The sequence below is a fragment of the Pelmatolapia mariae genome, linkage group LG13 (genome assembly GCF_036321145.2).
Source record: "Pelmatolapia mariae isolate MD_Pm_ZW linkage group LG13, Pm_UMD_F_2, whole genome shotgun sequence".
In the NCBI taxonomy this organism is placed as follows: Eukaryota; Metazoa; Chordata; class Actinopteri; order Cichliformes; family Cichlidae; genus Pelmatolapia; species Pelmatolapia mariae.
The window spans coordinates 35659646-35731734 of record NC_086238.1 but is presented as its reverse complement, the minus strand read 5'-3'; the positions used below and the strand labels follow the sequence as shown (position 1 = coordinate 35731734).

The window sequence follows — 72089 nt, the reverse complement described above, 5'->3', positions numbered from 1 at the left end:
TCAGGGTTTGTGAAGGAAACCAGCTAAATATGCCAAAGCTGACCTTTCTGAGCTTTGCATTTGTCTCTCTGCTGCATGGATCACGTCGGAACAGGTCACGACGAAAGTGTTAATAACTATTCAGCTTCTGACAAGAGTGTAGTTTTAGGTTGCTGTAAGTAGGGGGAGGTTAACCTTGGGTGACTGACTGTTCGCTGTCCTGCAGTGCAGCTGAAGTTAGACCAGAAGGCCTTATTGCAAGAAAATCATAGTTGAGTGGATTCAGTTTTTCTCACCAAAACACACTGTGTGTTAGTCTTGTGTCTACAAAAGTGCTGAATCCATTTCCTTCCTCCTCATTTGCACAGCCAGTGTTTGAGTATTATGAGTTGTGCAATATACAGTAAGCATGGCTGCTTCTTCTACTGCTCAGCTGTTGAACTATTGCTAGGTTATTCTGAGCTGCCAACTGTTAAGGAGCATGAACGAGACATACCCTACACAGGAAGGTCTATGCAGTTGTCCACATGCTTCTGGTTCTTGCACATGCACAAAATAAACCAATCTGTTACACACTGATTAAACTCTTGCTTTAAAGCACTACTGGAGGTTTAAAATCTACAGGGTGCCTTTAGTCCTTTGCTTTAGCCATAGAAATGCCTGAAATGATACGAGAGAGGCCCATTCAGAGCTTTTGCCATTTGAAATTATTGGGATTTCTGAGCGCATTACACACAATGATTGTCATCTGACTCACAAACATGATCTGACTAAGCTAATAACACTGTCCAAAGTGCAGACTATAGAAAAAGAAAGTGATCTCATGAATTTAGCGATTTGGAGAACCTCGATCAGACATTTCCTGTTGCTGCTAATAAGACTTTCACAATGATGGGGGAATTTTAGAGCTAACAAACTGTTTCGAGTTCATCAGTACTGCTTAGATGTCTTGACTGGACAGCTCTCCCTAGGTCATGCCAGGGCATCCTAATTAGGTAATGTCATAAAACTGACTCTGTAAATCCTAAAAACATTACTTTCCTTATTTTTTTGTGCTTGATGATTTACTCGTGCAGTTGTCATCTTGTATTTTCACCAAACCTTTCCAAAGATTCGGGACATTAACTGCTACCCTGACACTGTTCTTTAAAATTTTATGGCACAATTATTAAATCCTTATTCTCCAAATGACTGTGAGGCATCCAGACTCTGAGGTAGCAAAGAAAGCCTAACTCACGATGCTCCCTCCACCATGCTCATGTTACTGCACATCCAAAGTAGCCTATTTCAAATGTTAGGCAATCTGCTATTTTGGCTCCTGGTTGGTTGAGTCACTGTTTTTGTTATTCAGGGTTTTTCATAAACCGGATTCATGAACAATGATTAAAGCAAGACCTGGTACTTTCAGTTACATCCTGCTTTCAGGAAGTAACAGAATTTATAGTAGTCATGGTGTAGACTTTCACATTTTCAGCAGTGTGGAGGTATTTCGAGGTATTTCACTGTAGTTACATCAAAAGATTTCATTTATATTTTTGGAAAAGTTTTTAGTTTAAAGAGAAACTGCAGTCATGTTAGTTGGCACAACTAAAAAAACCAGAGATGATGATGACATCACTTGCTCACTCTCACTGTTGTCACAGTTTGTAAAACACTTATTTGGAAGGTTTTACTGCACTTGGGATAAAACAACACTTAGTCACCAACTTCATTAATATTCTCTTAACCTGTTTGTCAGCTCCAAACGTGACATGAGTGCATGTAGAGAGGAGGTGGACTCACACTGAAAGCCTAATCCTTGTCCAATTCAATAAAGATGAATAACGTTGATATATATTTTTTCTTTGTTGTATTTTGAGCCTATTGTGCTTTATTTTCTTACCAATTCAATAAATGCCTACGTTATTATTTACGAAGGCTACTCTTGGAATATTCCAGAACCCACACTAATTGTCATCAAACCATACTGAACCATATATACTTAAGTGTCAAATCTCATTATTAAGGGTGCAGAGATCATCAAATGCTTATTAATGTAACAGTGTATCAGCAGATACTCTAAACCAAGGTATCTGTACTGAATCGGAGGAGGAAAAAGTTGGATCAGTGGACCACTAACAAACACTAACGTCACTGAACAACAAAAATAAAAGAACATGTTACCAAAGATGAGCCACTGGGTAACTAAACTAGGCTTAAGTTAAGCTACTGTGGCTGTGCCCACCTGAGGAGATATTTGGGGGAATTTCAACCACCACAAATGTGCTCCTGTGAGTTCTTCCAAAAACCCAACTGCACAGTACGCGATGTGGATAATGCTGCGTGTCAAGCAAATGCTGACCGGCCGACAGGCGGGCCGGAAAAGAGACGGAGCGGCGGAGTTCGTCGGGAACAAGAGAAGCAGCAGGAAAAGTGCAGACAGCGACAGTGTTGTTTTTAAACACTCAGGTTGACGTCACCTCTTTGTCTGTTTATAACTTTGCTCTTTTCCGTGGCTGACTGATGGACCGACAAAAGCACAAGAGCAGCCCACAGAGCGGCTGTACGACATATTTTTGACTGCCCCCGTTTGACAAGAGATGCTCTCTGCAGGTAGATGGGCCGCCTAAATCTGTAAGGTAGAGTCTGCAAGTTACCATCGACGAAGCATAATATCTCCAGAAAATGTAAATGGCAATCTGTTAGAACAAACAGTCAAAGTTCACTGTGAAACTACTTAAAAAATAAAAGTCCACTGCAAACTTCCAGGTAAAGCCAGCAAATGACAAGTCGTTTAGCAGTTAAAACTGGTTGATTAGTTGTTGATTAGTCTTTTGGGAACGGTCTAATAGTTCCCAGTGAATAATTAGTTTCAAAGGCACAATTTTTGCTTAGTTTGAGGTTGGTAGTACCTGCCAATGTGGCCTTTAGAAATTCTTCTTGGAGCCTTTTTCAGCTTTTTTCCAACCCAACGCCTCCCATCACCTTTACTGGAACACCTGACTCTGAGTAGCTTCATTAGCACACAGGTTCATGTAGTCTCCAAACTACACTGTCAGTACATTTCAGACAGTCATCCAACCTGCAAATGTTTCTGTAGACAGATTGTGTTTGAATATAATTCTTTTTCAGTTCTTGATTTTCATTTTCAGCTGATCTGCTGATAACTATCTCCTATACAGTTTTCAGGCCCCTCTTCTGTGGAACCAGCTTCCAGTTTGGATTCAGGAGACAGACACTATCTCTACTTTCAAGATTAGGCTTAAAACTTTCCTTTTTGCTAAAGCATATAGTTAGGGCTGGACCAGGTGACCCTGAATCCTCCCTTATTTATGCTGCAATAGACGTAGGCTGCCGGGGATTCCCATGATGCATTGAGTTTTTCCCTTCCAGTCACCTTTTTCACTCACTATGTGTTAATAGACCTCTCTGCATCGAATCATATCTGTTATTAATCTCTGTCTCTCTTCCACAGCATGTCTTTATCCTGTTTTTCTTCTTTCACCCCAACCAATCAAAGCAGATGGCCCCGCCCCTCCCTGAGCCTGGTTCTGCCGGAGGTTTCTTCCTGTTAAAAGGGAGTTTTTCCTTCCCACTGTCGCCAAAGTGCTTGCTCATAGGGGGTCATATGATTGCTGGGTTTTTCTCTGTATTTATTATTGTGCTATCTACTGTACAATATAAAGCGCCTTGAGGCGACTTTTGTTGTGATTTGGCGCTATATAAATAAAATTGAATTGAAAATTGAATTGAATTATAATCAATAATGAAAAACACTGATGAAGACTTTGCATACGTATCCAGTCATAGTGTGAAATACGACTAAGAAAACAAGCAAACAGTCAAATCCCAAAGATGGAAGCACCAAATTTTGACATAACTAATATGTAAAGAGTTGATGTGCTAACTGCTTCCTGTTTAGCTGCTGTCACTTAGCTGTTCACATCAAACCGAAACCGTCATAAAAACCAAATGATAACTTTTACACTAAAAACAAATAATGGAGGGTCTTTCCCATAAACACACCTCAGTGAGCTTCTGTGTGCCGTGTGTTTCACGTAGCTTCCTCCATCTGTGTGTACCCTGGCTCTTCTGCTGAGTGGAAACATTATTTTGTGTGTGTGTGTGTGTGTGTGTGTGTATTATAGTTTTAACTCTTGCCCACTGAATGGCACATTGTAAAGAAAAGGCCCAAGCATTAAGCAGCCCTATTAACAAACCTGTGACATCACTACTGGACATAGGAGCCCTGTTCTCCACATAATAGAACTATTGAAACCCCTTCACTACCATCACTGTCCATGCCACAGCACACTCTGGCAGTTAAAGCCATGTGCGAAACCCATCACCTGTTGCAGCTTAGTGTCTGGCCTGAATATGAAGCCTGTGGGCATTTCGAAGGCACTGTTGGATAGTTATTGGTCCCAGGAGCACATGGGGAGACCGAGATAGAGCTGGAGCGTGTGTGCGTGTCCTTGACGTGCTTGGCACAGAGCCAGAGGAAAAAATAAACTTTACCTGACCAGCTGTGTCATACAGTCCCAACAAGTACTGCTTTCCTCCGACGTTGACGCTCACTGTAAGGAAATGACAAAGAGCAGTTTAGAGGAGGAAGCAAGGGGTGAGGGTGGGGAGTGCTGGTGGGTGGGGGGGTCCCAGCCCCTCTGTGCTATGAAGACGGCAAATAAGTGGTTTTGGTTATAGCAACAGATGCAATGCAGTTGGAGGAAGAGTGGTGGGGTGGGGGGGTCTCTAAAATCTCTCTTCTGTTAGATTCGCATGTGGCCAATTATCAGTGAGCACAGAGCGGCAGCAGTTCAGCATGTCACGCTATTATGAGATAATAAAGACAGAAAGGCGAGCAGCAGAACTGTGTTCCTACCTGCATAATGATCAAAGACCGTGGGTACATACTCCTCTGGAAAGGCGTCATTGGCATAGCTCATCAGCAGACACGTTTTACCCACCGCACCGTCTCCGACCACGACGCATTTTAACATGATAGTACCGGTTCCGTTTGCCATGATCCCGACCTTCCCAACGACATCATCGGCCCCTGACGCCCTTGTTATCCCGACCTCCTCCTCCTCCTCTTGCTGCTGCTGCTGCTGCTGGGCGGTGATCCATACACGGCGGGCATCACCAGCATCGGAGGCGGACTGCGCGGCTCACCGAGTCGGGCTGGAACTGCATCGTTCTCCCCTCCTCCCCACCACCCATCAGGTTCTTCCAAATGTCAGTGAGTTCCTTTTTTTTAATTTTATTTTTTTGTACTATTCTTTTTGTCAGAAAGAATAAGATCCCCTCGGCCCAAGCCGGTTTTCAAATAAGCTGTCTCCTTAAACCCAATATCGGAAGCGTTTTATGGGAGAAGCAGTCTGCCGGTACTGCATGTCCACCGTGCCCGCTCCCCGGTGCAGCCTGCGCTCTTGCTCCCTGGCGCACTGTGCCGCTGGTGGATAAGGTGGGTGCGCTTAGCCTACTGAAGAGGCGGGGCTTGGGTTTAAAACCAAGGGGCTCCGGATAAAGTACAGTCCGCCTGCTGTGAATGCCTGGATCACACAGTAATTAGCCATTTACGCTTCATTAGAAGGATCCTGTGTGCAAACATTAGATTTCTCTTAGGGGGTGTTACAGGAAATAAAACAATATCCTGCTTTTGAGATAAACTTACCATTAGTTTCCACACACACACACCATCTGAATCTTTCTCAGTCCAAGGCTGGTACAAAGTTTATTGGCTTATAAGCTTCACAGTAGGATGTCCACGGAAGAAAATTACATTAAACCTCCTTTAAAGTATCAATAAATCTTTAAATAAAGACAGTAGTGATATATGTTGGCCAGACATGCATGTGTCACTGAACACTTGTTAATAAAATGAAAGAATATGCCCAGCCTGTCAGTTTAGAAATGGTGTAACCTAAGTCTAAGTCAACATTCAGCCTCTAAATTTAGGCGTCTCCCTCTCTCTCTGTTTGCGTTTCACATGACTTTGTGGCTGCGAGGATGAATAGACGATCCATCCTTACTGTCCTGCTGTGTGTGTGTGTGTGTGTGTGTGTGTGGGATGGATGGAATAAGCGATATGTGAGATGGGACCGGGGAGCTGCAGATGGAGACGCCACAGGAGGAGGCATGTGTTTATGAAAGGAGTGAAGGAGGCACACAGATTTGACCTCTGCGATGCAGTTGGCCAGGTGTGGGCTGTCTCCTTGAATTAGTGCACCCGTAGCCATCTTAATAAGGAGCGACTCTTTTTGAAGTGAAAAGGAGTGAGCAGGCACATGTGCAGCCTATTTTCTTGTCTCTCCATATTTTTGTCTCTGCTTTGTGGGCATTTAAAGAGTCAGGACCTGGAGAAAGCAAAGGGGAATCCCAGAGTCAGGCAAAGACTTCTTAATCTTAAAAGTTTAAGAGGCAACAAGAGACAAGTTTGTTTTGAAGAGCTCGTCTCGCTTAGACCACACATTTGATAGCGCTGTTGCAGTCCATGTTCACACCATATCTTTAGTTTTATTTCTGACTTTATAAATGTGAAATGAGGCAGTGCAGCAGCAGAACAGCAGTAAAATATAACCACATAAACCAGATACCATCGTCAAGTGAAAACACAATCTACATTTATAATCAGCAAAGTCACAGTTTGGCAGGAAACGTCTCATATCTAGAAACTGATTGTGTGAAAGAAAAAAATAATAATAATAGAGTCAGCAAATAAGCACAAGTCACAGTAGCACAACAACACCAGTTTGCTAAACTTGAGATGTCAGAAGTCAGACAGAGGTCAGAGGCTTTACTGTAAAGTTTTACAACATTAATAGTTTCTATTCTTCAATCTCCGTGTGTTGTTAAAACTAATCTTCATAGCCGCCCACCTCTTCCCTCTATAAGCTGATCTCTTGGTTGATGGTCCCTAGGCGACTACGAGCCGTCCAATCAGCTGAAGGGGGCGGTGCCGAGGATTCTCCTGCTATCATCACATTTGACAGCTGCTGCAGCGGCTCACATGACCAAACAACAATTACCTCATACATGTAGTACTCCTGCTGAAGGTGTTACATTGGAGGCACCGCTCCCTGCGTTGGGCTGGGATGGTGGCGGGAGAGGGAGCATTCATGAAATCACTGTGACGATTTCACTTCCTGTAGATATCAGTGGGTTTTAAATGACAAGGTTAATTAGAGCCTCCAGTCAAGCCAAGCACCCACCAGATGTAGCTACTACATGGCGTCTTCATACTGCAAAATTAGAACAAGTGCATGAAGTTCGATGTAGTTTATCATCATGGATCTTTAGCAGTTTGAAGCTGACTGATGTTCGGCATGTTCATCAATGTGTTTGTGAGTTTTGGGTGACCACGTGTGCACACTTTCCACATATTGAGATATGTCCCACTTACTGACGTGAGACACGTGTCTCTCATGAAGAGGTGCTGATTTATGGATGTGTCACCACTGAAACCCACAGATGACTACCGGTCAGGGCCAGTGTTGGGACTAACGCGTTATTAAGTAACGCGTTACAGTAACTACGTTATTATTGTGGTAACGAGCACGGTAACTAGTTATTATGCCAAAACCAGGAACGCGTTACTCGTTACTGGGATTTAGATAGGCTCGTTATTCGTTACTTTTTGCGGTGGATATCGCGGAGCTTCCACAGATTCAATAACATTAGCAAGTGGTGGAAGGCAGCAGGTGGATGAAGGAAAAGGGAGGCAAGAGGAGAGACCCTAAGCGGCCGCTGTTCCGAGTGTCAGGTGAACTGAACTTCAGGTAAGAAGTTATGACCTGCAGTCTATCTGGGTCAGATATAAACCAAGTTTAGGTGGAGTTTATTTTCGTTATGCTGACATTTTCGTACTGTGTGCTAGCTAGCACGACGGAGTTTCTATACAGCTGGGTGGGTGCTATGTTACTGATGTTGAACTTTATTTTGTTCATACGGTTAATTATTAGAGTTGCCAACCGTCCCGTAAGAAAATATTTCGCGTTTCGTATTGAGCTGAAAAGGAACACAGTTTGTCCCGGATTTCAGCTACAATGAAAAAGACACAAAGCTGGAGCTGCACAGCTGCCTCTTCTTCTCTCATTCTCTCTCCTCTCTCTCCTGTTTCTACTTCAATCATGAAACTGATCAATGATCAGCTGATCGGCTTTTCTCTCTTGTTTATTTATCGCCCACTTTGCGCCAGAAAGAGGAAACCAGCGGAGGTCGCGCTACACAACAGCAGCACGTTTAAGCTTGATCAGCTGTTGTTAGAATTTATTTAATATTAATTTCTAGTATCAGCTGATGTTTGCTGGAGCCACAGCTGTAAAAGCTGCTGGTCATGATGTCAGTTTGGTTATCTGGTGAGAGGGAAACATGAAGATGAAACCAGGAGATGTCCTTACTGAATCATCAGAGCTGAACAGGTGATGTAGAAACAGGTTTACCTTTTAGGTCACATGAATGAGTTGAAGGGAAGTTATGAACTGTTTCTGAGAGACAAATAACACCAGGATCCTTTTCTACGTAGCTGACAGCTGGTAACTGTGCAGGGGCGGGTCTAGCAAAGTGTTGCCAGGGGGCCAGGTAGGGCATTAACAGGGAAAGGGGGGGACAAGGAAATACTTTTCTTTATTATTCTCATTTAAAATGTCTCGCTTTTAAAAAAATAATTATCTGAGTCTTACAACAAACAATTGATAGATTGAAACATATATACCACCAGAACAGTCTACATCACTGTCACAACAGTGTTTGTTTTCATTCAAAGGCTTTATGATTTTTCCTATAATGGTGGGCCGGTCTCTAGTCAAAATGCCCGGGACGATTTTTTTGTCCCAGTCCAGCTCTGTATGCAGCTCATCTGCAGTCTGGTGTTACCTACATCTTCCTATTCAGAAGGCAGAATTTCCAAGTTCTGAGTACAATCAAAAGGACCACGACTGCAGTTTTTGTGTTGGATGAAAAAAGCAGGCTAGAATCATGGCGGCGGTCAACGACGGTCCAGGCGTGGGATTTCTCTCGTGGAAATGTGCACATTATCTTTTCCTTTCTATTGGTAGGTGGCACAGTGCACTTGTGGCAAGTAAGCAAGCTAGAAGACTGGCAATCTTGCTGGGTATCCAGTTACGGAAGCAACACATTAAGATAAGATAAGATAAGATGACCTTTATTAGTCCCACACGTGGGAAATTTGTTTTGTCACAGCAGGAAGTGGACAGTGCAAAAGTTATGAAGCAAAAATTAGAATAAAATAAAATAAGAATAAATACAGTACACAACTGTACAGAATAGAATAAAATAAAATACTATATACAGTAGAATAAAATAGAATAAAATATGCAATAAGATAAAAATAGAATACAAGTGCTATATACTACTCAGTAAAAATACAACGATGCCAAAAAAGATTATTGCACATTAGTGTTATTGCACATGTGTGAATGTGTGTGTTTGATCAGTTGGAGTCTTTGTTGTGGAGTCTGACAGCAGTGGGGAGGAAAGACCTGCGAAATCTCTCCGTCCCACACCGTGGGTGCCGCAGTCTCCCACTGAAGGAGCTGCTCAGTGCTGTCACAGTCTCATGCATGGGGTGGGAGATGTTGTCCAACAGGGATGACAGCTTAGCCACCATTCTCCTGTCACTCACCACCTCCACTGGGTCCAGAGGGCATCCTAGAACAGAGCTGGCCCTGCGGATCAGCCTGTTCAGTCTCTTCCTGTCCCCAGCAGAGATGCTGCTGCCCCAGCAGACCACATCATAAAGATGGCTGAGGCCACCACAGAGTCATAGAAGGTCTTCAGGAGTGGGCCCTCCACTCCAAACGACCTGAGTCTCCGCAGCAGGTACAGCCTGCTCTGCCCTTTCCTGTAGAGGGCGTCTGAGTTATGAGTCCAGTCCAGTTTGCTGTTCAGATGAACACCAAGGTACCTGTAGCTGTCCACAGTCTCAATGTCCATACCTTGGATGTTCAGTGGTTGCAGTGGAGGATGTTTGTGCCTGCGGAAGTCTACCACCAGCTCCTTTGTTTTACTGGCATTGATCTGGAGGTAGTTCAGCTGGCACCAGTCCACAAAGTCCTGAGTCAGTCCTCTGTACTCCTTGTCGTCCCCATCAGTGATGAGGCCGACTATAGCAGAGTCATCGGAGAACTTCTGCAGGAAGCACTGGGTGGAGTTGTGGGAGAAGTCTGCAGTGTAGATGGTGAAGAGGAACGGAGCCAGAACCGTTCCCTGTGGGGCCCCCGTACTGCAGACGACCCTGTCCGACACACAGCCCTGAGTCCTCACATACTGTGGTCGGTCGGTGAGGTAGTCCAAAATCCAGGTAGTGAGGTGATGGTCCACTCCAGAGTTCTCCAGCTTGTCCTTCAGAACCGAGGGAAGAATAGTGTTGAAGGCACTGGAGAAATCAAAGAACATGATTCTCACAGTGCTCCCAGCGGTCTCCAGGTGAGTGAGGGAACGATGTAGGAGGTGAATGACGGCATCATCCGCTCCAATGCCAGGCTGGTAGGCAAACTGAAGTGGATCCAGTGATGAGCTCACAAGGCGCCGAAGCTGAGCCAGGACCAGCCGCTCCAGGGTCTTCATCAGGTGGGATGTCAGAGCCACCGGCCTGTAGCTGTTGAGGTCCTTGGGGCGTGAAGTCTTTGGCACTGGTACAACACAGGAGGTTTTCCAGAGCTGTGGGACTCTTCCCAGCCTCAGGCTCAGGTTGAAGAGGTGCTCCATCACACCACACAGTTGGTCCGCGCAGGACCTGACGACCCTCGAGCTGATGCCATCTGGACCCGCTGCCTTCTTGCCATTAATCCTCCTCAGTTCCCTCCTAACCTGGGTGGTTGAGAGAGACAGTCTGGAGCCTTGTGTTGATTGTGTATTGGATGCTGTTGTTGGGGGTGGGGAGGAGTGAGCAGGGTGAATAGAGGAGGTGTGAAGTGTCTGAGGTGTCAGAGGTGGAACAGCAGCAGTGGGGGTGGGTGAGTCTGCAGCCGATGTTGGAGACTGCCTCATGGCTGAATCAAATCTGTTGAAGAAATGATTCAGTTCATTTGCCCACCTCACATCCCTCCCAGGCAGAGAGTTCTGATGTTTGTGGCCCGAGATGGTTCTGAGGCCTCTCCAGACTTCACCAACGTTATTTTGCTGAAGCTGGTTCTCCATCTTCTGCCTGTAGCTGTCCTTCCCATTCCTTATCAGTCCCCTCAGCTCTCTCTGCACCCTTTTCAACTCCTCTTTGTCTTTGGATTTGAAGGCCCTCCTCTTCTGCTTGAGGACGGCTTTAATTTCTGGGGTAATCCAAGGTTTGTTGTTGGAGAAACACCGTACAGTCCTGGTAGGTACGGTGTTATCCACACAGAAATTAATATAGTCAGTAATACATGTAGTAAGGCTGTCGATGTCCTCTCCGTGGTCGTCACAGATCACCTCCCACACAGTCGACTCAAAACAGTCCTTAAGAGCCTCCTCGCTCTCCTCCGACCATCTCTGCACTGTGCGGGTGGCTGGTGGCTCCCTGCGCACTAAGGGCTCATACACAGGGACAAGGCGCACCAGGTTGTGATCAGATCTGCCCAGGGGAGGGAGAGGTGATGAACTGTATGCCTCTTCAGCATTGGCATACAGTAAGTCCAGTGTTTTATTGTCTCTGGTTGGGCAGGTCACATACTGGGTGAAGGTGGGCAGTGTGGAGTCCAGTGAGGCATGATTAAAGTCCCCTGATATTATGAGGAGGGCTCTCGGAGATTGTGTTTGCAGTCTGCTGACCACTGAGTGGAGAGTGTCACAGGCTGCATCCGCGTTGGCCGAGGGGGGGACATACGCTGTTATCGCGATAACATGCGAGAATTCCCGGGGCAGGTAGTACGGACGCATGCTAACGGCTAACAGCTCAATGTCTCTGCTGCAGAGTTGTTCTTTCACAGTGATGTGCCCAGGGTTACACCATCTGTCATTCACAAACACTGCCAGTCCCCCTCCTTTCCTCTTACCCCTCTCTCTCGTCCTGTCCGCTCGCAGCATCTGGAATCCCGGTAGTGTCACGCTCGTGTCCGGAGTTAGCGGTGTTAGCCAGGACTCCGTTAGCATCATGATGCTACATTGCCGGTACTCCCTCTGTGACCAGGTTAGCAACGTGAGCTCATCCAATTTATTGTGCAAAGAACGTACATTTCCAATAATTACAGAAGGAAGAGATGGTCGATAACGTCTCCTTCTCGGGCGACGGCGCTCCTTCCCAGCACGACACCCCCGTCTTTTCCTCCTCAGCTCGCTGGGAATGTCAGGTCTGTCCGCCGGCAGTACTGCTGTGGGACGCAGCGCTAACAGCTGATCCTTACTGTAAACAAAGGATCCCTGCTCTGGGTCCCGAGACACGGGTGAAAAAAGCAGAAAAAAACTAAGAAAAACGACCAGAACTAGCACAAAACGGTAGAACATGGTTGCAGAGTCTAATTACTAATACGTTAGTTATAAAAAATTACGAGAGAAAAGATAAGAAAGAAATAAACTCAGAATGAGCAGAGCTGCTGTAACAGGCTGCCGCACACGGGGGGCGCCGGAAGTACAAAGTGAACAAGAGAATTCTGAGTAAAACCAAAGTTACTTTCCCTAGTAACTAGTTACTCTGAAAGTAACGAGTAACTTGAAGTAACTGAGTTACTTTTTTAGAGAAGTAACTAGTAATGTAACTAAGTTACTAATTTAAAGTAACTTACTCAACACTGGTCAGGGCAGCAGCTGAAACAGTTTAAACAGTTACTGCAACGGGGGATACAGGACACCATGAAAACAAACTTTCGCTTTCAATCATGCTTCTGAGCAGGTGAGAAGATTTGAATGAAAATTTCGAATTTACAGTTTGCCTCCTAGAACATGCAACTGTAGAATGAATTTAAAAATCCTAGGTGATTCCCAGAAAAGCTGTCCTCTGACCTTCAACTCTGACCTATCCCAGCCAGGCAAGAGGAGGTGGGTACACCATGGACACTTTGCCAGTCTGTCGCAGGGCTAACGCAGGGAGACCACTGTTCACACTCTCATTCACACCTATGGGCAATTTAGAATCACCAGTTAACCTAACTCTGCTAACTGTGTGTCTTTGGAGAAAAAAACAGATTTGTTCTTCACATTCCTAATTCAAAAACTGTAGCCTTCATAGTTTGTCTGCCTTTATTTCTCATGACAAGGCAAAGGATGTAGAAACTGCATAAACTGATTGTTCAGAATGAGGTCTGTATTTGACTTAAGACACATGTGGATGTGGGCCAAAAGAGAATCAAAGAAGATCAGAAGTTCAGAGAGAGGATTTGCGCTGTTTAGATTAGAAAAAAACAAAACAGGAATAAGATTTTGGGTACTTTTGCTTGCAGCATGAATGTACCATAAGCGGTGGTGTCAAACATTGCTGCTGCTGTAAGGTGAAGATGGCGTAGAAGAGGATGAAGTGGAGCGGCGTGTGAGTGGAGCCCTAAAAATCTCTTAAAGGTTGGCCTGTAGAGGCCAGGAATCACGATACAAGACAACAGAAAGAGAACCAGGTTACCTTGAAAACACACGGGAGACAGATTTGAACATAATCTTCAGACTTGAATGTGAATATGAAGATTATCCAATAAAGAAAAAAGTGCAAATAAAAGTGTTAACTAGTTATTTAAATGATAAATAATGAAATAGCTCCATGTGTTATCGTTCATTTTGCCTGCGGTCTGTAATGAGCTTATAATGTTTTTCCTCTCCTGTGCTTTTATATTCCTGCCGGGGGGAGGGGGGGTCATGTGAACCTTCCATTATGTTTTAAGGACGTTTCATGAAGGACACATATTGTGTTAATGCAGTGGATCAGGTAGCCATAGAGTAAGTCAGTGCTGGCAGGTACCTGAAGACTTTGCTGCCGGGGAGTTCATCAGTGAGCTGCTGACCTTATTTTCTGTGTGGATGACATTTAATATCAACTCTCTATTTCTGTAAGGAGCCAAGTTTAGAGGTGCAGGCTGCAATAAAATATGCTCCACTGTTAAATTCTGCATGTCAGTATAAAGCCTGTAAATCTCCGTGTTCCCAACAGACAAAATTACATTATGATTACATGCATTTAATGCACATAGTCAGCTGTGTCGTGTTACATCGGTCTGTAACAAACCACTGGCTGGCCAGTGGTTTGTTGTTCTATTTTAATAAAGCCAAATAAATGTTAGAACTCTTCACTCTCACGTCTCCTATCCAGTTTCCTGATACTATCTTTCAGAAGGTATAGTGCACATGCAGACAAACACTCACAAGAGCACATGCTCCCTCTCTGTGACTGACCAACATCAGTCACAGTGGAGACGTGTAAAGCGCAGGCGAGGCAGCAGACAGGAGAGAGTGGTGCTGTGCAATCACAGAGTGCTCAGATGAGCTCCTAATTTAGCGCGCGTAGCCCGCTCGGACTCCCTGGGAGGGTTTGGTTAAATTACAGGCCATATTTTTAGTGAAGGCTAGGCTCCATCCCTGGAACTGCCAGGGCAGCTGAGGACCATCACTCACACGCCTGTCGGCCTCCAGTTTGCTCAACATCGGAGCTGTTAACGCCTGCGAATGCATGTGTGTGTCTGGTGAGCAGGAGCAAAATGAGGCCATTCTTAGAAACGGTCACAGTTTTATTGCTTGATGTGAGCTTCTGTATATGTGCCCTGTAAATATTAATTACTGGGAACAACAGTGTTTCTTTGGATCGCACGCATGCCGCAGACAGACAAAAACCAAAGAGGCCAGAAGTCTCAAGTGGCAACCTCCAACAGTCAGAAATGAAGCCAATAAGGAAGTGCCAAAAACTGCACTTCCTCTAATGGCAACTAAAGACTAGTAAAAACGTAAGACATCTCCCTTAGACTCCCATATATTCAGCAAGTAGCATGTTTATAGCCTGCTGCAAAATAAAATGGTTTTGTTATGTAGAGCTGATTTCTACCTTCATAACAATTCTACAGAGTGAAGATTTTCCACTGTCTTTTTGCTGTTTGCACCTTCTGGCATTTTTTTTTTTTTTTTTTTTTTTTAAACCTGTCCCGTTTGGTTCTTTTGCCATCAGAATTATTGTCTAAAGGCGAAGAAAGATGCCCAACGGATTTACTTTACCAAATGGACCATCCCAGCCTTGCCGTAATGGTCCATTTGATTTACCTTTTATTGTTTATTTTATTTTATTTTATTTTTTTTACTTGCTAGATACGGGACAGGGGAAAAGAAAAGGGAGAAAGAAAGAGGGGGGAAAAAACAAAACAAAACAAAACAAAACAAAAAAACAGCGGAGAAGAGGGACGGGGATAAAGGGCAAAAAACAAAAACCAACAAAATAAGCAGACAAAAAATACATATATCGATCACCTGGATCACCTGTTGAGAAAGAAAAAAGAAAACAAGCAGAAGAAAACGAGAGTAATAGAATAAACAACATCACAATGATATATGGGAATATAACACTAAATACTTAATATTAAACATTATTGTGCAGCACGTAAGATCGACAGCGCACAGTGTGCTTTGAGGTAGGAGCCAAAAAGGGTGTAGTTTGTGTGTGTGATCACCTGTGTGTACACCTGTGAGCATGAGCGCGCTTGTATTTAAAAGGTTCCTTAATGTAATGATCTGCTAGAGGGTGTGGGGGGCCACAGTCCCATCCTCCAGGGCATGAAGCAGGTATGGAGATCAAAACTCCAGACATCCAGAGGCCCCCAGAACACAAGAGACCAAGGAAGACCAACAGAGGGGCAGCCGCGCCACTGTCCCAGAAAGAGCTGAGGAGAGTCCCAGATGAGGGATCACTCAGCAGCCGTGGAGCAGAAGCCAGGGGGGGTTGCAGTGACGTGCCCGTGAGCTCCGCCGGCAGCCAGCTGTGCCTGAGTGACCGAGCCCCAGGCCGAGAGGCCGAGGGCACCCCACCCCCGAAGTGGCCCGAGCGAGCCCCAGGTTCCAGGCCCGGATAAGCAGCCACCAAGGAGTGAGCCGGTGTGTACCCGGACGCCCACCCCTGGACACAAAGAACCACCAACGCATCGATGTCTGAGGGCGTCTGCCACCGGCAGGGGAAGTGGTGGGGGGAGATAGGCCTCCAAACCTTGGAGGGCCTGAGATGTCCCCAGAGAGGTGGCGTCTGATACCCAACCTGACATATAGACACAGACATACAGGCACACTCAAATACAAACATCCATTCCCACCCTCATGCTCTCATAGGCAATTACTCCACACTCAACCAACGTGGAGACAGACATAAAGAGACGCTGTACACACAATCACACTCCCCAAGCGTACTCTAAGAACCGGGTCTAGGTACCCTTGCCCCTGGAGGGGGAAACTGCACCCAGACCCAGGTGGTGTTACCCTTTTCCCTGCAGTGGGGAGAAGCAGACTGCCCCGACTCCGCAGCAGCAGGGAGGCCCCACACACCAGACCCCAGTCGGACGGCCAACTCCTCCTCCTAGCCCCCCCGCTCCAGCAGGCCGCAGAGACCGGGGGTGTGAGAAGACTCCAAACCTCCCTCTACCCGCTCATATGTAGTGTTGATGTATATGTGTTCTAAGGTGCAATTAAAACCCAGGAGGGCATGGAGCTACCTGCCAGAGAGCAGCAGGTAAGCGCATAGCCCCTCCTGATAGCCCTTAATGTCTACGTGTATTTAAAATTGAGAGGCCCATCCGGACCAGGGCCCAGTGCAGCAGCGCCGCCCGGCCCCACAGAGCCCGGGACAGCCCACCCGACCCCACTACAGAGAAAACTGCACCCACCCCATCATCCACTCATCTTCCAGACTACACAAGACAATAGACGCCCAGGCTGAGATCTTCCTCCACCTCTCCTATATCTCCCCCTCCTGCAGAGAGAATTCCTGAGGAGAGGAAAGCTCCTGCAAGATGTGACAACCTCCCCCACCAGTTGAAGAGTCCCCCAGGTGGCTCGATGCACCGGCGGCGCCCTGCGCCAGGACTGGGCCCCCATATACCCACCCGCCCACAACCACAGCAACACACCAACCAGGACCCGAGCCCCCGAGGCCCGGCCAGGGCCCCAGCCCAGAGACGGAGCGCCCCCAGAACCTCACGCCTGTCCCGGACCCACCCTGGGGCAGCCAGGCTACCAGGTCAGTAACCCACGTCCGTCAGCACAGACCCTCCCCTAGCCCCGCTGCACGCAGCCACGAGGAAACCGTCACCTAAGAGCCAACAGAGCCCTTAATTGGCCATGACCGCTACCCCGGGTTGAGCCCCCCAAGGAAGATGCTCCTGGGGAACCCCCCGACGCCCTAAGCCTGTCCCTACCCCCACACCAATCACAACAGTGAAGGTGGGACCAAACTATGACCCCCCACCCCCACTAGGTGATGGAGCTGATCAAAGGAGCCCAGAGCAATTGATCTGATGTGGTGGCAGAGGCTGTATCAAGACTAATGTAATCTAATAGATAATTTCTATACTGGTTAGAATTAAGATTATTTTTATTTTTCCAGTTCATGAGGACTGTTTTCTTGGCTATGCATAGGGCAGTGAAAACCATGTGGGCTATATTCTTTTCTGAAGTGACATTATCTAAGCTGCCCAACAAACACACTAAAGGGGAAGTTGGAATGTTACATTTCAGACACTTCGATAAGTCTTCACATATCTCACGCCAAAACTTCTGAACTGGTGGACAGAACCAAAGAGTGTGGATATAATTGTCCGGTGAATTGGTTTGGCAGTGTGAGCAGTTGTTGGTAGACGTAAAGCCCATCTTGAACATCCGATGACCTGTATAGTGCACTCTATGTAGTATTTTGTATTGAATTAATTGAAGACTGGGATTTCTAATTAGATGAAAGGTTTTTAAGCAAATCTGAGACCAGAAGTTTTGGTCTAAGTTAACTGATAAATCCGCTTCCCATTTTGCAATAGGAAGTGATATTGATTCATCTATTTTAGAAAGCATTCTGTATATTTTGGATAGTAATTTGGGGGTTTTAAGAGTAAGAAATTGAACCACACTTGGTGGTGTTTGTAGTTCAACTTGACCCGGTTTAAATTTCTTTTTTACTATGGATTTAATTTGTTGATATTCTAAAAATCTTTTCTTGTTGATCCCATATTGTGTAACTAGTCTGTCAAATGAAATAAATTCTGTTCCTTCTAGTATATGTTCTAAATATTTGATTCCTTTACCACTCCAATCTGAAAAGTTTATCATATTATTGTTTTGTAATATGTCAGGGTTGTTCCAGATAGGTGTACGTTTGCATGGGATTAATGAAGACTCTGTCAACTTCAGAAACTCCCACCATGCTGTCAGAGAGAAGCTAATGTTGACGCTTTTGAAGCATTAATGTCGTTGAATGTTTGAGCTGATAAATGGTAGATCTGAAATCTCTAGATTATTGCAAAGTGCTTGTTCTACATCTAGCCAAGGTTCATCTAAGAGGGTATGTTTTAGCCATCCTGAGATAAATTGGAGCCTGTTGGCTAAGAAGTAGTGCTGAAAGTTAGGTAGATCTAATCCTCCGTTATCCTTGGTCTTTTGTAGTGTTTTTAAGCTTATACGTGGGGGCTTATTTTTCCAAAGGAATTTGGACATATATGAATCTAGAGATCTGAACCAATCTTGTGGCGGTTTAGTTGGGATCATTGAGAATAAATAATTTATTTTTGGTAAGACCATCATTTTTATAGCGGCAACCCTTCCCATGAGTGATATGGGTAGACATTTCCACCTAGCCAGATCGCCTTCTACTTTCTTTAAAAGTGGGATATAGTTTAATTTAGTTAGATCTGCAAGCTTGGGAGAAACATTAATACCTAAATATTTTATATTTCCCGATTGCAGTGGAGTAGAAGAGGAATTATGGAAGGAGCAATTAATCGGAAGGACTCTAGATTTTGACCAGTTAATTGAGTAATCTGATATTCTTGCAAAAGAGTTTATCAATTCAATCACCCCAGAGATATTGGTTTGTGAATTTTGGAGAAAGAGTAGCACATCATCCGCATAAAGGCTGATTTTATGTTCCACGTTCTTGCATTTTATGCCCTTAATTACTGAATTCTGTCTAATTGCTGCTGCTAGTGGTTCAATAAAAATTGCAAACAGTGAAGGGGAGAGTGGGCATCCCTGCCTGGTGCCCCTCAGGAGACAGAAGCTGGAGGATGTCTGGTCATTTGTTCTGACACAAGCTGTTGGGGAATTATATAATATTTTTAACCAGCTGATGAAAGAAGATCCAAAACCAAATTTGTGTAAAGTTGCAAATAGAAATTTCCAGTTAACTCTGTCAAACGCTTTTTCTGCATCTAAAGAAAATATTGTAGTTTCAAGGTTTTTACTGTATGAGTAGTCTATCAAATTAAGTAATCTACGTGTATTTGTTGATGAGTGCCTACCTTTTATGAAACCAGTTTGGTCAGGATGAATTAAGAGGGGGGTTATTTTCTCTAGTCTCTTCGAGAGAGCTTTGCAGATTATTTTAAGGTCTACATTTATAAGGGATATTGGACGATAGCTTGAGGGATATACAGGATCTTTGCCTGGTTTTAGCAGGAGATTAATGTTTGCAGAATTCATATTTGATGGGAGTCTGCCATTTTCTTTGATTTCCAACAACGTTCTGTAAAAAATTGGGGCTAAAATCGTCCAGAATTCTTTGTAGAATTCTGCAGGAAAGCCGTCTGGACCTGGAGCCTTATTATTGGGCATACTTATCAGGGCTTCCTGGAGTTCACCTGGTGTCAGTGGCGAATCCAATGCCATTGCTTGAGAGTCTAATAATTTTGGGAGAGTTATGTTGTCTAAAAACTGATCAATTTCCTTTTTAGATGGGTTTATTTGTGGTGAATACAACGTTTTATAGAAATCCCTGAAGATGTTGTTTATTTGTTTCGGGTCATATACTGTATTCCCAGATGAGTCTTGAACAGCACATAGAGTTGTTTTTTCTTTATTTATTTTTAGCTGGTTTGCTAGAAATTGACCGGATTTATTACCATGTTCATAATTTTGTAAGCGTAGTCTTTGTACTAAGAATTTTGTTTTTTTATCAATTATCTCATTTAATTCTAGTTTTGTTTTGCGTATTTTGTTCAATGTTTCCTGATCTTGGTCGGACGCATAGGCTTCTTCTAGTGATTTGATGGTTTTTTCTAATTCCTGGATATTTTTGTTTTCTTTTTTCTTTTTATGTGATGAGAAAGAAATTATTTTACCTCTCATCACAGCTTTCCCTGCTTCCCATAGAACAGAAGCTGATGTTCCGGGAGTGTCATTAAAGTCTAAATATGAAGTCCACTCTTTTTTAAAATATTTAATAAAGTCTTCATCTTTAAGCAGTGATGTATTAAATCTCCAGTTTTTACTAGGCGTAGTATTATTCTTGTGCATTAGTGTTAAAGATACAGGAGCATGATCGCTGACAGCTATAGGGTGAATCTCAGTGTCTGAAATGTCCCTCAGCAGTGAGCTGCTGACCAAAAAATAATCCAGACGAGAGTAGGAGTGATGAACATGTGAGAAAAAAGTATATTCCTTACTGGTGGGGTGAAGGGAGCGCCATGCATCGCAAAGACCAAAGTCGCTCATATACTGTTTGATTATATTTATGGACTGCCAATTACGCTGAGTTCCTGCTGTATTGAGCCTATCCATTCCTTCATTTAGTCCAAGGTTGAGGTCGCCTCCAAGAACAAGTGTGCCATCTAAGTGTTCAGAGAGTGCACTGAAAAAACCGTGAAAGAATGAGGGATCATCAACATTTGGACCATATACACTTACAATACATAGCTTTTTATCAAGTATAGATAGTTTAATGATTAAGAATCTGCCCTCTGGATCTATAATTGTATCGAGTACTGTGAAATTAATTTTTTTATGGATTAAAATTGCTACTCCCCTTTGTCTAGAATTATAACAAGCTGAGAACACATTAGGAAACTCAGGTGTTTTAAGTTCATTCGAACCTCTAAGAGGTCTGTGGGTCTCTTGTAAAAGGACAACATCTGCCTGTAGTTTTTTGAGTTGGTTAAATATTTTTAACCTCTTTTCTCTGGAGCCAGCTCCATTTACATTCCATGTAACGAATCTTAGTGCACCCATAGATGTCTGTGTATAACTAGGGGTGTGCGCTGTGTGTGTCGCTTAGACAGGTGGAGAGAATACATCACTTGTTCGTAAATAAAAAGAGGGGGAGAGAGAAAAAATGTGTGGTGAGATGCTCCCTGAGTCTGACTATGTGTGTGCATATTTACTAATATGAGTACGCTTGGTTTAAGTGTGTGTATCCTATACGACTGTGTGCGCTGTCTGATGTAAATGTGCTGCCGTTGAGCGCATGGCTGTGCGTGATCGTGCTGTGCGTATGTGTCCAAATAAAGGATGTTGTTTGTGGATGAGTGTGGAAGCAGGTGATCGAAGCAGTGAAAGAAAGAAAAAAGAAAGAAAGAAACCAAGGACAAGGGTGAGCAGCATAAAAACAAGAGGGGGGAAAAAAGAGAACAAAAAACGAGAAGAAAAAAAAAAATCCGGAAACATTCCGATCAAACCATTGACGGAGAGTGACGGTGTTAATTCTGCTATGAAATCACACCTAAGATGTGATTTGATACTAGTAAGTTAAACAGATGTTAATGCAAGTTAGTGTAAGTGGGTGGGGAAAGGGTGTAGCGGATTCTTATCTGGTGTGAAGTTAATACAGCCACGGAGTGATGTCGGGGTCGCGGTGGAGCTGTCCGTCCACGTACAGCCGGTCCACAGCGATGACAGCGCGGGAGCCCTTCTGGATAAAGCTGCGTCGGATTGGGAAGAGGACCCTGCGTCGTTCCAGGATCTCTTTGGGGAACTGGTCGTTCACGCTGAAGTCCGTTCCTTTTAATTCCCTGCCGCGGCTTTTCACCTGTTCCTTTTGTTTGTAGTGGCCGAATTTGGCCACGATAGGACGTGGTCTCCCGGCCGCAGCCCGAATGGGGCCGAGGCGATGCACTCTATCAAAGACGATGTTCTTCACCGTGTCCTCGGGCAGCTTCAGGTGGGTTTTGATGAAGCTTTTTACCGTGGTCTCCGCGTCCTCTCCAGCGGCTTCTGGAATACCAGAAAATACCAGATTATCACGCATGCTACGAGCTTGTAGATCTATAACTGTTTCTTTTATTTTTTTATTTTCTCTATTTAGCTGAGTAACATTGTCTGTGAGACATTTCACCGACTCCCTTAGCGTGGCATTTTCAGCAGCGAGCGTTTCCACCTGCTGCTGGCTGAACTCCAGGGACTCTCGCAAGGATTTAAATTCCCGGTGAAGAATCTCCACCAAGGACAGCCTTGCATCGAAACTGGACAGTCGTTGGTCGATTGACTCCAGTATGTCGACAATATCTTTGCCGGCTGGCGATGTTGTGCCGGGGGAATCTGCCGGGCGAAGTCTTTTCGACGACGGCGTCTCAGGTTTGGCCGGGGAAGCTGCACTCTGAGCCTTCTTCATCACGAGATCCTGGAAGTACTGATCAATGTAATCTTGGAGAGCCTCTAAACTCTCCCCGTTGTTCTCCAGGGTGTTGGAGATGATTTAGACAAATGTTGTTAGTTATAAGACAATTGATAAGTGTATTTGGTTATACTGAAGCTTAAAGGAATTTATTCAAATCTAAACTACCATTCGCTTTAATTTTCCGCCAAAATCTCCGGCGTCTGACGTCAGTTACAACATGAGTCGCTTACCTTGTCCGTCACTTCCGTCACTTCCCTCTCCACTTCTCCTTACCAGGCCTCTTCTGGCATTATCTTATAGATCATAAGGAGGAACTTTGTGGTACACTAGTCTAAGAAATGTGTGCTTAGGTTTTGGTGAGTGAAGCTCCAGCATATTATTTCCGTTTTGTTTAGCAGAAATCTACACATAAACTTTACTGCCAAAAGTATTTGCTTGTATGTCTGTGAAGGTTCTCAGTCATCCAGGTCATCGTAGTCAAAGGAAGTACCACACCCGCTTTCACACCTTGGCTCATGTGATTAGAGGATCACCAGGGGGTCCTTTGTCCCTCTTTGGGGGGATACTCCCACTGGGTTTAAATCTGGGACTCTCGGCCATTTGACCTTAGAACTGAAGAAGCTTCTCGGATGAGAGGTGAAACGTCTTCAAGCAACTCAAAGAAGTCCAGACGCTTTTCTTTGCAAATTCCTTTGACTATTTGCTTGTATGCTTTCGCACACATATGAACTTGAGTGACATCCCATTTTTAATCCAAAGAGTTTAATATGATGTCTGCCCAGTCAGGACTCTGTGCAGGCCAGTCAAGTATTTCTACACCAAATTGGCTCATCCGTGTCTTTATGGACCTTACTTTGTGCACTGGTGCACAGTTATGCTGGAACAGGAAGGGGCCAACCCCAAACTGTTGCCACAAAGTTGGGAACATGAAGTTGTCAAAAATGTCTTGGCATGCTGGAATATTAAGAGTTCCTTTGACTGGAACTAAGAGGCTGAGCACAACTCCTGAAAAACAATCCCATACCATAAATCCCCCCTCTACCAAACTTTACATTTGGCACATTTGGCAACTGCTAAACCCGAACTCATCTGATCACCAGACAGAGAATGGCCATGGCCATGTTACCTGGTGTCATGTTTCCACTGCCTGTGGTCTGTGGTAATCTGTTCAAATCAAATAAAATCAAAGTTTATTTCTATAGCACATTTTAAAAGACCTATGTTCATCAAAGTGCTTCACAGTCGACCACAAGACAGATAAAATTCGGGACAGAGCATAACAAGCAAACAGGGAACAAACAACACATTTGCATAGCACAGAGCAACCCGGATGAAAGTCTAACTAGTTTGATTCAAAAGCCAAAGTAAAGAAGTGAGTGTTTAGGCGCGATTTGAACGATTGGATAGACTCAGACGTGGGAATATCAGCTGGGGGATTAATCCAGAGTCTAGGTGCAGATATAGCAAAGGCTCGATCACCTCTGGTCTTTAACCGAGACCTTGGTTGCACTAACAGCGACTGACTCAAAGATCTTAGTGCTCTCTTGGGGTTGCACAAGTGGAGGAGATCAGTTAGGTAGCTAGGCGCCAGGTTATTTAAAATTTTAAAAGTGATCAAAAGAGTTTTAAAATCAATACGGTATTTAACGGGGAGCCAGAATAAGTTAGCTAGAACTGGAGTGATGTGGTCATACCTTCTAGTACCAGTTAAGAGGCGTGCAGCGGCATTTTGAGCTAACTGCAGACGCTGAAGGAGAGAGTGTTGGAGGCCCACGTAAAGAGAGTTGCGATAGTCCCGTCTAGAGATAATGAAAGCATGAATACGTTTTTCGAGGTTTTAGCTTTCTTGAGCTAATCTAAAGGCCACATCAAGGTTGGGATCCGTGGCGACTGATTCTGCAGAAAGTTCCGCTCACTATGCACCTCAGCATCCACTGACCCCACTCTGTGGTTTAAGGCGGTCTATCGCTGCAGGGCTGAATTGCTGTTGATCTCAATCACTTCTGTTTTATTATGATACCACTAACAGTTGAATGTGGAATATTTAGTTGCGAGGAAATTTCATGGCTAAACTTTTTGTACAGGTGGCATCCAGGTAGCAAATGTTTGTAGAAGCAATCTGCATGCCTAGGTGTTTGATTTTATACACCTGTGGCCATGACTGGAACATCGGAATTTAGTGATTTGTATGGGTGCATAAATACTTCTGGCAATATAATGTATATGTGCCTTTACAGTTTATAGCTGTCTTGCTAATCAAGCTTGCTCATATAAGTATGTTCACATGAATGTAGGTCATGCCATGTTACGCTGGTCTTAGACACTTCCAGCCTCAGATGTGGCCACAACCCTCATCACATGAAAACCTCAGCTGATTACGAGTGGAAATTACTGTGTCTGGAAGCAGCCTAACCCTGAAACTGATGCTAAACCTCATGATGTTGCACACCACCGAGTGGAACCAAGTTTAGGTTTAGAGGAACCGCTTCTGTTAAGCAATCACTTCTAACTGTAAGGGCAAAAAGAGAAGAAACAAGCAGTCATCTACAGCAAACAGAGACAGATGATTAGCACCATAATTTTTTTTTCCAAACAAGGTCCGATTAACAGAAACATCTGATGGTTGGTGGTTGACTCATAAATTTATTCAGCGTGTGGGGGAGCTGTCAAAGGATCATGTGAAATATGTAGCTCGGCTTTTTCATCAAGAAAAACAAACATCAACAACATTTCTCACTTGCATTTCTAAACATGGAGCAGTGGCAGTCATAGCAATAGCGTCTAGTAAGACTGATCGTAGACACATTTGCAGTGTTGTGATTATGAAACAGGCTGGATGATGTGATTCTGAGTGATCCTGGTGTTGTTCATTTTGGGGGAATCTAAATACATGGACTGTTATTCCATATGGAACAATCCCTGTGTCATCCATCATGACATTAGCAAGTTGATACACTTTTTGCCGTGGAACAGATAGATTGCCATGGTAACTTGTGTTGCACACCTAATCTGAGTATCAAAGCACCGTCTGCTAAATTCAATTCAATATAATTTTATTTATGTAAAGCAATGTCACAAAAACATTCATCTCTTTATATTTTATTCCAAAGACAACATTATTAGAGAGATAACCCGTCGTCATGGCGTCTCCTATGATTATTTGGCACCAGTGGCGAGGAAGAACTCATTTTTAACAGGAAGAAACCTCCAGCAAAAAACAGGTCTAGTGTGTGAAGGGAGGGAGAAGACAGAAGGAGGAGCACAGATAGGATAGAATAGAATAGAATAGAATAGAATAGAATAGAATAGAATAATCCTTTAATTGTCCCACAGGGGGAAATTTGGTTGTAACAGTAGCACAATATACAAAAACACATATACAAACAGAATAGGACACAGGACATAGAACAGAAACACACAAAATGTTTACATATTTACATCATGGACAATAGTTACCAAAACAGTACTGTACAGTTATTAAAATTAAAGTACAGATAAGTGGCAAACCCAGGTTGTAGTGTGCAAACAGAGCAGGATACTGAAAGATGTTTAAATAGTTAAGAATATTTAGAATAATTAGAAAAGTGCAGATTGTGTATTGTAGCTGTGCATTAAAAAGTAGACATGTAACTTCCAATAAGTTAGTATATATACACTGAGAAAAGTAAAGTGCAAGTTATAACAGTAGTAGTTGTTTGGTCTATTAGTGCAAATTACAGCGCTGATGTAAACATCTATGTTTGTTGGGAGCAGTTTTGATTTCGCAGTCTGCAGGGAGGAAGGACCTGCGGAAACACTCCTTCATGCATCTGGGATGCAGCAGTCTGTCACTGAAGGAGATACAAAGAAGATAAAAACTACGAAGAAACAAAAGTTAATGACATATAATGCAAGCATCATTTCCACTGATTTCACTGATCCAGCGCTAACTATAAACAAGTTTAAAGTCAAATTTTAGAAGTACCGAGGGTGTCTGTCTCCTGAACCCAAACTGGGAGCTGGTTCCAGCAGCCTGATAGTTGAAAGCTCTGCCTCCCATTTTACTTTTAGAAACTCTAAGGAACCACAAGTAAACCTGCAGCCTCAGAGTGAAGTGCTCTGCTGGAATAATATGACGTCTTCAGGATGTTTTATGGCCTGACCTCTCAAGACTTTTTAAGTAAAAGGAAGGAAAATGGCATTTCCAAACATGCAAACAAACTTTTAGCTTGGCCTCATGACTCGTGTCAGTGGACAGAACTGCTATTTCATCCTGTTTAATCCTGTCAGTCACAAGGACGGACTCAAGTTTGAATTATATTTTTATAATAGCGCTTTCCTGGCTCTCAAAACATGCCCATAGGGGGACAGCTGAAACAATCTGGGAACCCATCACTTATGATCTGATGACTTAGCTTCTTAATGATCAGCTACTGTTTCGGGGAACAGACAACTGATATCCATGCCAAGACTTACTGTTCTTTGCACCGGCGATTCCTTAAAGTCTGATGGGGATGGGGGGAATTAATGATGAGCTAAAAAGATGATAAATTATTCTAAAAACAGAGGGATAGTTCAAATAGAGAAAATGAACTAAGCTTAAAAACCTAAAAAGCTGGTCATTTCAGGGTCACCTTATACCACTTCTTCACAGAGGTGTGGACTCGAGTTACATGACTTGGACTCGAGTCAGACTCGAGTCATTAATTTTATGACTTTAGACTTGATTTGAAAAAAGGTTGTAAGACTTGTGACTTGACTTGGACTTTTACACCAGTCACTTGGGACTTGAATTGGACTTGAACCTGTTTACTTGAAAAGACTTGATATTTTACCCAAATCTAAAATTTAACATACATATTATATAAAAAGTGCAGACCATTAATTCACTTTATTCATTCATTCATTCTTACCACACTCCGTATGTATGTGAGCGTGGGCTGTAGCACAGCCAATCAAATTAACCAGATTTGAAAAAAACAAGAACAAAAACGCTCGAGCCAAAAATGCTCCCAAGAGTAATTTCTTTCGGGTACATAAACTACGAAGTAGTCAACAAAAAACGAAAAAAACTTCATCTTATTAGCAAATGTTCTTCAGGCTACGTTATGATGATACTGTTTGGCTTTAACAGGCATGATATGTTTGTCATGCTATTTTAAATCCGGTCCTACAAGCGCATCCAAGAATAACATGCAACTTGTTAGCTCAGAATTGTTGGTGAATGGTGAGCAGGGTCCGTTTCAGAAAGTGGGCTCTGTAGCTGTACTCAGGGAAGAGAGTTTCTGTCCGTCTCCTCCCCATCATTAACCCCGTAGATTTAACCCAGTTTAGACTGACAAATATTTATTTTACCATCACATCACAATTCAAAATCACTGTGTTTAATTTGCAATTAGTGTATGGTCGTGTTTAACTTTTGCATGTCTGAGCCAGGGAAATTTTTTTTTGGTTAGAAAATCTGGCCCACCTTAGTGTGTAATTGAGTAGTCCTGCTATACATGGCCTTTTTCTTCTGTCATTTATGTCAATACATCAAATAAAATATTTTGATCTTATGTTATTAGCTGTTGTTTATTTGCAAAGGTTATTCTCAACAGGGATGCTAGACAAAAACGGCGTTTTCTACAGACAGCCTAGCATACGCTCTCCACTTGCGAGTTAAAAAAGAAAAAACACCCCTTCCCTATTGGTGTTAGAGTTTACCATGTCAGCCAATCAAAAAAAATGATAAGGCAACATGTGACATTTGGTTGTTTAGGGAGAAGAGGAAGTTTTTAGGACTGCCACCCGCGACGGAAAGCGGGCGAGCGAAAGAAAGAGAGAGAGAGAGTTTTCATATGTGAGACATTAGTGACGTTTAGCGTGTTTGGAGGCTATAGTTAGTTTGTTGTGTAGTTATTGTCTTGTATTGTGTGTCAGTTAGACTGCTGAATTTCATATTTGATCTAAAAAAGCTGTCAAAGGCAGATTCCAGTGTAAACGCTGTCTCCACATAGAAAACTGGACTGTTGCACCTCCAGTTGTCAGACCTGCAGGGTTTAGGACTGTGATGTTCTCCTCTGTCTTATACTGAACACAAACTACATTTTTTGGACTGGCACAAATAATTTGTGTGCCTTCTTATTTGATGCAGCACACCTGATTGTTCTGTAAATAGATTTAAATGGTTATATAAAAACGCCTGAGGCCTTTGCTGCATTTTTAGGTAAATAGTACCATATAATTTTGTTGTTTGCAAAACTTGTGCATAATTTTTAGAAATGTACAATTTCTATTTGCATTTCAAGTTATGAAAATGATTCGTTAAACATGTAAAAAAATATAACTTTTTTTCTACTCGGATTCTGAATTTTTTGTCTGAATTTAGATCAACTGTGCTAATATAGTATACCAAAATGAAAAAATAACTCAAATCTCAGATATTTGAGGTTGTGCTGTAAATAATGATACCAAACAAGGCAAGAAAAACATATTTTAAAGGTGAAATATAGAGGTAAAATCAAAAGTAGTCAAGAACGGCCAATTATATCCGGGACCACAGAGGGTTAAAAAAAAGACTTGAAAGGACTTGAAATTCAAAGTTTCGGACTTGGGACTTGACTTGAAAGTTGTCTGTCTTGACTTACAACTTGACTCTGACTTGCTTGACTTTACTTGAGACTTGACTTGTGACTTGAGGATAAAGACTTGAGACTTACTTGAGACTTGCAAAACAATGACTTGGTCCTACCTCTGCTTCTTCATATAAGCCGAGTCTGTTGCTGAGGACTCGAGGGGGCCCATTTGTTGAAAGAGAAACACAAAGAGAACTGCTTTCAATCCTATGTTGGTTCAGTGGTAGTATTCTTTACTCTCAGCTGTCTGCATCTTGTTATTATGCATCATGTGCTTGTGAACACCTGCTCGGCACTAACAGTCTGCAACATTTCCTCTGCTGATCTATCTTTAGGGACCACAACAGGCTGAAGAGCCACGTTGCCTCCTGCGTCTTAGCCTATTGTGTCTTTTTTTAATCCTAAGGGACAGGAACCCACGGCAGACTCTAACAAAAGGACAACTCCCTTCCTCTCATCTTAAGGATGAAGGCAGGAGGCCAAAACAGTACAAACAACATACACACGTTTCACTGTTGCAGGAAAAACAGTGCAAAGCCTCGAGCCTGACATCCTGTGTACTATCCTGGGCTTTTTCCATGGCGTGTTTGATAAAGAAACATGTGTTCAGGTCATCAGGTCAGAGGAAATCACAGGACATTCATGCAGAGACAATAAAATGATGAAATTAAATTTATCTTGACCAGACAGGTTAACCTTTAGTGGCTTTTAGGGGCACTGGAGCTCAGGGAAAGTAAACAGAGTGGCTTTTTGTGAAAATATAAAATGACACTGCTAAGTATTAATGTGGCACTATGGACTGTTCCTACAGAAGCAACAAACAAAATGTAAGAAAAGACATTTCAGATAGCTTATAGCCCGTCAACATGATCTTACTTAGCTATCTATGATTAACACGGGTGATGAGAGAGGTCTCCCTCAAATCCCTCAGTGAGTCCACAAAGTCCAAACCTCTCGCCACCACATCAGATCAGGAGAACGGCATCCATAGTGCACAGTTCACAGTGTAGCCTGCATTGGTCCCCCAGGGTTCAGCTGTCAACATTAAATATTACTGCAACATCCAGAGGTTTCTGAGGGAGAACCTGAAATGTTGTGTTTCAAAAAGACTGTATATTGATGTAGCCACCATAAGTTTACCCATTAGTTAGTGATTACCCAGTGTGAAGCTTCAAGCGGAGCAGTTTTGCTGTCCGCTGACTCCTAAACTGAGGGATACACCACGGGATGTGGTGTATAAATTACAGAGAAGGCCCAACCACAAGCATGCCCTGCTCTATTGTCCTTATCCGATCTTTGAGTGTGACATCATTAGTGAATTCCGGGCCAAAACTCCGCTTCAGATCCCAACGTCAAACGAACACTGCGGCATCACTGAGAGTTACAAACTGTTCAGATTCTTTCATCTTTAATCAAATGATCACTGTTGCTGCTCTACCAGGTGTAACAATTAAGTTTAACATCCACATCCATGAAAACAGAATATGTGAAATTTAACGGTGTTAGAAGCTAGCAGGGAGTTAGCTCGCTAGTTTCCTGGGCTGTAGTTACATCATAAGGTTTTAAAAACTGAGCTTTAAAATGAATAGTGCTAATAAAAACTGAGAGAGGCTGACAGTGATCACTGACTTCTTTTAGGGGCTTGCTCAGATTAAACAGAACAAGATACAAAGCATTAAAACATGTTAAAAACACAACAGCCTTAATAAATGCAGAGTAGTTTGGACCCGGAAGCAGGTTTCATACATCATCACTTACTGACCGGATTGGCTCTAACGGGGGAACATAATTTACAAAATAAACTTCATGTTGTATTAAATTAGATGTGAAACTAGAGATAAAGCCCATCAACTCATCACAGATCTGCAGACAATTGCCTCAAAGACTTCTGTATAAACACTCCTTTTTGAAATCACAGGAGTCGCCCCCTGTTGGCGATTCGGAATATTGCATATTTAAAGCACTTAACAGTACTACGTTTAACCACCATAATATTTGATTCACTTCTACATCATCAGGATATAAATATTGAAGTTATATTCTGAGTTTAGTTATTTTCTCTGAGTGACTTATTTTTAGTTTTCTTGTGCTTATGAGTTCTGATTAGATTGATTAGTTCCTTTTGCATTTCCCCTTTGATGCCTCTGTCTTCTTCCTGCGTTCCCTGTATTTGATCTGTCATGTCTATCATGTATGATAAGTTCTGTCTCCGTGTTTATTCATCTGTGTTCCAGTCGTGTCTCTCGCTCCCTCTGTTCTCTGTATTCAGTCAGTTCGCGTCTTAGTGTGTGTCTCGTATTTCCTGTTTTATTTTGATAGTTGCTTGTCCCGTGTTCAGTGCATTCAGTTTTGCTTCCTCCCTGTCTCATTATGTTAGATCTGTTCCAGCTGCATTCCCCATGACGTCCATCGTTACCCCTCTGTGTATTTAGGCCCGTTGTCTTCCTCTGCTTGTTGTTGCTTTATCCCACATAGCTGTGTGATTTCCTCCATGCTTGTGGTAATTCCTAGCTCTCTGTTCCAGTCTTTGTTTTCCAGTTTCCTAGCTTTATTTCCTTGTTTTTAGCCCCTAGTTTTTGAGTTTTTGGTCATTAGTGCCTTTATGTTTGAATATTTTTTATAAAGCAAAATAAAGCTGCATCAATCTAAATTCTGGCAATCTGGCACAAATTTCCACTTGGATTCAAGGATGACTTGATGGAAAACTGATAGTCAAAGTTCACTGACATCATGTTCTACAAAAAAAAAAACCCTTCTCTCTCATCTCTTCAACACCATAAGTCTGGAAAAGATGGATTGATTGTATTTTAGACTGACTGAAGTGGTCACACTAATCTCCTCTTGTGATACGATAATCAACAAATATCTATGTTTTTGTTTAAAAAAATGCAGCCGTGTGAACTGATTCCTTCACCAGACTCAGTACTTCATGGTTGTTTGTATCACGTATAAAATTTTAAATTACAGGGTGGGCCATTTACATGGATACACCGTAATAAAATGGGAATGGTTGGTGATATTAAAGTCCTGTTTGCGGCACATTAGTATATGTGAGGGGGCAAACTCCTCAAGATGGGTGGTGACCATGGTGGCCATTTAGAAGTCGGCCATCTTGGATACAACTTTTGTTTTTTCAATAGGAAGAGGGCCATGTGACACATCAAACTTATTGGTAATGTCACAAGAAAAACAATGGTGTGCTTGGTTTCAATTCAATTCAATTTTATTTATATAGCGCCAAATCACAACAAAAGTCACCTCAAGGCGCTTTATATTGTACAATAGATCGCACAATAATAAATCAAATAATAAAAGTTTCAACGTAACTTTATTCTTTCATGAGTTATTTACAAGTTTCTCTTTGTTCACAGCCATTGACATGTCGAAGAGGTTAACACGTGAGGAGCGGATCGAAATTGTGTTGATATCTGGTGAACGCAGTAACCAGGTCATTGCAGCAGATTTCAATGCAAGACACCCTACGAGACCACCCATCTGCCATGCTACAGTTAGCAAACTGCTTGCTAAGTTTCGTGAAACTGGTTCAGTGTTGGATTTGCCAAAATGTGGACGCAAGAAAACTGTCACTAATGAAGAACCATCAGTGGCTGTCCTAGCTTCATTCAGCAAGAGCCCACAGCGTAGCACTCGCCGCATGTCACTGGAGAGTGGCATTAGTCGAACATCCCTTCGGAGGATATTAACTACTCACAAATGGCACCCTTACAAAATCCAGCTACTGCAGCATCTCAACGAGGATGACCCAGATCGGCGCACAGAATTTGCAGAATGGGCAAAACAAAAATTGGAACAGGACCCTCAGTTCACGCAGAAGATTTTGTTCAGTGATGAGGCAAACTTTTATGTGAATGGTGAAGTTAACAAACAAAACCACTGCTATTGGTCTGACACTAACCCACATTGGATGGATCCCTCCAAGACTGTTGGAACAACAAAAGTGATGGTTTGGTGTGGTATATGGGGTACAACGATAGTGGGTCCATTCTTCATCAATGGAAACCTCAAGGCCACTGGATATTTGAAATTGCTACATGATGATGTGTTTCCCTCTCTATGCACTGAAGCTGGCACGTTCCCTGAGTTTTTCCAGCAAGATGGTGCACCACCACATTATGGGTGCCAGGTCCAAGCATTCCTAGATGAACAGTTTCCTGGAAAGTGGATTGGTCGTCGTGGGCCAGTTGAATGGCCCCCAAGGTCTCCTGATCTGACCCCCTTAGACTTTTATCTTTGGGGTCATCTGAAGGCAATTGTCTATGGTGTGAAGATACGAGATGTGCAGCACCTGAAACTACGGATACTGGATGCCTGTGCTGGCATTTCTCCTGCGGTGTTGCTATCAGTGTGTGAAGAGTGGGAGAAGAGGGTTGCATTGACAATCCAACACAATGGGCAGCACATTGAACACATTTTATAAGTGGTCAGAAACTTGTAAATAACTCATGAAGGAATAAAGGTCCGTTGAAACCAAGCACACCATTGTTTTTCTTGTGACATTACCAATAAGTTTGATGTGTCACATGGCCCTCTTCCTATTGAAAAAACAAAAGTTGTATCCAAGATGGCCGACTTCTAAATGGCAACCATGGTCACCACCCATCTTGAGGAGTTTGCCCCCTCACATATACTAATGTGCCACAAACAGGACTTTAATATCACCAACCATTCCCATTTTATTACGGTGTATCCATATAAATGGCCCACCCTGTAGAAAAGAAGTTAACCTCCTTGCCATGAACAAGAAGACACTCTCAGGTGAAAAAAAGAGAAATGAAAGGCAGCACAGCCAAAGAGCTGATAAATATAAAAGCCTCTAATTAAACCCAAATAACTGGGTGGATATTTTTATCCACTCACTATGTTAACTGGAACTAAACTGAAAACTTAAACTAGCTGTGAAAAAAAAAATCTTCGTTTAAGTTGAACTTGAAAAACTAAACTAATATAAAATAAAAATAATTATGTAGAAAATAAACTAAATTGAATTTAAGGCAAAAAAACAAACAAAGTAGAAATTACAGAATAAGAATCACTGTACACGACACCATGATGTTGCAGTACTATGTTGTAAGTTATGAGTCATGGACGCAATGTGAACGTTCATTTAGAATAAACTTTATTGGCAAAACATGCGAACATAATAACAGAATCATATTTATAACTGTATATTCTCTATATTATCATACACTATATGTCAGTCATACAACATAAGAACAAAGCTTAACAGAATCAAATATATTATATCAACATCTTCGTTTCCCAGACCAATAATTAACCTCACAGGGCTTCATAATCTTTACAGCAAACAACATCCTCTGTTATCAGATCCTTAAAATTAACCAATCAAAATGGAAACATTATACAATAACATCTCTATATCTATAAATTATTTTTGTTAAAATTATTTTTTACATAAAGTCTTATTACAGATTAAATTTAATTTCAGCATTCATTAGGATTTAACATGTTTTTATATTACTCTCCATAATGTCTCTGCACAGAAAGAAAATCCCCTTTTTCTCATATTTACAACTCACAGGCACCATCTATGAGCAGAGCCAAATCTCTGGTCATGAATTAGCTGAGAGTACATTCTTGGAAAGGGGAAGCCAAGAAAACAGTATTATGCAATATAACGACTGATTTTTGTTTCTTTTTTTTTCTTTTTTAAGTAAACTTGAAGAAAAAAAAAATATCCTAAAAATGTGCAGTAATTACTGCAAGAACATGGCTTTTTTAAAAATATTTTGAAAATACGTCAAACACTTGAGCCATTAAAAATACTCATCATAGCCATCAGAAGTAAGGGGGCTCCTCTCCAGTGACTCCGTTGTACAGTCCATTTCCTCCCAGCCATTCCTCATTCAGCTCCCACATAATATCTTGCAATGACAGCACTGGCAGTGAGCTATCCTGGACCACTGGCGGATATCCTGCATCCCTGCCGTCCTCAAGAGCTGCTACAGTCTCCCCAATACTCCTCATCTGTGGGGTCGGGACTTCCAGACAACCCGTTGGGCTGCTCTCTCGGCTGCTGTTGAAGAATCCAGAATCAGGAGTGTCTGCTTTGAATATTTGAAGGAGGTCGTGTATGTCTGAACTAGGGTGCATGGAGGCTGCCTGGCTGGAGCTTGAGTTGTAGCTTACCATCTCCACGGAAGGCTGACGCCACGCAGGCACCCCAGTGGAGTTTTGGCAGCCTGGCTGAGGCATGTACTCCCACAGGTTTGAGCTGGGGTTACTGCCCATTGAGCCTCCTGGTTGAATCCCATACGAGACTCCACACTGTCCATACGCTCCGGTGGCATTGAAGGTAGGAGGAAACTGTCCATTGTTTAACACCTGCTGCATTTGAGGTGCAAAGGCCTGTGTGTGGCGGCGAGCCTGTGGACTGTGCGCTGGGCTCTGAGACTGCCACTGGGCTTTGCTGGATCCTTTTGATTTTAGGGTGCGAGCTCTTCGGTTCTGAAACCACACCTGGACGGGAAATGAAGGAAAAATACGTGAGCTTAGATTTAAAAGCAGTACAGCTAAAGCACTCTCTTATGCTGTGTTAATAATCGTCTTTCTCTTTTAAGCGGAAGCTATCAGCTGTCAGTGTGTCTCTTCCCTCAAATAAGCTCCTGATAAAAACAGCTGGTGTTATCTCAACAGATGAAGACATACAGTGAGCGCGGTATCAAGTCCCGCACAGCAACAGTGGAAGAGGTACAAAGTCCATGAGGGTCTTTAACCAGCTCGCAGGTCCAATAATGTCAAAAGTATTGTTATTTTATGTTAAAAAAAGGGAAATCCTAACCTAATCTAAACTTACAAGCTGTATTTATTTCATCATTATATTAATCTTGCTCCTTCATTAACAAATATTTACCTGGATGCGGGACTCGGGCAGGCCTGTGGTCTGGGACAGGCTCTCTCTGATGGTGATTCCAGGGTACGGGTCAATCTCGAAGGTGGCGCGCAGCAGCTCCACGTGTTCTTTGGAGAAGCTGGTCCTCTTCCTGCGACTGGCGGTGCGAGAGGAGCCGTTGCCGGAGGACACAGGAACGGCGTCATCTGTGCAAAGAAGAGAAAGCAGATTGTTCCATCAGATCAGACGGGATATACAACCTATTTTCTTGCTGTACTATCTTTGCAGCTACATAAAGATGTCAAATGTGGTAATCCAGCTAATAGTTTTCTTGTGATCTTGTTGGTATGAGTCACTGTGCAGTGTCCCAGGAAGCTGACTGTTCATCCGGATGCAGTGTTTCCAGCGGGACAAATGTTTCTTCACTCATCTAAGTGACTCTATCAGTCTCCAGATATCACTTGGATGAGAAATGCTGTGTCTCAATGAACAGATTCAACTTTCTGGGATTTTAAAAATTGTCAACCTGGATGATTGAGCGTGCAAAAAGCACGCCACACTTAGTGCTGTTTGCACCTGGTGGACTGTTTGACCCAGGTAGAAAAACCTGAAAACACACAGTTTAGTTTTTCTAAGTTTTCAAACCTGGAGAGCAGCTCTTACCATTAGAGGAGTCGTTCCACATGGCAGCAGCTAGAATGGATCTCTGGATGTGCAGCAGTTGTGAATGGAGGTCACTCGTCTTTCCCTCAAAGTGTCTCTGAGTGTCCCCTGTTTACCTCAGGTCACCTTTTATGAGCTGTCACCTGAGGCCTCCATAGGGGATCCCAGTGACGTCACGGCAGCTGGATGGCTAACTCAGAGTACCCCCACCCCTTGACTCTGCCCCCACCCACGTACCCATTATCACCTAAGTTGATTGATCGTCGAAACCAGTTAATTAAAATACGACGTGCACGTGATTGTTTGCGTTTTGGGATTGTCAGCACATGATGGCCGCCCAAGAAACAGTAAATATACAGAGCAAGGTAGAGCACGAAGATTAGCCTGCAACTTTTCTGTGCACATATTTAGATATCGATACACAGTTATATATTTTTTATATGTTCGTTTGTGTTTTTCATATATTTTTATTGTGTTAGTGTTATATTTTATTTGTGTTAGTGCTCTGTGGTTTCATTCCAGTAATGTGGATGCATTGAAATGTGCAGCAGAAAGATATAATGTTATATTTTCACTTAAAGGAGGCCACTTTAGAAGCCACTCGTCTTTAATGCGAATATGACAGCAGGGAGTCATGTGATTAGTTTTAAACAGTCTCCTGATGATTAATCAAAACATTAACAATCTTGAAAAACAAACAAACACTTTTGTCCAATTGGAAAAGAGCACTCTGAGTTGAAGCTTGTCAGTGTCTTTGCTTTGCTCTTCATATGCAAAACACCAGCACAGCTGTTATCAGAAGAGGAAAGACAAAAGGGACCTTCTTGATTAACTGTCCTGGTCCAACAGTAGCCTCAGTAATTGGTGGGTGTGTGTGTGTGGGGAGGGGGGGCAGATTGTTTAACATGTCCAGGCCTTTACTGAGCTGTATGTGGATGCAGTGACCTTTAACCTTTATATGTCAAACTCTATTTTCTGTCTTTAAACCATATGCTTTAAACTAAATCAGATATTACTTCTTGCACTTACTATGCATGGGGATCCCCCCTCAAATGTTTGCCTAAGTCTTTGGCCATTTTTCACGCAGCTAGCTTTTATTGATTCTTCTAAAATCAAGAAACACGGTGCCAGAGAGCAAAGTGCGCAGATCTGTAGTATGCATTATTAAAACACAATGCAGCTTTGAAGTCTCTGTGAGTTATCTGATACAGGCGTCGACGTTTTTCTTTTTTGTGGTTATCTGTTCCTGGAGCAGAATCAATGTCTCGGTGTGTGAGACCGGCTCCTTTAAGTCCCCCTTAGTTTTTTATCTGTGGGTCCTATATCCAAATCCCATCACACATCCATTATCAAAGTCCTGCAAAGTAATGGGACCTTCCATCATGACCAGTGTGAGGTAATGTTTTGAGCAGAGCAACTTTACCAACTGGAATAAATCCGATTTTTATTTTTAAATAAAATGAAACGCAGATCTGTCTTTGAATATAAACGCCATGGGTGAGTTTGCACACAATGACGATGTGATTAAAGTCTGCTAAGCAGCTGATCAGCCTACAGGTTGTTCAACTAATGGAAAAGAGTCTTAGTTTGATACCGCTGCCTACAGCGAGCTGCACAAACAGCCATCTGATCAGCTTATTACTTCAATTAAATTGCATATCCTCCAAAAAGGTAAACCGTAAAAAAGTGCATTGCAGCGTAGGGGAGCGATTCACTGCAATCTTAATGCTACGATTATGACTATTGATTATTACGTTATTGCAGGTTTTCTGTTTATTTCCACAAGAGACACATACAAGCTTTTATTACTTTCTGTATAATTGATGTAACGTAATACTGGAAGAAAAATCTACAGGGGGAATTACGGGATTGCAATTTGAATAATAATTAAATGTAGAGTTATGCTAAGGGTACAGAAGTCTCAGAGGTCATTTTAAAAATTCAAAATGGGTACAGAAATCTTTCAGAATACTAAAATAAAGTATGACTTTTTCAAATAAGCATGAGCTCTCTATATAAATATATAAATGATATTTTAAAAAATGACAATTTTATGCAATTTTTACATTTCATATCAGCAAAACAAATTTTTTAAAAAAGAAAATTGGAGCAGAAGATTTTAAATAAATAAACAGCCTATGTCTATGATTTCTGGGTCTTCAGGCTGCAGTGTATAGAAAACACACATGGTTCTCTAGAAGAAGTAGTTACATTAGCACAGTTCTTTTTTGATAAAGGCTAAAATCATACAGTGCAACAACAATTTTTAAAGAGAAAGGAAGAGGAAAACTGTAATAAGATCTGACCAATCATAATATAAAAGTCCCTTTTTTATATATCATCAACATTTAATTCTCTGTGCAAAAGAGGAGAAGGACATCTGACTTGTTATCAGTGCAGTTCAATAGCCAGCATCCATGATGGGAGGTGCATTAAAGCACAGAGCATGGCTAACGTGCACATTTTTTAGGCATCGACCTTTATTTAATCAGAAAGTGGAACTCTTGGCATCAACAATCTCTTCGGCCCAGACAGTCAACATTAACTTAGCATTTTTTTTTGTCAGTGTAAGGTCCACACAGAAAGGGTGCCAGGGTTCAAACCCAGGACCTCCCTGCTGTGAGGCAACAGTGGTAACCAGTAGTTTTCGGTGAAAGCGTTGTTTATTTCAAAAAAAGGCAAATATCATTCTGGATACAACAGCATGCGTTCTGCTGTAAAAGCTGTAAAATGTGCAAGAACAAAAGAACAATTTACATAAGAAAAAACTTCAACACTTCTATGTGCATCTCTGCACTGATTTTAATTTGGTTGGAATATGACTGATAAATTCACAAAGGTTTGTTAATGGAGAGCCAGTTTAGCACAATGCACCATACAAATCCAGTTAATGTATGTAGTGTGTCTGTTTATGCTGATAACTGTTGTTGTATGTGATGGTTTCTAGTTTTAAAACATGAGTGTTGTCATTTCTTGACACTCACTGTTTGTCTCAAAGATATTATATGTTAAATTCTTTGCAATGAAATATTATGGCAGCTATAAACAAGTACTGAAAACAACTAGAGAATCAGACCATATGTCTAAAGACATTCAAAAATCCTTTAACCTTACCTCAGGGTGATCAATTTGTATGTTCAGTCTAAACTCTTATTTTTATAAGAGTTTAGTTTATTATAACTGACATTAATTACTGGTATTGATTTATGATTAGCATTATTTTTATGTTTTGTTTTGGGTAATATTCTATTATCATTGGACTTTTCAAGACAAGCATTTGTGGAAGAATGCGTCTTTCTGAAGGGCTCGCTGAGCTTGAGCGTGGTTGTGTAGCAGGATCCCACCTTTGCAACGAGTCAGTTCATGAAATGTGTTCGCTCCTAGTTATTCCGCGATCAGCTGTAAGCGGTGTTACTGCTAAGTGGAAGCGTTTAGGAGCCACGGGACTCAGCCGTGAAGTGGCAGACCCTGTAAGTTACACAGCGGGGCCACCGAGAGCCGAGCGCGCACAGTGCGTAAAAGTCGCGCTGATGACTTCATGTTGAGTCCCACGTCTTCTCTGGCATTAAGAACGAAAATAAATGAATAAAATAAAATAGAAACGAAATAAGTAACATTATTTTTTTAATTTTAAAACAAGAACAAAAAAGAAGGAAAAAAACTGCTCTGGAAGCTTCATGGCATGGATTTCTGTGACTGAGCAGCTCCTTTGGGTGTAAACGTGACTCAGTCATTTTTCTATATAACCTGTATAATTAACATAAGCAGGACAAGACTGAAACAGTAATTCAGGCCGGTCATTTGCTGCTTTTACCCTGCGCGTTATTTAGCCTTCACAATACCCGGGCTGCCGTAATTATTGAGGCAGGAAAGAAAAATCGCTTTACTGAGATTATTGGATGTCTAGCAGTTAAAAAAAAATTAAAAGAGAGAGAGATGACGCACAAGGGGACAGTCTCCATCCTTAAATGCGCCAAAGATCTATATAATCATTTGTGAATTTATATTTATTATTAACATATTTCATTTTAAATGTTATTTTCAGCACCAATGTGCAGCTATAGAGACAACCCATAAACTGGAATTTAGTTTTCAAGTTAATTCATTTATTCATGTGTTCGGGGTAATGCAAAAACTCAGCAGAGATGCAGAAATGATAGCGCATACACATGCAGGATGATTAGAGCACACCTTTTAAACAGAAGTTAAAACAGAAAAACTTCAACTAAAAAAATAAAAAGCTATATACACGCAGACTCCACACTGTCCATACGCTCCGGTGGCATTGAAGGTAGGAGGAAACTGTCCATTGTTTAACACCTGCTGCATTTGAGGTGCAAAGGCCTGTGTGTGGCGGCGAGCCGGTGGACTGTGCGCTGGGCTCTGAGACTGCCACTGGGCTTTGCTGGATCCTTTTGATTTTAGAGTGCGAGCTCTTCGGTTCTGAAACCACACCTGGACGGGAAATGAAGGAAAAATACGTGAGCTTAGATTTAAAAGCAGTACAGCTAAAGCACTCTATTATGCTGTGTTAATAATAGTCTTTCTCTTTTAAGCGGAAGCTATCAGCTGTCAGTGTGTCTCTTCCCTCAAATAAGCTCCTGATAAAAACAGCTGGTGTTATCTCAACAGATAAAGACATACAGTGAGCGCGGTATCAAGTCCCGCACAGCAACAGTGGAAGAGGTACAAAGTCCATGAGGGTCTTTAACCAGCTACCACCATACAACCTATTTTCTTGCTGTACTATCTTTGCAGCTACATAAAGATGTCAAATGTGGTAATCCAGCTAATAGTTTTCTTGTGATCTTGTTGGTATGAGTCACTGTGCAGTGTCCCAGGAAGCTGACTGTTCATCCGGATGCAGTGTTTCCAGCAGGACAAATGTTTCTTCACTCATCTAAGTGACTCTATCAGTCTCCAGATATCACTTGGATGAGAAATGCTGCGTCTCAATGAACAGATTCAACTTTCTGGGATTTTAAAAATTGTCAATCTGGATGATTGAGCGTGCAAAAAGCACGCCACACTTAGTGCTGTTTGCACCTGGTGGACTGTTTGACCCAGGTAGAAAAACCTGAAAACACACAGTTTAGTTTTTCTAAGTTTTCAAACCTGGAGAGCAGCTCTTACCATTAGAGGAGTCGTTCCACATGGCAGCAGCTAGAATGGATCTCTGGATGTGCAGCAGTTGAGAATGGAGGTCACTCGTCTTTCCCTCGAAGTTGCATTGCATCAAAAATGGGCTAAAATCGCCCCTGGCTTAAAGTGATCAGTCGTTTCAGATTTCAAACCACCAGTGACTCGACAATGGCTTCCAACTGCCTTGCCTTTGAACAGACTGACTTAGCAGGTGAGTCACGTGACCGAAACCACAACAATACATTAAGCTCTGATTGCCGTCCTATTACTCCACAGCATGAGCGTCAATTTGCAACCTATGAATGTTGTGTCAACGATCCACATGTGCAGGGCGTGTGTGTGCGTGCGTGTGCGGGGCTGGGCGTGGTGATTTGCACATCATTAGAAAAATGTCTATTTAGATCTCCTAAAGTGATTGGCTTGCATTACAAAAGCTATAATGAGCAAACCTCATTACCAGAATTCTTTGTTTGCAGGCTTCACAGTGCTGCATTACTTACCCTTTGTACAGTAGATCAGGATGGTTATACGCAAGGTTTTTGGAGAAGGTGCCAAATGGAGCAAGGAGCTCAAATGGGACTACATCTGGTGCAAACACTGTGCACTGGAACCAGAAAGAAGGAGTTTAAAAACACCATATACAAAAAACAAAACTCCCTTCTAAGTTTTTGAAGGGCAATATCTTTAAATAAGCAATTATTCTGAAAGTCTTTTGAAGTTTTTTTCCCTGCTCAAAAAAGACCTTTGGAATGTCCTTCAAGTCCAGAGAACTATTCCCAAAGACTACTTAAAGAAATCACATGAAAGCTTGCCCAAGAGAGTTTAAAATGTGAAGACGACAGTTAAGCTTTGTTTTTGCCCTATAAACTGCATTTCCATGTATGTCTGCACGTTTTAGTAAACTGCCATACTTCGGCCCAGTGTTATAAAAAATTAAAGAAATAAGTTTAAAGGATGGGTGGCTCAAGACTTCTGCTCAGTACTGTGTGAGAACTTTAGTTTAGTCAAAGACTGTCTGTGTTTCTAATGACTGTATGATATATACTCATTTCATGGCATGCATATGACCACAGCAAGTCGTATTTTTTCCCGCTGAAAGTCCCCTCCATGGTCCCCATATTAACAAGAGTTGCCAACATCAGACACTCCCAGTGCTCACAGGCAATGACTTGCTGTTTTAATGAGAAGACCCCACAGTGGCAATAATGAAGTGTATCATTTTATTTTCCTGCTGTGGAAGGGTGCTATGAATGACTCTTTCCAGCAGTTTACACCATGACTGTAGCCGATTTATGCACTACAAAGTGCAGCCTTGTTGTGCAAAATGCCATAAAATATGTCACAGTTTTAGATGAAAATCAGTTCTGTTCACTGTGTTTGGCTGTTTGAGTTATACCAAAGAAAGCCAAGTGTAGGCATAATTGTGGTCTGATCCAATTACTGATCTTCTACACAATATAATCTTCAGCTTCCAACTAACTGTTAATTCATTTAATGATAAATATTCATGAAAAACATTTCTTTTAAAGACATGAGCTGACAAATAGAACACACTGCTGCCATTGTCCATTTCTTCCCACCTCTGACCTGTCAGGCTGACTGTGGCTCTGGCCACAAAAACAACACAGATATTGCTGGAACCCACTTTGGATGTCCACAAAATACCCTCAACAGCAAGCCTTGTTTCTTGAACTAGAATTGGTTATAGATAAATCAACCCTGGGATATTTTGATTTGGTGGCCCCAAGGTGCAAAATACACCATTTCAGAAAACATGGATATGAGAACAGTGACACTGTCAAAGGCACAAAAAAAGCACTTCACAGAGTAGGTAGGGACAACATTCCTGTCGTTTACCTAAATAAACAAACCTGGCACTGGCAACAGGTTGATAACATTTCGTCTGTTTAGCAGTGATACTCTCCAAATTTTAAACCAATTTTAGAAGCTTGGCATTAAAAAGTAATTTCAGCACAGTGGAACTTATTTAAAATTCGCGTGTTTTTAGTTCTGAAACGTTGGCATCTTCGGGCCACCGTACTGTTTGTACATTTAAACGGTTATGCTCCCATCTACCCCAGTTTGAGTCATTTCTCCTTAATGGCAATACTTTGGAAAGCAGGCGTGAATGCTTTGGGGTCACTTTACCATATTTTCTTGACCAAACAAAAGGTTAATTAGCTACAAGCTAAGCCCAACACGTACAAACCAGCCCACCTGTTAGCTTAAGCGCCCCTTACGTTACAGCGCAGTGTTCACCGAGCACTACCGCGGGCAGCCTTGATGAAAGAAAGCTAACGTAGCTAATTTGAACTGAGTTCTGTATCAGCTGCTAATGTTAACCCGTACAGTGGACTTTGAGCTGTTTGTTTGACCTGTGTCACACCGAGAACTGAATGAACCTCGATAACATTAGCTTTTACATAGACACCCTTGGCAATGGCTCCATACACTAACCTGCCGATATTTATACATTTTCCTCATTTAAAAATTAAGTAGCAATCGACAACAGGGAGGACTAAACTCTCCCCGAGCCCCGAGTAATTTTCAGAAAAATACAATTACCCGGAGGACATATTGTGCAACACAACTCCACGGGCTCCGCGAGCAGTTACAAATGAGAGAAAAAAGGCTGACGGTAATAATATCTCAGTTGTACCACAGTACAGCTGATTTAACGAACTTACAGCGAAATATATCAGCGCCACTGACAGGGTGACCATCCAGAAGAGACGTGTTCTCTGAAAATAATCGCGTCCATCACTTGTAGCTAGTGATGGGTCCTGCAACACTGACGCACCGACGCATGTATCAAGCTCACCTAGCGATGCCTGTATCTTCTTCTTCTTCTTCTTCTCCTACATTTTAATGGCGGTTGGCAAACAACTTTTAGGTGCATTTACCGCCACCTTCTGGAAAGGAGTGTGGGACAGAACGGTTTCGTAACCTACAGTCTCGGATATTTTCTTGCAATTCAAACTGCAATCTTTCCCTTTCTCGCTTATACTTATCGCACTCCAACACTACATGCTCAAACGTCTCCTCCTGTCCACAGAAGTCACAAGTCCCCGTGTCATGTTTGCCCATCTTTTTAAGTGTGCTATTCAAGCCTGTGTGACCAAATCTTACCCTGGAGATTATATCCTCGTCTCTTCTACTTCTAAAGCTCCTTCTACATTGCCCGACTGTTTTCTGCATGCCATAATAATACCTGCCTTTCCCATCTCCATCCCATTGTGCCTGCCACTTCTCCTTCAACTTTACCTTGATTAAACTTTTCACCTCACTTTTACTGTATTTGATAGTCAAACCCACACAACTTCTTCTTGCTGCACTCTTTGCAAACTTATCGGCCTGTTCATTACCATCAACACCGATATGCGCAGGAACCCATAAGAAAGCCACTTCTATCCCTCTATGTTTAATTCTATACAATAAATGAAATATCTCAAAAACAATATCTTGTCTAGAGTCCGAAGACATATTACCTATACTCACCAGTGCGCTGCTAGAGTCTGAGCAAACCAAATACCTCCCCAGTGGTGCGTCCTCCACCCAGGTCAAAGCCATTAAAATTGCTACAAGCTCCCCAGTATAAACTGCCAATCCATCTGTAATTCGTGCACTCGCCATATAACTTATGTCTGGGAGAACAAATGCAACACCCACTCTGTTATCCAACAGTTTTGACGCATCAGTAAAAATCTTCACATAACCTGAGTACCTTCCCACTATATGATCTTGCACCTGGTTTTTAGTCACCCCCCCTCCCTTACGTAACAAATAGAAGTCAGGACTTATTTGGTCATATAACCAAGGTGGCAAAACTGACAAGGCTACTGCTGGGCTAAGGTCTGTGCAACTAAATCCCAACTCATTGACTTCTTTTCCTATAGTCCACCCGAAACTTCTCCATCGACCAGTCCCTTTTTCTTGTTCTTGGCAAGGCTTAAGTACACTCTGCGCTATATGACTGTCACTATGTCCCTTCAAATTTGCCCAGTAAGTCAAAGCAATTTGACGCCTCCTGAGTTCTAATGGTTGCTCCCCCATTTCCACCTGCAAAGCAGCCACTGGAGTAGTCTTAACAGCCCCACAACACAACCTCAGAGCTTGATATTGAACTCTGTCCAGGTCATTCAGCAAAGTTTTAGCTGCTGAACCATAAACCAGACACCCATAATCCAGCACTGACCGAATAAGACCTACATATAGAGCTCTCAATGCTGTCCTGTCTGCCCCCCAGTCATTACCTTTTAAACACCGTAAAATATTCAGAACCTTTTTACATTTCTCAGTCATTTTCCCAATGTGTGTTTTCCATGTAAGCCGTTCGTCAAACCAAATACCTAAATATTTAAAGCAATCAACCTTATCTATGTCACTCCCATATAACTTGAGACTCAACTGGCAATGTATTCTCTTACGCGTAAAAATAATCCACTTTGTTTTCGAAACAGAAAACCTAAACCCCCATGCCAGAGCCCAACTCTCCACCTTTTGTAATTCTCGCTGCATTTTAGCCATGGTGAACTGCAAGTTTCGTCCTCTCTTCCAAATAACTCCATCATCAGCAAACAATGAAACCCCCATTGAGTGATCTACAGCACCAAACACCTCATTAATCATTATGGAAAACAATACCGGACTAACTATACTGCCTTGCGGAGTGCCATTCTGGACATCATATCCTGCACTGAACTCCTTTCCTATTCGCACAAAAATCTTCCGTCCAGTTAAAAAACTTTCAATCCAGCTATACATCCTCCCTGTAATACCAATCTGCCGCAACCTGATCAGGAGTCCTTCTTTCCACATCATATCGTACGCCTTCTCGACATCTAAGAATACGGCTACGACACTCTCCCTATTCACTTGGGCACGCCTTATTTCATGCTCTAGACGCACAGCCGGATCCATCGTGCTTCTCCCTTTTCTAAACCCACTCTGGTACCACTTGATCTTATCATTAGTTTCCAAAAAGTAAAGTAATCTTTCATTCACCATCTTTTCCATTATTTTCCCCAAATGTGACGTCAAAGCAATCGGTCTATAACTTTCCGCCAAAGCTGGATCCTTTCCTGGCTTACATATGGGAACAATAATAGCCTCTTTCCACTGGTCAGGTAGCCTACCCTCTTCCCATACTTTGTTAAACAATTTAACCAGTATACTCTTACTAGTGTCACTCAAGTTTCTAATCATACAATAACTAATCTGATCTCTACCTGGAGTGGCATTGCTTACTTTCAGTAATGCAGTCTTCAACTCTGCTACTGAAAACACGATATTTATCAGACCTTCATGTTCCTCCGCATCTCGTAAGTCCTCCAGATGTTTCCTTCGTGTTTCCTCCCTTCCCCTGATTTCTGCCGTATTTAGAGTTTCTGTGCTGTGAACCTTTGAAAACATTCTAGCCAATAACTCAGCTTTACTCCCATTATCTACTAATATTCTGTCACCATCTTTCATCATTGGATAACCATACTCCTTCCTCTTCCCAGACATTTTCCTAATAGTTGTCCACACTCTCTCCAACGGTGTCGATCTCCCCAAAGTATCACAATACTTCCTCCAATAGTCCCTCTTTGCTGACTTAACTACCCTTCGTACTTCCGCCTGTTTCCTTTTGTAGCATATCAGATTCTGAACACACAGTGCTCCTTTCAGCGTTTTAAACGCTTTGTTCCTGGCTTTAATCACGGTTGTACAGTCTCGGGTCCACCACGGCACTACCTTTGTCCTTCTACTGCCACCTTTCTTTGGGATGGATGCCGTTGCCACCTCAATCACACTCTGACTAATAGTAGAAGTTAACTGATCAATAGGCTGTCCAAAATCAACACCTGTCAATCTCCTTTCACTTAATGTTTTAAACAAACACCAGTTTGCTTCCTCAAACCTCCATGTCCTCTGTCTTTCTTCTCGTGACGCATCAGCATCTGCACAAAGATCAAAAAGTATTGGATAATGATCACTACCAATTGTACTCTCTTTAACCACTTTCCATGTGCTCCTACCTGCCAAACATTGCGAAACCATTGTAATGTCAGGACACGACTCAGTACCTCGTACCAAATCCACCCTTGTGCCAGAGCCATCATTTAAAACCACCAAATCCTTCTCCACAACCACATCCTCAACCACTTTCCCATTAGGGTCACTACGGCGCCCCCACAAAGTGCTATGTGCATTAAAATCCCCACACCAAACTATTTTCCCTCTCCAATCCCTTAAAAGTAGTTCCAGATCTCTCCTCTCCAACTTTTGGCATGGATTATAAAAATTAATTACTTTGATACTTCCTGCCCTAGACCAGACTTCTACAACTATCACCTCTAAATCTACTGCAATGTCTAGCTGACTATACGAAATCCCACTCCTAACAAACACCGCACACCCTCCTCCATTTTTACCCACCCTGTCCTTGCGAATGCTTGTATATCCTTGAATAACAAAATCCAACTGTGGTTTAAGCCATGTTTCTTGAACACAGATAATATCTGGCTTTGAATTTAATGCACAAATAAAGCCCTTCAGTTCCTGCCCATTCGCAATGAGGCTCCTAGCATTCCACTGAAGAATAAGCATTAAGTTACAACTTGTGGGTCTGATGCACCTTCGCCATGACTAAGGTCTGAGTGTATTTTTTCCCAAGACAAATCCCGCATATCGAAAAACTTCGCTGCTGCTTTTACTATTATCTTGATCTTTTCTGTCTTTGTTTTGGCTTGTTCTGAACAATTAATGACATACGCCAAGAACAAGACAAGTTTATCCATTTGGATGTCAGGGAGATTCCTGCCTGTCTCCCCCATCCCTCTCCCATCACCCATTCCTTGCCCCTCAGCAGGTCTTCTGCCCTTGTCTGCAACTCTCTTCAAAGCTTCTGCATAAGATATCCTCTCCTCTGTACGAATTTGTTGAACCTCTGCTGCCTGCTTCCTTACTGTGCACCCACCATACGCTGCTGCATGTGGTCCCCCACAGTTACAGCACTTCACCTGACTACTGGCACATTCGCCATACACACGTTCTCCTCCGCATCGTCCACACCGCAGTCGTCCTTTACACACACTAGCTATGTGACCAAACCTCTGACATTTGTAGCACCTGAGTGGAGGAGGCACATAGACACGGACACTAAAACTCATGTACCCCAACATAACTCTCTCAGGCAAGTGATTTCCGTTGAACTCAAGCAGTACTGATGGACTATCCACTTTTTCCCCATTTCTAACAGCTTGCAATCTTTTTATTCCAGTGACTTCCCCTCCTTTGATCAACTTCCTCAACTCCTCCAGATTTTCCCCAGCGGGAATACCTGAAATCACTCCTCTACATCCTCTCCTCTCACCAACCACCTTCCTGTCCACAACCTCCTTTTTACAAAGCGTTTGCAACTTAAGCGCTTTATTCCGTTGCTCTGCATTTTTACGTTTAACAAACAAACACCCGTCTCTGAGCACCTTAGCTAGCTCAACATCACCGATCGCTTTCTTCAAGCCATTCGTCAGAGTAATTGGACTCACTCCCGCTATTTCATTACCAGGTTTGAATTTCAATAACACTTTAAATTCTTCCATCAACACTTTCTTTCTTTGAGCAAGCCTAGCATCTTCCTCTTCAAGTGCCCGCTTACCAGTTGGCGTGGATTTCAACTTGTCCTTACCAACCCCTACCTTTCTACCATGTCCAACTTTACGCCAATCAACATCCATGTCCTCATCATCAGAAAACCCTCCACTACTACTTGCCATTCTGACCCAGTCACAATCCAGATTATGCCAATCCACCGCCTCCAGAGATCAAGCACGCGATCCCAGCTACAGATCTCCTTAGCCCTCTGAAGTCTCCTCTACCCAGCCGATGCCTGTATCGGTGCGTGCGTCGCTTTAAGAAAAAGTCACGTGATCGATACAGCTGCTGTATCGCTCATTGCCAACGCACCAAACTGTGTTTAAAAGGTACCGCATCCGCATCTGCCAACGGAATGAGTCGCCACCAAAAACCCCCACAAAATTACTCTCGCAAAGATAAAAAAAAATAAAAAAAATACACATCTCTCTATAATAAAATGGAGCCTGAAAGAAAAAGAAATGTTTCTGCTGTGTGGGATCATTTTGATCTTTTAACTGCAAATAAGGTAATAGTTTGTCTGTCTTTGTTTCAGTGTAATCTATCAGAATAGGAAAAACAGCAATGTGACTTGAAGTGTAAATTTTTATTTCATTTTATGCAGGTCAAATGTCGCATCTGTTCTGCTTTCTTACACAAACAAAGCACCTCCTCCGTGTTTAGGCATTACAGAGCCAAACATGAAAATGAGGAGACAAACTCACCGAGAATGAACACTGGTAGGCCTATATACACACTGAACAGCTTTATCATCATTTTTTTTATTAATATGTGTTTTATTATTTTCAAATCAAGCATCTAGGAAGACTGCTCTGGACCAGGCAGTCCTGAATTTTATTATAAAGGACTGCCAACCCCTTAGTATTGTGAAGAGTGTCGGAGAGGAACATTCCAAGATCAGAGGATCCTTTAACGTACTGGGGGAATAGGAAGACATCTTATCAGAACCTTTTCCACCTGGCTTTACAGCTTTTGTGTACCCCAGCTTCATCTGTCCCTGTGAGTTTTCCAAAGCTGGGGAAATGGTGTAAAAAAAAAAAAAAAAACGCAATAGACTGAATGCAAAAACATTGGATAAACCTATTTTTCTGAATAGAAATTTATAATAAACTGAGTCAAATGGGTAATATTACATTCACAATACTTTCATTTTAATTTTCACTTAATGTCATTCACAATATATTTTAAAGATGTCTACAATATTTGCAATATAAAAGATATAAAATGATTCCATGGAAAGTACAATACCTTACAGTGTACAAGTATGACTAGGTCATTGAATCAGTGTCTGTTGTGAGTCTCAAGTAAGTTGCCTGCAATGATATTTAAGGTCCAGCAGGTGTCAGTATGGAGCAAAACAGCAAAACTGTGTCGACACAGTGTCGATACAGTTTGGGGAATGTGCTGAAACGCTTCACGAGGCCCCATCTAACCATCACTACTTGTAGCCATCGCTGCTGCTGCTGCCGCTGCTGCTGCCGCTGCTGTCCGTTGCCCCGTACAAATATGACCGTGCAATTAAACCCGGATATTTAAACTGTCCGGGCAGGGTTTGTTTTTCTTCTTTTTTTTTTTCCTCCCCCCCCCCTCGTTTTTTGATTATTACACAAATGGGAAAATTTTACCGAAATAATGACAATTATCGCTTTAATTTTAAAAATGTTTTTTTTTTTATTAATTTAAGTCGACAGAATAGTTTCATTAATCAGCGGACTGTCCACCCGGTAGCCCAGGTCATTTCCTTTGGTTTGAGGTTTTAGCAGCCACTTTGAGCTGTGATGTTATGTTAAAGTAGGAATAGGTTGAGGAGGAGCTCTCACAATCAGACACCAGGCGGCACTCGGTATCCAGCTGTAACTGTGGGGTCCAGGCAGGGCCGTGCAGAGACGTTTACAGGGGCGGGTGCTCAAAGCTAAAAAGGGGCACATTGAACCAGGCTGAATAACAACAACACACATTCATCAAGAATCTAATATGGGATCGCATCATACTATATCACTGTTGTGAGGCAAAGTAAACGTAGCCTATGTTTTACCTGATGGGTACAATGTTGGTGTTGAGGGGTTGCTGCTGCTCCTGCAGCTGATAGTGCTGGAGGGCAGGGCTGTGTTGATCTGAGACTGTAGACATTAAAAAGTCCATAGGAGAGATGGTAGCTGACTAAACAAGTGTCATGAGATAATAACAAAATGCAAAGATTGGTGTCAGTGCTTGGAACCATAAGGCAACAAAAAACAGAAATAAACAAGGCTCTGCCTGTGATTCACTCTTTGCCTCTCTTCCTCCTTCTATTTCCTCATCTCATCTATCACTCTCCACTTGCTGTCCATCTGAGAACAAGGCACAACTTGCTATTGCAATAAACTATTATTTAATTATCCACACTTAACAACTCTTACACTTAATCTATAATAAAATGATGACAGAAAAATGTTATAGAAGCAAAACATTTCAGTTGTGCTTATTATTATTTTTATACTGGAATACCTCTCCAACAACTGGTACATGTGTTAATGTTACCTGTGCTCTTTGTAATCCAGCTGCTGAGAGATTCACTGCCTTTAGTAGCCTCACAAAGCTCCTACTGTTTCCTCCTCATTCCTTACCAGCCATGTCTGGACAATATTATATCATGAGTAATAATTTAAAAAATCCATATACATAAAACACACACATGCATGCACACGCAGTGACATTTTAGACCTTCTTCAGAATACTGTATATACTGTGGGCACAAGTTTCCATCATGGTGCTGATCCAGAATCCTTCCCTTATTATTTATTACTAGAGCTACAATAATAAAGCGATGAGGGGAAAAAAGTAATAAATATGAAATAATTTATCTATGATGATTCCATTTGTTTCACTATCCACTCTGTGCAGGCAGAAAGCTTATTACATTTTTAAACTGTAGAGATACAATAATTTTGCTGCTGTAAAATCAGCATTTTGTCTTATTTAAAATATAAATCGAATATAATCTGTTTCTTAATGTATGTTCTTTGAAATACAGCATGTTTTTTAAATATTATATTTATAATAATCCATTATTATGTGGACATGCATATTAGATCGTTTTAAGTGAAATATAATCCCTCCACAAAGGCAGGAAAAGCCCTGTAACTTACTTTAAAACTAAATATGTTCCCTAAAACGGTGGACAGAGCTACAGACCCACGACAGCCCTACCCAGTCAGCCAGCAGCTATGACCAGCAGCTATGACCAGCACTACTTGTGCAGTTAATAAAAGGACAGGTAATGTTTGTCGCGCTGTTACACACACAGCACGCTCGTTTGTTTCAGTTCGTCAGTTGTCACAAGACAGCTTACCAACGTGTACATAATAAGCTAATACTCCTGTGTGCTACATACTACAGTGTACGCTCTACACCTACTTACTGGTTTTGTCGCATCAGTCTGTGTGTCTGAGGTAATTTGTGTTTCTCCTACAGCTCCGTCCGGACCCCAAAAAATGCGCGTGCTCTTTGTGAGCTCGTTCCCGGCTCGTAACCAGCGCGTTCTGCCGTCAAGGGCGATCATTGGTTAATGGTGATCATGTTACTGATGCAAGCAAGATCCTTTTATTTAGCAAAACTGTAATAAATAGTTAAATATTATTGTTGAGGGGCACAGACAGGACTCCGCACTCACACACACATTTGAAAAAAATAGGAGGAAGACAGTTTTGGGGTTGCTTTGCATTACTTTGAATGAAAGAATTACCTTGAACGGTTTTAAATTCATCATTCAGACTGAATGATGAATTTAAAAAATTGCATTTCAATCTATAAATTTCAGTCCTATAAGTGTCACTATATACCAAGTAGTACTGAAGAAATTTAAAATGAAATATTATGTGAAAAAAGGACTCTCCGCAGTCCTGTGAAAACTACAGTAGATTACCCCCATGATTTATGCAGAACCACAATGATTAACAAAAATTCACAGTAATCATTTTCTTTATGACCCACTATTCTTTACAACATTACTTCAGTTCACTGAGGTTTGTTGCAGCTTTCGTAAAGTCCCGCCACAGCATTTCATACAGGTTGAGGTCTGGACTTTGACCGGAGCATTACAACACCTCAAGCTATTATTGACTTTACAATAGAATAGAGTAGCCACTTTATTATCATTCAGAACCTCCACCAGTTAGTGCACATCAGAACACAATTTTGGTGCATTTCTAATTCTAAAGGTGTAATATATATATATATATATATATATATTACACCTAGAGATGCGGTGAGGGAAACATCAGACCTCACTCAGTCTTAACTGAAGTAATTGCTTTATTGTCTCTTGCCAATATCATGCACATACAGACAGCAACATCTCAAAATGGCCCCCAATCCATTTCCTGCTCCCTTTAAATACTCTAAAGACCACGCCTTCTCAATTCAGACTGGCCTATAAAAGAGCTGCAATTGAGGCAGGCCACCTTTTTACTGGGAAAACAAGATGGCCACCACAGAGGTAACCTGCAAAACACTTTGTTACATGAATGCTTCCCAACAATATATATATAAAGAATCTAGGATATATGCATGTAAGAATATGATGAAAAATGTGTGTATATACATATTATTAGTTAAGAAAACCCAATATTTTCTAACAATTCCAGTTATTCTGCTGTTGATTTGCTGTTTGGGATTGTTGTCCTTTTGCCTGGTTCAGTCTGGCCCAAGCTTTAGCTGTCACACAGAGGGCATCACATTTGACTCTAGAATACTTTGATATACAGAGTGCAGTGATTGCATGGTTCCTATAGTATAGTTTAGTTTAATTTAGTGTCGCTTCATTAAAGACACACACGGGTCCATAACCAAACATCTCCACTTAATATCATTAAAGTGAGTTATTTTGATGTTTTGGTCCCTCCTAAAAATTAATTACATATGCTGAATAAAGTAAGTTTCCATGGAAACATAAATTATATTATCAGAACAGCCAAACTGTAATATAAAACTAACAAAAACAATAATGAATTGTGGTCATTAATATGTTGAAAAAATAATTCTTTTGAGTTAGATTCTTGTAGTTTCAAATGCTATTGTTTATTTTGTTATGTTACATATATCTTGTAAGTTTGTGGCATTGCTCATCTACAAAGCTACAGAGTTTAGCCTGAATATACAAACTGTTAATAATTATATCAATTTAAAAACTTCTCCCTAGTTGTTTTTATTTGTTTTTTTTTTTAATTCAGAGGAGAAGTACTTTGCAAGTTGTCTGAAGGCATTTTGAAGACATTTTGAGGTAAGTTTGGCACATCTTCTTGGTCAAACAAAGGTACATTAGCTACATGCTAACCCTCAGCATTCACAGACTAGCTGGCATGTTAGCTTCAAGTGCCTGAAGCTAGGCGAGGTAAGCTAACATAATTGTAACGATGTTTTCGTATCAGCTGCTAAGTTCTGCTGCTACGTGGACTTCAGACTGTTTGCTTAATCTGTGCAGCACTGAGGCCTGAATGGATCTTGATAAGATTAGCTGACTTGGCAAGGATTCAGAAAACTGATGTGCTGACATAAAACCTGTTAATTACAAATCTGGTGATAACAGCGATTTTTAGTGAATTTCAGAAAAAAAACACTTAAGGAAATTTAATGCAAAAACAACTTTAAAGTTTAAAGTAAAGTAAACTTCAAAGCTGCAGAGCAGAAAACAAGGCTGATTTCAATTTTACCTTAATACAGCTGATTTAATGAGTTAAATTACCTTATTTCAGTGTTCTTCTCAAATAATCACACCAACCACTTTTATCCATGGCTGCAGTCTGCTGCTGTTCTAGTTCCCATAAGCGTAGGGATAAACCTACTGATGGGCTGGGAGGGGGTTCATGGAACAGTGCTGGTAGCCTCTTTTATTTATTCATTTATTTTTAAATTAGCTATTTATTTATTCTATGTAGAAAAATTACACAAAAGGAGACAATGCACTGCAGTAAAACACAAACATCAGTTGGTTATAAACCTGTTTGGTATTCTTTAACAACCCTGGAGATACACTTACACTCCAAACAGGGGATTATCCGGAGCATTACCCGGTGCTCTGAGGTTGTTTTGGCCTCCTGTGAGCAGCTACCCCCGGGCAGTGATTTAAAGCAGGAGTGGGGAAAGTCTCAGAGCCACACGCCAGGCGCACTGCTTCACCTGCGACACCGTGAGCTTTGGTCACAGCGGCAGTCACCTGTGCGTACCCCAAAGACGAGCACAGCTGAGGCGGGCAGCCTGCCTCTCTGTCTCTGGCTGCCTGATTCGTTACTCTTGGTGCTTGACGATGAGATCGGAGTGAAGGTAGAGAACAAACAGAGATAATTTAATAATAACAAAAGAAAAACGCTGAAAAATTTGTGTGTGTAACGCATGAAGAAAACACTTGGTCTGCGTGTATATAGCTTTTTATTTTTTTAGTTGAAGTTTTTCTGTTTTAACTTCTGTTTAAAAGGTGTGCTCTAATCATCCTGCATGTGTATGCGCTATCATTTCTGCATCTCTGCTGAGTTTTTGCATTACCCCGAACACATGAATAAATGAATTAACTTGAAAACTAAATTCCAGTTTATGGGTTGTCTCTATAGCTGCACATTGGTGCTGAAAATAACATTTAAAATGAAATATGTTAATAATAAATATAAATTCACAAATGATTATATAGATCTTTGGCGCATTTAAGGATGGAGACTGTCCCCTTGTGCGTCATCTCTCTCTCTTTTAATTTTTTTTTAACTGCTAGACATCCAATAATCTCAGTAAAGCGATTTTTCTTTCCTGCCTCAATAATTACGGCAGCCCGGGTATTGTGAAGGCTAAATAACGCGCAGGGTAAAAGCAGCAAATGACCGGCCTGAATTACTGTTTCAGTCTTGTCCTGCTTATGTTAATTATACAGGTTATATAGAAAAATGACTGAGTCACGTTTACACCCAAAGGAGCTGCTCAGTCACAGAAATCCATGCCATGAAGCTTCCAGAGCAGTTTTTTCCTTCTTTTTTGTTCTTGTTTTAAAATTCAAAAAATAATGTTACTTATTTCGTTTCTATTTTATTTTATTCATTTATTTTCGTTCTTAATGCCAGAGAAGACGTGGGACTCAACATGAAGTCATCAGCGCGACTTTTACGCACTGTGCGCGCTCGGCTCTCGGTGGCCTCGCTGTGTAACTTACAGGGTCTGCCACTTCACGGCTGAGTCCCGTGGCTCCTAAACGCTTCCACTTAGCAGTAACACCGCTTACAGCTGATCGCGGAATAACTAGGAGCGAACACATTTCATGAACTGACTCGTTGCAAAGGTGGGATCCTGCTACACAACCACGCTCAAGCTCAGCGAGCCCTTCAGAAAGACGCATTCTTCCACAAATGCTTGTCTCAGGGGTGCTTTGATTCATTTTGGGGGTGCTTCAGCACCCCCAAAATGAATCAAAGCACCCCCAAAGATTTCTTACTTTTTTGACAATATTTTTTGTTTGTGGGACACTAAAAATAAAAAAAGCATACAGTACTTAATTGAGATGGAACATTTTAACAACAAAAGTATAGATAACCCGTCCCCCCTCCCAAAATGGTTTGTTCCAGCTCGGCTCTCCCCTACCCTGGCTCTAGCTCCGTTGCTGCAGTGCCAGAGCGATAGTAGCTGAGACGGAGCGGAGGTGTAAGTGCCTGGCTTAAAACAGGACATATTAGCTGCATTTATCCTTCAGTTACTCTTTATATATTTAGGTAGGAGTCAGGCCATGTTTCTTTTTAGCTGAAAAACATTACACCCAGGTAACCTGCAGTGTTGAAAACGTGTTTCCCGACTATGTTTGCTGCCCTACAATCCGTCCTGCTCTGTAGTAAAATCATCGACATTTGACCGTCCTGTTGCTCCCATTGAAATGTATACAGCCTATTTAAAATCTAAAACTTAACATTGTCCGCAGCTACTGCTGTTACAACTGTCCTGTTTAAAATGTAATGAGAGAAACTGGTTATTTTGTCATATATGCATGTGCTCATATCGAACCCAAGGTACTAACTAGCTAACTGACTGGATGCCCATTAACCTTATAACTCCCGGTGTGTGTGTGTGTGTGTGTGTGTGTGTGTGTGTGTGTGTGTGTGTGTGTGTGTGTGTGTGTGTGTGTGTGTGTGTGTGTTTGTGTACAGAGACACAGCCAGGTTCCTGTTGGATATGAGGAAGTTTTTTCAAAAACAGGAGCCACATTCAGGTAAAAGTGTAAAATCAAATGATCCCTCAATAAAGAATAATGTTGGATCAGTGTTTCAATATTTATATCCTTTATTAGGTGTACATGCGGTTTGGTTATTTGCCTTTTGGTTGAAAGTACACTGAGAGAGGACTTTTTTTGTTAGTGATCTTAATAGTATTTTTGTAATCTAATTGAATACAATCTATTTGTGTATGATTGTCAGTCCAAAGAGGGAGAGAGGAAAGAGGGGAACATGAGGAGTACAAGATCAGGAAGAACCAGGTAAGAAAACAGACAGGGAGTACTAACAGGCAAAACAAAAAAAGTTAAACTGGCAAAGACAAAAAACAACAACTAATTTTACTCATACAGTCTGGAAGTTGTGTTCTCCCTATATTAAAGCTGCTATACAGAATCTGCAAAACAAACTGGGTGGTCAGCCCTGGCACTGCATTACCATATTGAACTTCAGTCAGAGGAAGTCACAGTTGCCAAAAACTTTTTGAAGCTCAAGAGTGAGGCTGGTGCCATTCCAGATATGTTAACATTGTACAATCTTCTGGATAATCAGATTTTCCCCACACTGAAAACTGTTATTCAGGTTGCCCTAACAAACCCAGTTAGAGCTGTATCTGTCAAAGGTCTTTTAGAGTCTGGAGTCAGCTCCATACCTGGCTGAGAAGGACCATGGGTCAAAGCAGACTCCAGCACCTGGCTGTGATGTCAGTTGAGAAAGAGATGCTTGAGAGACTTGACCACCAAAATGTGATAGACAGATTTGCCAACCTCAAGGTGAGGCGACATAGGTTAAAAGAAAAGAAAAGAAAAAATCTGCAGAGCCATAGTAGTATCTGCAGTAAAGATCTTTTCATACATTGTACAGAAACAGAAACGGCTTTAGTGAAGGTTACAAATGATCTTCTTATGGCCTCTGACAGTGGACTCATCTCTGTGCTTGTCCTGCTAGACCTCAGTGCAGCGTTCGATACTGTCGACCATAATATCCTATTAGAGCGATTAGAGCACGCTGTAGGTATTACAGGTACTATGCTGCACTGGTTTGTATCATATCTATCTAATAGACTCCAATTTGTACATGTAAATGGAGAGTCCTCTTCACACACTGAGGTCAGTTATGGTGTTCCACAGGGTTCAGTGCTAGGACCAATTCTGTTTACATTATACATGCTTCCCCCAAGGCAGCATCATTAGAAGACATAGCATAAATTTTCACTGCTATGCAGATGACACGCAGCTCTATCCATCTATGAAGCCAGATAACACACACCAATTAGTTAAACTGCAGGAATGTCTTAAGGACATAAAGACCTGGATGGCCGCTAACTTTCTGCTTCTTAATTCAGATAAAACTGAGGTTATTGTACTCGGCCCAGAAAATCTTAGAAATATGGTATCTAACCAGATTACTCTGGATGGCATTACCTTGGCCTCCAGTAACGCTGTGAGGAACCTTGGAGTCATTTTTGACCAGGACATGTCCTTCAATGCACATATTAAACAAATATGGAAGACTGCTTTCTTCCATTTGCGCAACATCTCTAAAGTTAGAAATATCCTGTCTCAGAGTGACGCTGAAAAACTAGTTCATGCATTTATTACTTCCAGGCTGGACTACTGCAATTCATTATTATGAGGATGTCCTAAAAACTTGCTGAAAGGCCTTCAGCTAATCCAAAATGCTGCAGCAAGAGTCCTGACAGGGACTAGAAAGAGAGAGCAGATTTCTCCTGTTTTGGCTTCCATCATTGGCTTCCTGTTAAATCCAGAATTCAAAATCCTGCTCCTCACATAGAAGGTCTTAAATAATAAGGCCCCATCTTATCTTAATGACCTTGTAGTACCATATCACCCTATTAGAGCACTTCGCTCTCACACTGCAGGCTTACTTGTTGAGTATTTAAAAGTAGAATGGGAGGCAGAGCCTTCAGTTTTCAGGCCCCTCTTCTGTGGAACCAGCTTCCAGTTTGGATTCAGAAGACAGACACTATCTCTACTTTCAAGATTAGGCTTAAAACTTTCCTTTTTGCTAAAGCATATAGTTAGAGCTGGACCAGGTGACCCTGAATCCTCCCTTAGTTATGCTGCAATAGACGTAGGCTGATGCATCCCATGATGCATGAAGTTTTTCCTTTCCAGTCACCTTTCTCACTCACTATGTGTTAATAGACCTCTCTGCATTGAATCATATCTGTTATTAACGTCTGTCTCTCTTCCACAGCATGTCTTTATTCTGTCCTTCCTTCCTCATTGTGATGAGTAAAGTTTACCTTGCCTGGATGGGCAACTCTCTGGGTGCTCAGCACCCCCAAACTTCTGATCCTGTAATCGTCCCTGGTCACCACCCATCTTGAGGAGTTTGCCCCCTCACATATACTAATGTGCCACAAACAGGACTTTAATATCACCAACCATTCCCATTTTATTACGGTGTATCCATATAAATGGCCCACCCTGTAGAAAAGAAGTTAACCTCCTTGCCATGAACAAGAAGACACTCTCAGGTGAAAAAAAGAGAAATGAAAGGCAGCACAGCGAAAGAGCTGATAAATATAAAAGCCTCTAATTAAACCCAAATAACTGGGTGGATAGTTTTATCCACTCACTATAGTTAACTGGAACTAAACTGAAAACTAAAACTAGCTGTGAAAAAAAAAAAATCTTTGTTTAACTTTAACTTGAAAAACTAAACTAATATAAAATAAAAATAATTATGTAGAAAATAAACTAAATTGAATTTAAGGCAAAAAAACAAACAAAGTAGAAATTACAGAATAAGAATCACTGTACACGACACCATGATGTTGCAGTACTATGTTGTAAGTTATGAGTCATGGACGCAATGTGAACGTTCATTTAGAATAAACTTTATTGGCAAAACATGCGAACATAATAACAGAATCATATTTATAACTGTATATTCTCTATATTATCATACACTATATGTCAGTCATACAACATAAGAACAAAGCTTAACAGAATCAAATATATTATATCAACATCTTCGTTTCCCAGACCAATAATTAACCTCACAGGGCTTCATAATCTTTACAGCAAACATCCTCTGTTATCAGATCCTTAAAATTAACCAATCAAAATGGAAACATTATACAATAACATCTCTATATCTATAAATTATTTTTGTTAAAATTATTTTTTACATAAAGTCTTATTACAGATTAAATTTAATTTCAGCATTCATTAGGATTTAACATGTTTTTATATTACTCTCCATAATGTCTCTGCACAGAAAGAAAATCCCCTTTTTCTCATATTTACAACTCACAGGCACCATCTATGAGCAGAGCCAAATCTCTGGTCATGAATTAGCTGAGAGTACATTCTTGGAAAGGGGAAGCCAAGAAAACAGTATTATGCAATATAACGACTGATTTTTGTTTCTTTTTTTTTCTTTTTTAAGTAAACTTGAAGAAAAAAAAAAATCCTAAAAATGTGTAGTAATTACTGCAAAAACATGGCTTTTTTTAAAAAAAAATATTTTGAAAATACGTCAAACACTTGAGCCATTAAAAATACTCATCATAGCCAACAGAAGTAAGGGGGCTCCTCTCCAGTGACTCCGTTGTCCAGTCCATTTCCTCCCAGCCATTCCTCATTCAGCTCCCACATAATATCTTGCAATGACAGCACTGGCAGTGAGCTATCCTGGACCACTGGCGGATATCCTGCATCCCTGCCGTCCTCAAGAGCTGCTACAGTCTCCCCAATACTCCTCATCTGTGGGGTCGGGACTTCCAGACAACCCGTTGGGCTGCTCTCTCGGCTGCTGTTGAAGAATCCAGAATCAGGAGTGTCTGCTTTGAATATTTGAAGGAGGTCGTGTATGTCTGAACTAGGGTGCATGGAGGCTGCCTGGCTGGAGCTTGAGTTGTAGCTTACCATCTCCACGGAAGGCTGACGCCACGCAGGCACCCCAGTGGAGTTTTGGCAGCCTGGCTGAGGCATGTACTCCCACAGGTTTGAGCTGGGGTTACTGCCCATTGAGCCTCCTGGTTGAATCCCATACGAGACTCCACACTGTCCATACGCTCCGGTGGCATTGAAGGTAGGAGGAAACTGTCCATTGTTTAACACCTGCTGCATTTGAGGTGCAAAGGCCTGTGTGTGGCGGCGAGCCTGTGGACTGTGCGCTGGGCTCTGAGACTGCCACTGGGCTTTGCTGGATCCTTTTGATTTTAGGGTGCGAGCTCTTCGGTTCTGAAACCACACCTGGACGGGAAATGAAGGAAAAATACGTGAGCTTAGCATAATAGAGTGCTTTAGCTGTACTGCTTTTAAATTAAAAGTTAAAAAGTCCACTGATATTGTTTTAGGACACACATTGATCATTAAAGTCCCACATGCTGTGACCTCCATCTTACTGCAAGCAAATCTATCATACCTCACACATGCACAACAACTTTCCTATGTAGGCATTTTACTCTCACAGTCACACATCAGAATTGAGAAGTGTGGACAGCTAAACCCTAGCACACTTCTTCCCACTCTGGAAGATGGCGACGCACATTGCTGCATAAGAAAGCTAGATGAAGAAACCAAACCACGAGTTGACATTTACAGTACACCACTTTGCAAAAATCTGGCAAAATAGAGGCATGGTTACCTCCACAGGACATCCAGTACAACACGGAAATCTTCTAAAAACACTTTTAGAAGTAATAACTCTGCCAAGACAGCTAGCAATATGTAAATGTGCAGCACACCAAAGAGACAACTCAAGCATAACAAAAGGCAATAACTTCGCAGATCAAGCTGCAAAATCAGCAGCACAACAAACTGTAGACACACTAATGTCAACATCACCTTCACAAATATCACTTGATGTTTTAAAGGATGAACAAAAAGCAGCTCCCACAGCTGAGCAAAAGAAATGGCTGAAATGCGGAGCGCAACTAAAAGATGACTTGATGATTTGCGAAGGAAAACCAATACTTCCAAAATCTCTACACAAAACAGCAGCCTTAGTGACACATGGAGTTACTCATGTGACAACAGGAGGGATAGTAGATATAATTTCCAAACACTTCTATACTCTAAATTTCGAAACTTCAGCAAAAGAATTTGTTAGAACATGCATGATTTGCCAAAAACACAATGCACAAGGGAATCTCAGACCAAAAAGAGGTCATTTTCCCACACCACCTCATCCTTTCCACACAATCCACATGGATTTTATTGAACTAAATGAATGCCAAGGCTCAAAATACGCTCTAGTGATCATAGACGTATTCTCAAAATGGCCAGAAATCTACCCAGTAAAGAAAGCAGATGCCATTTCAGTAGCAAAATGCTTATGTAACCATTTTATTCCAACATATGGCATCCCCACTCTGATAAGATCAGATAATGGGACACACTTTGTCAATGAGGTAATCAGCAAAGTCTCTGAAGCACTAGGATTCAGCATCAAAAATCACTGTGCTTATCACCCGCAAAGTGCAGGATTAGTGGAAAGAACTAACGGCACAATAAAACAGAGACTTAGAAAATGTATGGAAGAAACAGGGAGACCATGGGCTGAGTGTATAGGCCTAGTAAAAATGTGGATGAGACTAACACAGGGTTCTCAGAAACTCACACCTTTTGAAATCATTCATGGCAGACCATTTCCGCTGCCAATCACAAGTGAACCTTTAGATAAATCAATCAGAGAGACCACACTAGCAGAATGGATGTCGAAGCTACTAGAAAACAAAGATATTGTTTTGAACAATAAACTGCCTTCTGAATCTTCTCCAGTATCTTGCAGGTTGAAGCCAGGTGATTGGGTCCTGATTCGAGTTCTCCATAGAAAGAATTGGAGCTCGCCCCGCTGGGAAGGTCCCTACCAAGTGCTCATCACCACACCAACCGCCTGTAAGATGGCAGAAAGACCATCTTGGATTCACCAAAGCCACTGCAAGAAAGTGAGTGACAGCCTAGACTCATAGACTCCAGCACCCCTACCTTCTGGTGATCTACCTGGTGAAGAGAGGGCTGATTGGGTATATCCCGCCCTCTACTTCTCGCCAGTAGTCTACTCACCCGAGGATCTAGGTGTGTTTGGCTGTCATGAAGACACTCGCCGTCCTAGCAGCTGTCCTCCTGCTCCTAGCAGGACTCCTCGCGTTTTTCGAGGACAATAAAGAAGACAACACCACCTGCAGACAAGATGGACACATGACAACTCACATCTTCGTGACATGGCACAAGACCACATTCACCCATGGATGAATAACGCATAGTATCGCTACGTGCATGACAGAACCAAGGGAGAGCCTAACAACACTGTGTGTTACGTCTGCTCCCACATGCCAAGCACCTCAACGCATCCCACCTTTTATGGAGACTACATGAACAAAACACAAGCCAAATGTGCCGCCAGCTTTTTGGGCATTGGCTATCAGCATAATAAAATCACCATCAACGAGACAAGCTCATCTACCATCTACTCGCTTAACTTCCTTAGTATCTTTCAGGGACCACCCCAATACGAGATAATCACCATTGAAGACGCTGGACTTGACAATGGAACGTGTGACCAACTTTTCTGGATCAACTTCAACGTGACAAACTGGAACACATCCATTCACTTCCCAGTGTTCTTGGACCAAACCCCAGGGAAGAACCACTCCATGTGCTACCAGCAAAACAACGGTAACAGACCGCTTGGAAACACCACTAACTCTCTCGGGCAAGCTTTCATGTGATTTCTTTAAGTAGTCTTTGGGAATAGTTCTCTGGACTTGAAGGACATTCCAAAGGTCTTTTTTGAGCAGGGAAAAAAACTTCAAAAGACTTTCAGAATAATTGCTTATTTAAAGATATTGCCCTTCAAAAACTTAGAAGGGAGTTTTGTTTTTTGTATATGGTGTTTTTAAACTCCTTTCTGGTTCCAGTGCACAGTGTTTGCACCAGATGTAGTCCCATTTGAGCTCCTTGGTCCATTTGGCACCTTCTCCAAAAACCTTGCGTATAACCATCCTGATCTACTGTACAAAGGGTAAGTAATGCAGCACTGTGAAGCCTGCAAACAAAGAATTCTGGTAATGAGGTTTGCTCATTATAGCTTTTGTAATGCAAGCCAATCACTTTAGGAGATCTAAATAGACATTTTTCTAATGATGTGCAAATCACCACGCCCAGCCCCGCACACGCACGCACACACACGCCCTGCACATGTGGATCGTTGACACAACATTCATAGGTTGCAAATTGACGCTCATGCTGTGGAGTAATAGGACGGCAATCAGAGCTTAATGTATTGTTGTGGTTTCGGTCACGTGACTCAGCTGCTAAGTCAGTCTGTTCAAAGGCAAGGCAGCTGGAAGCCATTGTCGAGTCACTGGTGGTTTGAAATCTGAAACGACTGATCAATTTAAGCTTATCAGCACTCGGTGATTAGAACAGCACAAGGGGAAAACTTGTTTTCAGACCAGAAAAGTCCTCACTGTTAACTTGTAGGTTTTCCCCCCTTTTTGGAAGCATGTGCATTATCCTAGTTTGAAATGTTATCACTGGAGAGTTGAACTTCTTTTTTTTTTTTTTTTTTCTTCCCCCCATTTCAGATGGTGGTTGGCCTGTGCTATTCATCTTTCTGAGGCCCTGGTTGCACTGAAGTTGTGCAGGTAAGAATACAGGAACCTTAACATCCACTAGGTGGTGCTGCAATCTATTTTTTAGCAGAATTTCATGTCAACATGTACATTTCTGAATTTAAAAAAAAAAAATGGCCATCTGGATTCAAATTGTGCATAATTTTCTGTTTAAGGGTTTAACAACCATTGCGCACATGATGAATCTACTTCCTACAAATACACTTAACTTTTTCCTGCAGTAACAAAGGCATCAAGGACATGTCCACTCGGTGCCTGTGGTTTATCCAGACCTTTCTGTTTGGCTTCGCCTCCCTCCACCTGCTAATTAAGTACGACCCAGAGCGTTCCAAGCAGGACTGACCTTACCAGGAGAAGCCTACAGAACAACACATCTGAGTCTAGAGACCCCTTCTTGGGGCCTCAACTTCTTCCACTGTTCACTTTGATTATAAGATCCTGCTGGAGAGCATGAAGTGGAGCAATACTCTTGAGCCTTTTCTTTAATAGTGTTTCTTTTAATAGAATTCCAAAGACATATCTTTGATAGAAACGCTAGAAATTTTCTTACATAGTTTACAAAATATCTTTAATTCCTGTAATAGAGCTCAATGTTTCATTCCATATTTTCTAGAGCTGAGGGAGAACGGTGCTACCTTTTCAGAAATAATATATTTTAAAGTTTGTCTTGATGGTGATGACTAGGGACAAGGGTTATTTAAATATGAGTGTTCTCTTGATGAATTTGAGTGCAGTACATGGAACAAATTTTAGAACAGATTACCTAAAGGTGTTTACATTCAGCCTACGTGGTGCAGTACAGGTGGGTTGGTTTTTGAGGGTTTTCCCTTTTTTCTCAGCTGCTCGGATGAACAGGATGCCTGACACGTTTGCTACAGATGGTATTTTTGCCGTCACCCTCAAAAGTGCTCTTGGATTAAATAAAGAGGGGAGCTGCTGTCAAATTTGCCTTTCTCAGATTAAAGTGCTGTGATTCAGTCTTAATATTGACACTACAAAATAAAGGATGACTGAACTGAATCCACTGTGGGGTGTTTTCTTTATTATTCATTTTTTTTTAATAGCATTTGTGTGATTTGAGATGAATGAAGCAGTCTCACCGCTTTCTTCAATTCAGATTTATTTATGTAGTGGCAAATCAAAACAGCCCTCAAGGTGCTTTATACTGTGAGGTACGTGCCTTTCAGTAGTCCAGAGAAAACTGCAATTAAATGGGCAGGTATTGGGTAACAATGGGAAGGAAGAACTTCCTTTTAACAGAAGTCTCAAGACAAAAATTTAATGACCTCCTGTTGTGGTGTCTAAACATAGGGTATTCTCAATGACCCACATGATGTTCTGCAGCAGTCTGAAACTATGGCAACATGACAGGGTTCAGGGTCACCTGATCAGCCCTAACTATATACTTTAGTCTCAAAACTTTGCTACAGAGTAAGACTGGATTTTGTGGATCCTTTACCCAAAACTAAATCCACATGTAAACACACATCGTGACAAGATTCCCAGAGGCTATAACATTTTTTTTTTCCCCACCTTTACCAAAAGTTCCTTAAACTGACCAAGGCTCATATTTCATGTAAAAGGGTTCGAGATGAATCCAACTGTTACCATTTAGAGTCTCAATTATCTATAGAAAGACTCAATCAGACACTTCAAACCATGTGGTGCAAGTTTTGCCTTCGGTTTGGTAGAGAGTGTGCCGTCTGCTGTTGTCTTCTGTGAGAGAACCTGCCTAAGAAAGGTTGTTGGTGCCCCCCCCAAGTCAGCAGTTTCTGAAAGAAACTCCATTACGCCCATCACACTGAAAAAAGGGGACTGGCCATCTCTTGGATTTATGCAAGCATCTTGCATGAATTTAACACAATTGCCTCATGTTTTAAGGTTAAATGTAACTATATAGTGTAAAAACTACATGATATGCAGAGAGGGTGTATTCAATTGTTCATATCATGTTCAGTTGAAGTAAGTCAATAATATAGCAACGTTAAATCTCGTGAAACCACGCGTGATTTCATCTCGCGGGCTTTGGATCGTGGTTTAAAAAAGGCATCCAGCTCTGTCAAGTCGAGCAGTCAACTCTACCTTTTTTGGTATGTCTTGATTTTTTGAATTAATATTTACCATATTTCAGCCAAATATAGTTAAAACGTCTAGAGTGTCGCAATGTAACATGCTAAAAAAGAGCCATTAGCTTATTTGCTGTTTTATCTGTTATCAAAGAATTGGCGCTTTTTCATTTGAATTTGTCTTTGGCACAAGAGCCGTAATATCACATTAAACCTAATTACGAGGCGCTCATAACATAATTTGGTTTTCTTTGTGAATAGATTTGCCAACTTATTCTTCAGTTACATTGTGTATTTACTGCACCGTGGTGTTAGTGATCTTTAGCTAACATCATCTGCGGCATTATGCTAGCTTACATCCCTACCCCTCCTGCCCTCACTTGCTGTCCTTTTGTTCTTTTTTTTTTTGCTGCAAATTGAGAGACGACCTCTATTCTGCATTTCACCAGGAGTCAGCTGATGGATTGTGGGTTCAAGGTGTTATGGTGAGAAAGTATATTCTATTTTTGCTTAAGGTTTCTGTAATTTAATTATAATAGATTTTTTTTAATAATTGGGTGCATGCATACTCAAACAGACCACCCTATAAATACAACTGAGAAATCCAAAATCTGCCATAGGTTTAACTTATACCTCTATGTATTGCAAGAAAGGTGATTACTGGACTCACATTAATGCACACTTGAACTAAAATGAGGTTGTAACTTGTGGGTTGTTGGGTTGCAAATCAGAAACAAACAGCTTTGGATTTTTTTAATCCCATAAGAGCTAGAAACACAGAGTTTCTCTCTGACAGTCTGCTGAGAGTGTTTGCAAAGTGATCGGGGCAACAGGGCACAAAGCTAAAGGATGTAGCTGCCATGATGACAGTAAGAACTTTAAAATTCTTTAACTACAAAGTTTATATGTATTGCATTACGTCAGTAAAAGATTTTTGTACTGCATCCATTGAAACAGTCAACTATTACCTGTGAGTACTGATTCCACTGAAAGGATGCCATAATTTTCATCATGCATTTACTGCCCCACTGAGAAAAAATTATCTTTTGTTAAAAATATATGTTCTGGAAACTATATATCCATAAAGTTGATGTCAAACAGGAACTTTTGATATTGCTTTGTAGATGCTGGTGTTGCATGTTGACTGGTTTAAAAAGTCAAGAGTTTTTGTCTGGCATCATTTTCTTCTGTGCTACTGAAAACTTTGAGTTCACAAATCTCTTTTCTTTGTTATAATAGTTAAGGATGACATTAATGCTCAAAGGGAGTCCCTCATCAAAGTGCTCCGCATCTGAGTGAAAGACAATTGCAACATCTTGGTGCAGGAGTTCATGGTGAGTGTTTTATAAGTAGATTGTGGCTTTGCAACATTTAAAAATGCATTTAGTTATCCACTTGATCCTCATTGGACTGGTTAGGACCAGTAGTCCTCTTTAATCATTTGAAGTTCACATGAGGCCTGGTAGTGAACTTGGCCGCCGGCCCTTGAGGCCCCACCCCTGTATTAGGGGTCACATCAGTGTGAAAAAATGTAAATTTGTCATTCTAGTGAACAAAGGAAAATCCCACCAATATTTACATTAGCTTTTGTTTGAAAAACAAAAAAAAAAGACCAACTGACCAACACCTAACCAAATTGTGGGGCTGAAAGTCAAAATTCTAACATTTTCTGAGTGACATAACCTGGATTTCTGATGGGCCGGTGTCTTTCTAACAAAAACTAATGTAAAGCATTTGAAATTATTATGTTTTTCACTCTCTCTTAGAAACTCTGTTAGCCCATGAATGGCAGCATGGCGGCCACTCTTTGGCTATAGCTATTTACTATGTTGCTTGCATTGGTTTAAATTACTCTAACATTAGAACTGGTAGATTAAAAAAGAGATGAGTTTAAAAAGGAATCTTAAAGAAATGTTTTGTGTTTAACCAGGACTTGACTGAGGCCACTGCACAGATTGAGAAAACCACAGTGAACATCTATCTCCAGAGATGCGCCAGGCAATGACTTTTCTGATGTTGGCATCATCATCGAGGGTATAGTAGTTCTTCAAGATCTGGATAACGTGACCTTTGCAGTAGCCATGCTGTTTGGACCTTTTTTATTCCTTCAATATGAGTTACCCATCACAACTCTGTTACACTTTTGAGGTTATTCAAAGGATGGTAATGGAGTTGGATGCAACTCAGCTCTCAAGAAAAGCTCACAACTAAGACAAAACTGCTCCTGCAAGGAAAGCTCACTGTTATGCATGTGAGGGGATCAGCTCTAGGTGAGAGGACATTTAAATCTCACACTTGTTCTGCTGCATTTTGGAAGCTCAATTCCAGGATCAGATCGCAGGGTTTATTTTTATATACTCTGCAACTGCCATGAGGACAGGCCCTTTTTGTTGTTGTTGTTGTTGTTGTTTGTTTTTCCTTTTGCTCTGTACAAGTTCTCTGTTTGTCTGTTTGGCAGCATTTTTCAATTTCGGTTTGTATTTTTTCTTTCTTTTACTAGTGAAGAGATGTAGCGGGAACAGTTATACAGTCTAAATATCCCATATGGGTCATGTAAAATGGTATTTTGAGTTTCATCCAGTTGAAGTAAAGAACGTTGAATATTTCTAAGTGTGCTGTGCTGTTTTGAACCAAGATGTCATAGTATGATCAGTGCTGTAATTTTTGACAGTCACTGTATCAATGTTATTTTTGCATCTCTTGAATAAAGGTTTTGACCTGCAAGTGCTAATTTCTTTAGTTATTGGGGTAAAATGGGTAATGTTAATAGGAAGGTGTTTGCCAATTCCGTAACTTAATTTAATGTTAATGGAAACTAACACTACCTGAAATTGTTTAGTTATAATTGTTGTTCAACTGAATCTTGACGTCAGAGGCCTTAAATAGAATATTTTGTATTGTTCTTCCACAAGATGGTTACCTGTAACATTTTTCAAAAGAAACAGTCTAATTTCTTTGCTGTGATTGATTCCAGAGAACACGGAAAAACTGACATTATTTAACTGTTGATTTATATAGATTCAGTACCTACTGTCAATGCAGTGAAATTAGGCATTTTGTTTTGAAAGGTTACTGGTGGATGCCAGCAACCATCTTGGAAGAGAACAATGCAATCTGTTATAAGGCCTCCATTTGAAAATTGTGTATTTGATACTAGAATATAATAGCAAAATGTAATTTGAAGATAACATGTAGTATCTAAGTGACCAAGTAGTATTGGGTAAAAGTTACTGAATCGTGTTGGGATAAAGTGAGAAAATTTTGAAGGATTAAAATATTCCAAGAGCTCAAATTACTTCATCAAAACATGTTTAAGTCACATTTTATCAACACAAATTGCACAGGTTTATTGAACATGAATAAATCGTGTTAATTTAACTCGATTGTTTAAGTTGTTGCCAAAGCAAAACATCTGTGTGCAACAAATGTCCACTATTGAATTAAGTAAATCCAACAACATATTTTTTTCAGTGCAGTTAGCCAAAGGAAAACCATGCTCAGTCTAAGATGAAGGCCCATTATGACAAAAAGACTGTTTTCAGGACTCTTTAAACAGGTGAGAACATTTTTTGGTCCAGCTTGCAAGCACAGTTTGCTGGATCCTGCCTAGTAAGTTATGTAATCCAAATAACTAGGATCTGCCATATGAACATGTTGAAATGTTACTTTCCAAGAAGCAGCCCGGCTGCTCCACTATCACTGTGTGCGATTGCTTAATATAAACCCTCTGATGATGGGCTGATTTAAAAAGGTGTTTGTGTTTGGTGCTCAGTTAAAAAATTCTCATTGTTAGGTATTAGATCATTTAGAGTTCATCCTGTCCCATCTGTCTGAATCTGCTTGGGATGATATAGTCTGCCTGATCCAGGATTCTCTATGAGCTAACTAACCCTCCCATGGGAGTATTTAGCTCACTGAAGAACTTTGAATGCTTTGAATCTGCTAGAGCATTATTGTGTAACACCCAATTTTGCACTTCCTTTCAACTGTCCTTTCACAGGGTATAGATCATCCCATTTGCTACTTTTCCAAGAAGTTCACAAACAGCTAAACTGTAGCACTATTGAAAAGGAAGTCCTTGCCTTGCAGAACTGTGAAATCTACATTAAGTCTAGGTCACAATCAATTCAAGTGTTCACTGAACATAATCCATTTCAGATGAAAAACTCAAACCAGAGACTGATGCGCTGGTGTCTTCTTATACAAGATTTCAATTTGCTGATTAATTAAAAAAACAAACAAACACTGGGAATGTAATGACAGACGCAAAGTACAAGACCCCATCCACTGGGGTCCCAGAAATCTTCCTGTAAAATCTGTACTAAGATTACCAGGTCAGCCATATTTTCAAGTGCAGACATGCTCTAATCTACTTGATTTACCAAGTTCCAAAGGTTTCCTATAGACTGCCATCTGATGCTGCTATGTTCTCCCTTGTCACCACCTTCCAGTTGCCTATCTGTTCCAGATTGCAGCTCTTGCAGTCTGAAAGAGTGCAGGAAGATATAACTGTGTGTACCTGTGTGTTTGTTCCTTCGTCTTCTTGAAGTATTCACCACAGCTCTTCCCGTCCTTTTTGTAAAATCCACTGTCATGTCCTTCTGCATTTCTCTCCTTAACACCATATCTACGCAACACTTCTTCATCACCTCTGCTCCCTTCACCTCCATGTCCCCTGTAATCTGCTCTAATCACTCATCTCCCCCTGGGGACACTCTCTACCCCTTCATTCATCTCAAAAATTCTCTTTTATCTTGTGACAGCCAACTTGTGCATACACACTGACAACATTCAACATCACCCCTTTGATTTCCAGCTTTGATCTCACAATCACTAGTCACACACTCTCCCTT

The 72089-nt window shown here is 41.5% G+C and overlaps 3 protein-coding genes across 3 annotated transcripts in view; all 3 read right to left on the bottom strand.

The window, feature by feature from the left end:
* The window catches only part of LOC134639888 (uncharacterized), a 12066-nt gene extending 7114 nt beyond the window's left edge, over nt 1-4952 (bottom strand). Inside the window, exons 1-2 of the mRNA XM_063491401.1 lie at nt 4841-4952; nt 4477-4535 (exon numbers count right to left, since the gene is read on the bottom strand). Of these exons, the coding sequence (XP_063347471.1) occupies nt 4477-4493 (17 nt within the window). The 5' untranslated portion in view covers nt 4494-4535; nt 4841-4952. The remainder of the gene's footprint in view (nt 1-4476; nt 4536-4840) is intronic.
* Nucleotides 4953-34794: 29842 nt separating this feature from the next.
* mxtx1 (mix-type homeobox gene 1) lies at nt 34795-59903 on the bottom strand. The gene is made up of 3 exons (XM_065471890.1): nt 59825-59903; nt 35918-36102; nt 34795-35523 (listed from the first exon to the last, which is right to left on the bottom strand). Exons 1-3 carry the CDS (start codon nt 59901-59903, stop codon nt 34843-34845), a joined length of 945 nt encoding a protein of 314 aa, XP_065327962.1. The 3' UTR covers nt 34795-34842.
* A 527-nt stretch (nt 59904-60430) lies between these two features.
* Nucleotides 60431-62082, bottom strand: LOC135933740 (uncharacterized). Its single transcript, XM_065471889.1, has 2 exons — nt 62041-62082; nt 60431-61784 (listed from the first exon to the last, which is right to left on the bottom strand). The coding sequence occupies exons 1-2, from the start codon at nt 62080-62082 to the stop codon at nt 61095-61097; spliced, it is 732 nt and encodes a 243-aa protein (XP_065327961.1). The 3' UTR covers nt 60431-61094.
* Between the last annotated feature and the right edge of the window lie 10007 nt (nt 62083-72089).

What these genes read in the sequence shown, in the direction of transcription:
- mxtx1 (XM_065471890.1), bottom strand. Translation starts at nt 59,903, where the DNA reads ATGGGTGGTGACCAGGGACGATTACAGGATCAGAAGTTTGGGGGTGCT. An exon ending in GAGTTGCCCATCCAGGCAAG is followed by an intron (nt 36,103 to 59,824) that starts GTAAACTTTACT and finishes TTCTTTGCACAG; the next exon opens with ATGACGCCGTTCCTGTGTCC. An exon ending in TGCCCGAGTCCCGCATCCAG is followed by an intron (nt 35,524 to 35,917) that starts GTAAATATTTGT and finishes TTTCCCGTCCAG; the next exon opens with GTGTGGTTTCAGAACCGAAG.
- LOC135933740 (XM_065471889.1), bottom strand. Translation starts at nt 62,082, where the DNA reads ATGTGCGTCGCCATCTTCCAGAGTGGGAAGAAGTGTGCTAGG. An exon ending in GTGGGAAGAAGTGTGCTAGG is followed by an intron (nt 61,785 to 62,040) that starts GTTTAGCTGTCC and finishes TTTCCCGTCCAG; the next exon opens with GTGTGGTTTCAGAACCGAAG.